This window comes from Cyclopterus lumpus, chromosome 23 (assembly GCF_009769545.1).
Source record: "Cyclopterus lumpus isolate fCycLum1 chromosome 23, fCycLum1.pri, whole genome shotgun sequence".
NCBI classification, from domain to species: Eukaryota; Metazoa; Chordata; class Actinopteri; order Perciformes; family Cyclopteridae; genus Cyclopterus; species Cyclopterus lumpus.
In genome coordinates, this window is record NC_046988.1 from 11,700,485 (window position 1) to 11,761,432 (window position 60,948).

Sequence of the window (60,948 nt, forward strand, 5' to 3'; positions counted from 1 at the left end):
ACAAAGGGCAATTGTATTGAACTCTGAAACCTACATATTATTAAAGAAACATTTTAAAAAAGCGAGTTTCAAGAGGAAAGCAAGATAAACGTGTCGTTCTCTGCTCTCCACAGGACACCGATCTGCCCGGACAGACTCGCATGACCTGAATCCCGACGAAATATCGTGTTATATGAGATCCCGCGATCTTGTTATATTGCGAAAATCCAGCCGTCGTGCAAGATCTCTTTAAAAAATCAACATAGTTGTCGCTAAAGCCACCATATTATCCATGCTTTCAATAGCATGAATTTATTTTAGTGGATAAATCAAAAGAGTTCTCTTGAGACTGGAATCGAGACCGCAATGAGACTAAACTACTACAGACCAGGTCTGTGTAGTATCACATGACCTTTCTCCACTGATCCCCAATGACTGAATACTAACAATGTGCTCGACACCTTTTTGAGAAGCAGTTAAACCTCTTTCACACTGAGAGTGACATCAGCAGGCTTATGTTCTTCCCACCGAGCACACTCAAAGGGTTAGTTGTAATTGCTCATCGGCCTGAGTTAAAATGCCTGGTCATAAAAGGCTGTCTGCCTGGAGAGCCACTCACTGTGCAAAGTCTGAGAGCTCACTTGCATAACACGCTCTCATTATTGAAAGGCAACGTCACGCCGCATTAATTGAAGGTGACCTTTCTATTTGTTTGCAGCTGCGTCCGATTTATTTTTTTTTTTACTCCTTGCCGTCTCAAACTCTTCAACAAATCAGAATTGAAAGTATGTATATTTCTGTAACACCTAATCCATCCCATTCCTCTAAATTGCCATACCGGGAGCGATGCAACACTATACTGTTGTTCGGTGGTGGCAGCGAAGAGCAGGGTTTAATTGAACAAGGCCTGGGAGAGCAGCAGCAGCAGGGTTCTGCTTCACCAGCGTGAGGCGATTACTGAGCCACGACATAAATGCAGCAGTTCGGTGGAGAGAGCTTCCATGTCTATGCTCTATGTGAAATCAGTAATAAGCCAGCAACTGCCAGGAGAGACTAGTGGGGCCAGCTCATTGCCATGCATAGTTTGAAGAAGCAGGGACAGCAGGGGAGTCCCGGAGGCATCATAGAAAAGGAAACGGGCTATATTTTAAGTCTAATGGTGGTGTACATAACTTGGGAAATGCTCTTGGCGTATCGCAACAACAGGATAAGACATCATATTTCCACATACAATGTGGTACATTATGGTGTTACTGGCCATCTGTATCGGAGCCTGAAAATGCAGGAGGTCTGTCAAAGATGAAACGTGAGAAAGTCATTCACGGTAAAGTGCAAGAACATCTATGTATAAGAGAAGAAATGGGAATACACTATGCGTATTTATATTATTACATCCATAGAATTACCCTTGCACAAATATGCAGGCTGTCTGCTGTTGGCAATGTCCTGCAGCAGTTCGCCAGAGAGCAGGTTTGCTGCCAGATGTTGCTTAATAAGTCTGTCAGTTCACTTGTTTCTTGTCTGCTACAAATGCCCTTGGTGCCCAGTGGAAAAATGTTTGTCATGTTTCAGCTAAGCGAGACACCTCGGATCGTTTCAATGAGGATAAAGTAAAACAGGAAATGTCTTACTTATGATATCAACGAGGGTTTTTAGGGCCTATTAGATCAAGGTTGCTGACAATAGCAGATAGTTGTGCTGATATTGGAAACACAGGTGACGTTGCTTGAACTATAATAAGACACAAACTCTCCTTTTGAGATTCAGACTCATGGAATAAGTACAAGGTGGGGTGGCAGCTCACACGTCTACTCTTGAGAAGCAATTATGATTTAGAAATATGGAAATGTGCTAATCAAAACCAATTCAACGGAGGATACAAGGTTCAGGGTCGTGGGTACGTTTTCTGTATGAAATACAACGTTTAATGTGAAGTGAAAAGGCGAGATAGTGAGCGCTTGAGGAGGTAGCGTGACAGAGTTTGTCAAGTCGTCGCTGCTGCAGGGTCTCTGGATGACAGGAGAAAATTGACTCGTCTCCCTTACTTTCTCAGTTTGCTTAAGGACTTTGTTCATTCATTACTGGCTGAGCTCCAGTGTTGTTGTTGTTTTTTTGCAGTCCAGAAGGCTGCTGATGTTTCCCAGACAGCGTGCCATCTGAACTGTCACCAATGGTTAGAACTAGGAACTTCCCATTGACCTGCATCTCTTCAAAATAAGTATAAAGACTTGGCTCTCGCCATTTTAATCCATGCTCGGCAGAAAAAACATCTTAAAATGTTGTGTATCTAACAGATTTGTGGGATGAATGTGGCAGCTTACAGTGAATCGGAGTCGTTGGATAGGCTGCCTGGCAGAGCTGCAGAGGTCGTATATGTGACACTGTCATTTTTCACAGATGGCGTGGAGGCTGCCATAGCAAAAAAAAAAAAGGCTAAAACTTGGAATATCAATAGGTTGATCTCTGAAGAGGTGAGGAGGGGGTGTAGCTGGATAGAGGGCACCTTAAAATGACATTTATGTAATGCCGAAGATAGTTTGTGGTAAATCAGTATGTATGTGATTTCTATGAAGTGGCACCTAAAAGACACATTGAAAGAATTATGAGCATCTTGGTGTCAAGACACAATTCATCAAGATAAATAAAAAGGGAGCCGAGCAGTCACTTGGTCTTGATTTGGTTCACCGCATTTAAATGGAAAATAGAGAAGATTCTGGCCAATACCAGTATTCACACACACCCTTGCTGTATTCATAATCAAAATATGTGCTTGCACAAAGCCATGCAAATTCTCCAGTGTACGTTTTGATCTCATTCCACTCGCTTGGCTCACAGTGACACATGGCCACCTCCAGGTTCTCTGGGGAATCTCTGGGTAGTCTGACTGTTTGCAGATTATCATAGTTTGTTTTTCTACCCGCTCGAATGCCATTTCCTGCTCATTTAACTCCCCATTAACTTCATATCCACTTAACTCAAGCACTGCCAGAGAGGCTTTGGTTTGAGAGGCGTTGTCACACCTGCAAAGAAGAGGCTGTACTTGTAATTTCAGAATTAATTGCATTAACATTTAATAAGGTCATTTTCAAGTTATTCCATAAGGGTTGGATACTCCATCCGTTATCATTTCGTTAAGGTTGTATGACCCTGTGGGGGGGGGGGGGGGGGGGGGGGGCTCCTGGTAGGTGCATGTGTGGGAGGGCGAGCAATACCAACTAGATGGAATTGGGTCGATCTCAATGCAACTCAGGTTTTGAGTTGCCAATGGTGAGAGATGACAGCCAATGGTCACAATGATGATGCTCACAAGGACCCAACTGAGTTGGATCGGAGAATATAGCCTGCGGGTCATCTCTATGAGCCTTCTGGTCCTTGAGTGGGACCTATGTCCATGTTCTTGGTGATAGACATGTGCATTCTATGTTGACTTTGGGCTGTCTCTTGTTGCCAATCTGTTCTGTTTTCATGAACAGAATCTCGAAGCACTGGCGTAGTACTTGTTGCTACCGATTCAGCGACAGGTGTGCAGCAAAGTGTAAAGCAGCTGGGGAGTGATACACACTTGGCTAGTGTGAGGCCTTGTTACTGTGCTGGATAATGCTGGATAGCACTTTTTTAAAGGTTGTAAATAAACTTGCTGGCATCCAAAAGGAGTTAAGTGTAACCCCCAGCTCATTTAAGTTGGAAGGAGCCAGTTGTTCTGACCTGAATGCCTCTTGGGGGGTATTCCCCGTGGTGGTACCCCCCTACAAGGTCGAGATCCAAGAGGATACTTTCACTGAGTTTGCTGGAGCAATTTCCTAATCTTTTCTGAGCAGGGACCAGTATGCTGGAGGTTAGAGCTTGTGGAGGAGAACGTCTGGCCCACTTTGTTTAGCCCACTGCCACCCTGACCCAGTACCCAAATAAATGGCTGAAAACAAATGGAGAAAGAGCTTTGATCATTCTCTGTATGAATATTTACACTGAATTTCTACAGACATGAGTCCAGATCTATCCCATACAGTCTGATCCCCCTGAGACAGTAGAGCATGCTTGAGGAAATGAATGCAAATTTGTAATTATGCTTCACCATCGACAAGATTTGGATCATTTTGTAGCCATGTTTCATCTGAACACTGAGATTGTTTGTGGGTTTGATGGTTATCGGAACCGTTTTCATTTCCTGCTCAACATTCTTTTAAATTTTGGTATGCATTTGTGTCTGTGTATCTCAACGCTTTGTGTGTCTACATAATGGCTTTGTTAGAGAGTAGTGGGATAGTTGGAGACAATATTTACCTAAGCAGGAACTTAACTTCATGACGGAGTGCAAAAAGATGTTGAAGAAGAAAAATACTTCCTTGTTATGTTGACCAGCCATCAGCAAACCTTCACTTCATTTTAAATTGTAACTGTTGTAGTTAAACCACTTCTCTTAACATTTGTCAAAAAATGCTCTCTCTCTCTACAATACGGAAGCCTTGAGCTTTGGATGAGCAAGTGGAGTGGTGATTTCTTTTTTTCTAACGACTTCCTTATATTCATGAACCGTAATATCAATGGACCGAAGCACTGAATGGATCTGCACCCCGTGTGGAGCAGCTGTTCTACAGCGATGATTGGTTTTGCATTTCAGTCATGCTTCTCTGCAAACGGCAAGTAAAACGAAGGCCTAACCCTGCACGCTCCCATGGAGAGGGCCAGCATTGAAAATGCATGTAATCATTGAAAGCAGGAGGCAGGTGCCCTGGGCTTTACCTTGGATCAGTGCTCAAAGATGGCAATGGGAATCTGGACACAAGGAAGGCAGCCAAATGCATCAGTATCCAATAAAAGCAATGTTTCTCATATTTCTGCTTGAAGCTACCTCAACAAAAAGCTGACACCTGTTGTCTCTCCGTGACAAAAACTGGTGACCTGTGTAAGTGGTTATTTAGCTTCAGATGAAAAGCAAAGCAGTTGTTGTCGGTGAAACCAAAATGCAACGACTGTTTCTTACTTCAGCACAGTTTTGCATCCGACCCTCCTGGAGCCCACGACAAAAGACAGTGAGGACAGAAGTCATGGCGAAAGGGTGAGGATGGACCTTTTTTTTTTTTTTTTTGCTTCCCAGAGGGCATAAGCAATTTTCAGCTCTAGTGAGCCAGCTCCAGGAACACCGAAGTCTGAACACAGAACAATACTCAAGCTCATTTATTCACGTCTTCCCATGGCAGCCGTCTGACTTTTTTCTTTTCTTTTTCTTTCTAATACACTAAACAAAAAGGGCAAATCTAGGATTGCCGAATCTACCGACGCACATTTAACTTTGTGCCGAAGTTTAATAAGAATGGTGAAGATAAACAATCTTACATTTTTACTTCAAGTGCTGTTTATTGCGTAAGTTAGCCCATTAAGAAATGTGACGAGGAAAAATCTGAATATTCATCTCTCTCGGGATAATCATAGAAGTGTCACTCATGTTGTGCTTGTGCTCTGTCAGACGCACTCGCGCTGACTGCAGTGATACTGAGACTTGCAGGTACGCTCTATGATTGATGGCTATGCTAAGAGTGCCACTGCTGCTCTCCCCAGGCGACGCCAACTGCACTTGTGCTCAGCAAGCTGGCATGCCAGCATATTTTCTACCAGTCAACACTGAAGCGAAGACATCTTCCTTCTGTTCAGTACAACTTCTCTACTATTGCTCCCTGTATCTTAGGGGTATTTTAAAATGGAATGACACACAAAACTGTAAAACTATAGGGCGTCCTTTGAAGCAGAAGGGTATGTCTCCTAAAAATGACGTTCCCAAAAAACAAAACTGTAATGTGAATGTTTCGAGGGAACATATTTTATTGTAAATCTGCCGTTATTTTAATTTACGTCTGTATTTTATTACGTAGAAAACGTAGTAATTTGTGTAGCCTTGTCCATAACGAGGTAGTTTTTTGGTGTGTTTTTGATTTGTTTCAATTTACAAAGTTGACTGCGCGTTTAAAATTGCAAAAATGTGATTGAGAATGCAGTTTAGTTGAACATAATTTTGGAGGATGGTTAGCAGAAGATTGATGCCAACGTGGCTCACAATATGTGGCTTTAAAGTCTAGTCTCCCCTGAGACTTTTTCATAAAACTATGTCTGTTCAAATTGAGCTGGAAAGGATTATTGCATCTTTAGTTGACTAGCCAGGGCGCAGCTTTCACTGTGTTGTGACAGAGATTTCAGGTGCGGGTCGAGGCTTCTGGCAGCCGGTGGTGGACAAAGGGCACTGGGGAAGTCAACTGCATGCACTGTGCTATGGCCATCTTCACTGATCCACTTTACTTTTATAATCCACTTGTCTCAAGTGGGCTACAAGTGTGTCCCATTTGTATTGTTGATGTTTTTGAGTATGAATCGGTGGACTTAAACATTTTATGGGGATTAGTCCAGTTTAGCTCCATGCCTAATGCAGTGATTAGGGATTTCTGGCATAGCAGATAAGTGAATGTTCACTAGTTACTCAGCAACAGTGCTCAACTGTTAAAGACCTTAAGCCGAAATGGCAACGTCTTGGAGAAGACAGCTCTCCAGCTGCAGCAGTGTGTCGGCCATAACACTTCATTAACTTGGGCTACGGGGTGATGAAAGCGGTTTCACATTGGTCGTTGAATATCTGAGGAAGTTAAACAATCTATTGTCACCATCAAGTTCACGTCAAATGGCTAGGTTCTATCATGCATGAATAAACTACAGATGTTGATAAATGTACGTGGTTTCTTTTTATTCACTTATTTGACAGCATATTGTTCTTTCTCGGGTGAATATTATTTCCAAAAAGCTTGTCATACAGGTTGAAAACCACAGGCAGAATAAAGTTTGATTACAAAAGACGGTGCTTGAGGAAAGAGTTAAAGCATTTCTCCAGCCTGATGACTTCATGTCAAACTGACAAGTCATAAGCCTCCAAATGTACCATAACGTCTGACCTACAGCACCAGAAACTGCTGTAAGGTTGTGGCCCAGCTAAAGACTCCAAAAGGCTTGTGAAGCGAAGAACTGAGCAGTGTACAAATCAAAGCCTTCAAGGTCTACAACACGGGCAAATGTTTAAGGTCAAAAGCGAGAACTAGTGGGTCACTTGGGGATCAAAAGAATATTTGATAGGCCTGTATGAAGGGAATCTTTAAGTGCACATTGGAAATGGACCTTTGAAGTTAAAATGTCTGCCCCAATTGTGTCAATAATTCCTTTTAAAGTTTTTTATTGAGCTCTTGGTTATATGGACTGTGTGTGGTGTATAATTACACTTTTCCTTCACTTTTTAAGAATGTACGTGCCAATATGGCATAGTTTAAAGAAATATATATTCCCATTCGAGGGAATATTGAATCAACTCTAAATATAAGGGCTTGGGAACACATTCAAAAGAAATGAAAAGACCACAGTCGAGTCATTAGGCGTTATGTGGCCAAAAATGTATCCATCAAAGTGGATCGGCATACAAAAGAACAGCTTTGTGCACTTTGCATGAAGAAATAAAAAGGGTGTTGCAAGTGAGCGAAGATTCTCTTTCTCCCGATGGTTGAACTAAATTGTGTTTGATACTAATCTTCTTTCTGATATTTGTCTTTGACCTGTTGCCTCATGTCCATGCATCTCATCTTTCATCAGCCATTCGTGTGCAGTTAGATCGCGCAGTCCCTTTTTAGTGTTGTTTTTTCTTCTCAATAATGAAGCAGGTGTCTAATGGGGAGATGTTATTTATGCACTGATTATGACAAATATCTGTGCCAGGTATCTTTGCTTCACATTACCAATGTAATTGGTGGACAGACCATATTGTCACTGTTATTTGATGAATCACTTTTATATTAGCTAAAAGCTGAGGCAAGGAAAGGTCACATTGCTCATACGGGTGGTTTGAAAAGACAACATAGATTAACATTTTGTATTGTACCTCTGGAGCATCATTAATCTCCTCTCACACCATTACACCTTTAAAAGATGGCATCATTTAAGCAGCGCAATGAATAGATTTGACCGAAACAAATAACTGCATGTTAAAGTGCTGTTGATGTCCTACAAGAAGGTTGTCATTATTTCTCAAATGTACTTGCCTTAATTCTTGGCTTTCTGAGGTGAAAAAGAAGGTGAATTTTTCACTTATTATTCCTCAGTAGCATAATATAACTGTGCTCTACCAATGACCCTGACTAAAAAGCTGAAGCAGACGCAGTCATCTTTTGTACCTGATCACAAATCTTCTCTTTTGTTCTCTTTTGTAGGTTCCATCTGAGTAGGAGGTGGCAAAAAAAAGACCAAATGCCATGGATGTACTTAATTTCACCTACTGGAATGCCTCCGAAGGCAACGGCACAGAAGTTGTGGGAGAAAGTGAAAGCCCCTACAAGACTGTGGAGGTGGTGTTCATCGTGTTGGTGGCTGGTTCCCTCAGTTTGGTTACAGTTATTGGAAATATCCTGGTCATGCTTTCCATCAAAGTTAATAGGAACTTACAGACTGTCAACAACTATTTTCTATTCAGCCTTGCATGTGCTGACCTAATTATTGGACTGTGCTCTATGAACTTGTACACAGTCTACATAGTCATGGGCTACTGGCCCTTGGGCCCGGTGGTCTGTGACTTGTGGTTGGCTTTGGACTATGTTGTCAGCAACGCGTCCGTCATGAATCTTCTCATCATAAGCTTTGACAGATATTTCTGTGTCACCAAGCCCCTTAGCTACCCTGTCAAAAGGACCACCAAGATGGCGGGAATGATGATTGCAGCAGCCTGGGTCCTGTCTTTTGTCCTCTGGGCGCCAGCCATTCTCTTCTGGCAGTTCATTGTTGGTGGGCGGACGGTGCCTGAGAGGGAGTGCTACATCCAGTTCTTCTCTAATGCCGCGGTCACTTTCGGCACTGCCATCGCCGCCTTTTACCTGCCCGTCATCATCATGATTCAGCTCTACTGGCAGATCTCCAGAGCAAGCAAGAGTCGTGTGAAGAAGGATAACCGCAAGCCGTCTGGAGGCAATGCAGAGCCCGTGTCACCTGGCCAGAAGAGGAACAACACACCGAAACCCAACAATAACAACGTCCCAGGGGAAGACGCGGGACGTTTGCAGAGCCAGAATGCTGACGATGGAGCTAACCAGCACGATGGAAAGCTGCAAAACGGCAAGGGGCCTTCCTCGACCACTGCGGAGGGAGAAACGGAAGGAGATGACGTGGCAAGGGAGAACTGCACCCCGGCGGAGGAGAAGGAGAGCTCTAACGATTCAACATCCGGCAGTGTGGCTGCGTCCAATCAGAAGGATGAGGAGGCCACACCCTCCACCGCCAACGCCAGCGCCGAGACCAGCCAGCCGCTCCCACGTCAGCGAGCCAAAGCTGGGGGCTCCAAGCTGACCTGCATCAAGATCAAGACTAAATCGCCCAAGGGTGACTGCTACACGCCGTCCAACGCCACCGTTGAGATCGTCCCGGCCTCCGAGCGGCAGAATCACGTGGCCCGGAAGATTGTGAAGATGACAAAGCAACCTCCCAACAAGAAGAAGAAAGTGCCGCCGTCACGAGAGAAAAAAGTGACCCGCACCATTATGGCCATCCTGGTAGCTTTTGTTGCCACCTGGACTCCTTATAATGTGATGGTGCTTATTAACACCTTCTGCTCCAGCTGCATCCCCAACACAGTGTGGACTATTGGATACTGGCTGTGCTACATTAACAGCACCATCAACCCGGCCTGCTACGCTCTGTGCAATGTCACTTTTAAAAAGACATTCAAACATCTTCTCCTCTGCCAATATAAAAATAGTAGGTCAGCCAGATAAGTATGGGCCACTTAAGGGGAAGAGTTGCCTGTGTGTGCGTGTGAGAGCAAGACTGCAAGTGTTCATGTGAAATTACTTTCCATCATTTTAATCCTTTTTGTTTTTCCGATTTCTGTCTCAATAACCGGTTGTAGGACTTTACACAAATTCAACTGTTGCCAGTTGCTTTGAGATGTGTCGTGCAGGAGCAGCATAGATTACGAAGGTTGGGAAAAGTTGAGCCGTAAGCTCAACAGAGGAGGGAGTATAAAGTACGGAGCACTTAGTACTGACTGATTTAAAAAATAATTACAAATTAAAAGATAAAGCGCGGAGGAAGATCTGCGCTCTACGAAAACACAAGAGTTCAAATGGGAAAATAGGGCTGACTGAATTTCCAAACTTAAAACTGTTTTGAACTTCAGTGGAGATACCTGTAGATACCTGTACATATCCGTGTATACTCAATATTTATGTGTGTGCACATGCGGGTGTGTGCTGGCTCGGAGTATGTGTGTACACTCATCTGTGCCCCTCTGCCTGCCTTCTTCCTGTCCGTCTGTGTGTGTGATCCTCATCATCGCACATCCAACCAGCAACATGTAGAATAAAGTGAGGTAGATAGTGTAGATTGCCTCTCACCTGGAAGCTATCCCATCTACCAACGAGCCCATGTGGGAATAAGTCTCCATTAATACATAATGGATGTATAAATATATTAAAGCTGCACTTCAGCCAAACTACAAAAACAAATGTTCTCACTTACTGGCGGTGTTTAGCCGTGCGGGTTAGGTTGCCTTTATTTGGCCAAGTATGTCTCCAAATGTCTGCAGCCACCTTAATACATGAATGCAGTTGTGCTCGCAGCAAATCTTTACATAAACAATGTTCTGACTACTTCCTGAAAAATATGAATCTGGTGAATGGAGACACACTCAACCACTATTCTGGTTCCTCCAAGATAATGAACCCACATTTGGATTTGAAGGAACACTTTGATATTTTGGGATATACATCCATTTAATGTCTTGCAGAGAGAGTAAGATGAGAGATACCACTCATGTCTGTAGATATGAAGCCTGGATACAGTTAGCTTAGCTTAGCATAAATGCTGACAGCAGGTGGAAACGGCTAGCCGGGCTCTCTCCAAACCTTAAAAACCAAATCAGTCTACCGGCACCTCCTAAAAGCTGTAAAATAACCGACGTGCAAACGGTTTATGTGCGGGACTATTTTTTTTTCTTTTGGCAGGGAGCAAACGTTGCCTGAAGTCTTGTCGTCACTGTGAGGAAATCACTGCACCCGGCCAAGAAATAGTCCCTCACGTAACCATCCAGAAACCAGGATTTTGTCTTTTTCACATTTGGGATTTTCAACCAGCCCATGTATCATCGTAGAGAATAACCAAAACGCTGTCGGAACAACAGCGAGAGTTTATGACTAAATACGAACGGGGCGTGAGATTGTTCAGTCGCACTCTTTGATTCCGCTGCCGATCACACTGATGTGTATTTCATGGTGGTTTATTAAGACGCCCATGTTTGCTGTCACCGCTAGGAAGCTTCCTACTCGGTGAGGGAAACAGGTGGCTGGAGCTCAGAGCTGTGGCTTATTGCTGTCTATGGGAAGGCTGTGTGTGGATGAGTGGAAGACATTGTGTGATTCTGCTGATTAGCAGAATGATGTCACAGTGTGTACAGTACTTACTGTGCTGATGATGATTGTGAAGATCTGTGTGTGTGTGTGTGTGTGTGTGTGTGTGTGTAGGTGTGGGAGCTCTTGTGTGGATATACATGCTGATGTGTGTTTTCTCCAAGAGTGGAGTTTACTTCGGATCACGAGTCACAACCTTGTGATTTTAAATAAGGGCTATTTCCGTGTCTTAAATGTTTACATGTTTTCGATACCCATCCCCTTTTTTTGTGTGTGGGGAAGGGGGGATATTAGCGGGCGCGTTAATTCTCGGTCCATCATTATATTTTTTTAATAATAAATAGTCGTGTCTCATCTTAATTTGGAAAGAAATGGGGAAAAATATCTATTTACTGTAAGACACGTTCCGCGTATTCATGCGTGTCATCCATAATTTCAAACCCATTAGTCAATTCTCAGTTGCATTAATTGTACGCTCACCAGTCGGAGTGATGAATATGCAGGAGCGTTTGCCATCACGAGGTTGCCACAGTGGCTGGTAGGGGGGCTTCGCAAAGAATTACGCCTGCACCGAGTAGCTCCCTAAGGCGGGCTCCTTTTTTAAAAAGAGATCTGGGACAGATCCTATAATGAAAACTCACCATGAGGCTGATCAGATTATGGGACGATGTGGAACACCTACATTTGAGATTAAAGATTGCCCATTACACGCACAGCTTGAGCTCGCATGCCCCACTTAGTGCTCCACTCAGTCCTGATCCTCTTATAGTCTCTACCTCATATATATGAGGTCATGAATGTAATGTAAATATCACATATATATATATATATATATATATATATATATATATATTTATTAGCTTGCTCTATTATTAATTATCTTACTCCTGCACTCATTCTCGCCTTGCTTCTTGCTACTGCATATTGCTCTGGAAAGCACCTCTTTGTGCAGAGCCAGTGCAGGATGGACATCCTTGCACATGCATTACATTACATATACATATACATATACAATTTAGCATTAAGGTAGCACACTGATATTTACATTTCTTAGCTGTGTTAAATTACCAGGCATCCATAAACTCTGGATGCATCTCCAGCATATAGCCAAAACCCGTTGTTTACTTACTCAGATGATACCTACAAAATAAACAGTAAAAAAAACAGCTTTCCAAATTTCACGTTACCAAATTTGACTGATTTTACATGTTAAAGTCAACGTACAAATCACTAGTGTTCTTTCTTATAAATAAAATACTTAAAGGGCCAGGGTGCAGCATTGAGGATGATTTAATGGCAGAAATGGAAATGAAAAGTGTGATTTCTTTATAACCACCTGAAAGCTAGATGCCTCCAAATCTCACACAGTGGCCATTTTTAACAATCAACATCTCGGCCGGCCTGTTTCATCACGTCTATGTGGATGTGGTTCAATCAGATCTGATTGTTGATAGTGGTCTAGCAAACAATCCAACCCCAGTCATCCGATTTGAATATATTTAAAATTCTGACAGGCCCACTGAAGAAAATGACAACACATTTTTTTCCCTGCACACTAACATTTGAGTAAATGTACTTTCCGGCACTCTTGCACGTACTGTTTGTGGATGGACCATGTTTATCTATCCGAGCGGTTTCAGCGGCAACCGAGGCATCCATCCAAGTCCGACATCCAACCATCCGTCAGGGTGATAAGTGGAGCCCTGTGTGTCTGACATCCGTCACACGTCTCAGTAGTGGGTAGAGAGCCTTCCAGAATATCTGATTAATCTTCGCTAAGCTGTCGTTTGAGTGATACCAGCAGGAGAGTAAGTGGCTTGCTGCTCCAGTGGTGGTCCAGGGGTCCCAGTTTGAGCAGCTGCTTAGGTGTTTGATGCAAGGTGATGGCAGTTTATCGCCTCCTGGAGCGGGGGGGGGGGGGAGATATCTAAAAGTGGTAATCTCCTCGGCAATGCACTCTAAACATCCAGAGCAAAGTTCTCGCCAACCTCCAACGCCCCACCCCCTCCCCTCCCATCTTGTGTTGCCAATTTGGTGGACAGATGAGAACAAAAAGATGTTCTTGTATCAGGCGTTGTTGGAACAGGAGGGGGGGGGGAGGGGGGGCGATGTGGGAGAATGTGGGCTTATGATAAAACAAGAAAGCGTTCTTTGTTGACAGCGAAAGAGAGCGGCTGTCATGCATGTGAGGGAGATAACCCCCCAAGGTGTACAGTGTGTACGTATGAAACAGATAAGCTTTCCTTTGTAGTCATGGCTGGGAGGGGAGGACGTGGGAGGGGGGGTGGTGGATTTGGTTAGTCAGTGACAAAATCCAAAGCAGAGCAGGATCACGCTGCATGTGGACCATGTTTGGAGAAGCCACAGCCGTTGCTGGCAGGTCAGCCAAGGGTTCTGCTGCAGGAATTTGAGTGTCCCAGACTAAATCTGGTGCCTGGTGTAAACACAGTGTGATACGGCGCTGTTTACCATCCCGCCTGTGCTTTTATAGCGTCTCACTCTCGTGTTGTGCAAACAGAATCCACCGTCTCTCGCTTTGCAGTCATCATCATCATCATCATCATCAGACCGGGTCCATTCTCATGCACACATGTTCACCCCCCCCCCCCCCCCCCCCCCCCCCCCCCGCGTACATGAACATACATTCCGGTGTAAACATCGTCTCTTTTGTGATCAACGGATCATAATGTGCCATCAGAGCTAGCTGGGCTCCTCTTCACACGGCTTATGTCAAAGGGCTAAACTCCTTTTACGGAGTACGTACGACATGTAACGTTTATCAGAGAGGACTTCAAATTTAAGGTTCCTCTGGCTTCGCTCTCGGGGGCTGCTGAGAATAATCTCTGTAATCTTGTGCAGCCGCGCAGAAGTGAGCGCGCAGCGGCGGCTGGCGGATGCGGTGAGAGTTTTATCGGAGAGGGAAGCTTATATATATATATATATATATATATATATATATATATATATATATCGGCCGATTGTAAGGAGCAATTTGAAGTGCCTTATCCAGAGTAACGTAAGCAAATTGCTCTTTTATCTTTAAAAAACCCTGTGTGTGTGACGTGTGTCTGTGCTGAAAGTTGTAGATGGTGCTGCAGTGGGATATTGAGGATGTTGCGTTTCTCCGCTCTGAGCTCCCATCACTATAAATTTCATCTTATCAGCTGTCTGATTGCAGGCAATGGAAGTCTGAACTGAACAATCTAAAACCGTCATCTCAATGCCTTTTTAAATAATTAATTTTAAAAAAAGAAACATACAGTATGCAGTCACAGCAGTGACTTATATATTTATATACATCCTGGAGGCCCTAGCAGGCCATTTCCATTGATTTTTTCCATCCAGTGTGTGTGTGTGTGTGTGTGTGTGTGTGTGTATTCACATCTGTCATATGTGCTTTCCGGTGTGTGTCTGCTATTATAGAGAGAGCAGTACCGACATTTGTGTGTGTGTGTGTGTGTGTGTGTGTGTGTGTGTGTGCATGCAGCTTGCTGTGCGGTGTTTTATTTTTTCTAAATGGCCTCCTCAGCATGAAGACATCAGATTGGACAACATATCATGACACACATCAGGGTAGATGCACAATGTGTGAATGACTATTCGTGTCATAACTCCTTACTCTTTGAACAAGTCTTTCAATAGCAACAGGCTTCCAAAGACTCACTTAGACACATCTTTGCGTGGTACCGGGACACACACACATATAAATACATTATAATGTACATTTTTAATCACATTTATCAAAGATGTTTCTTTTATCACTGTACAAAGTACAAATGTAATATGACAAATTAAAATGTGAGCAGTGTACAGCCAGAGAGTTTCTCTTTTTTTGTTTTCAAATGTTATTTGAAATCTATAAGACATGAATAGTATGTTTTTTGGAAGTGTTTCAAATAGAGTAGAAGAGTAGAAGGTATAAATATGAGTGCATTTCTGGGGGCATGATTTATTGAGAAATGGAATTCTTGCTTTGAAAAATGAGCGACTGGATCCAAACGTTTCAACTTGGGAGCAGCATTCAAGGGGATTTCAAGAGTGAAGGGGGGGGAAAAAAAGAGCCAAGCTGGAAACCAGGACCGGAGGACTGGAGCTCAAACTAGTTTCCAGTGACCCAAAGGCCCAGAGGCAAGGGCTTCATTTTGATTTCACCTGTATATGTATGAGGCCTCGCGCTCACCTTGGGAAGAAGCTGACTGTCTGTAACTGGACACACTTTATAACTTTTGCAATTGTATCATCCTGGGGAAAAGTTTGGGTTTTTTTTTCCTCCTTTTTTTTTTTTCTCGAGGAGTGTTGAGGGTTGAGTTGTTTGACCCGTTTTCAGCTTTAAGGGTCACGGTTAACATGTAGATTTGAAACAAAATCAGTAAACAACAAAAAAAAAAGAAGTAAAATCTGTAGCCTGCTGCAAGTGTTAAATGTGCATACATTTTTCATTTGCTTAAGTATGTAGATGTTCTTTGTGTATTCACTCACAGTGGCTCGTGGCTTCTCTTGCAATAGGTACAATACATTTTACAGTCTATTTGCATTGTATATATCTATATGATAATATATTATATGTAATTCGGATGCGGTACATTTGTAATGTACATACACGTCTTTAATAGCTACTATCTGAATGTTTCCTCCACCCTAAAACCCCTCATTTATTCTCCTCTCCCCCTCCCCCACTATGTTACTTCCTGTACAGTAACAATGGTATTGATTTCCTTTTTGATGCATTCTTGATTGATTATTTGTTCTGGACAATGAATCTGAGTGTTATTATCGCTGGCCACCTATGACACTGTAAGATGAACTGCATTAAGTGGTTACATTGTGCCATTTTCTCTCAGAATGGAACTCAAATAAAGATATATGAAATGTGTTTTAATTCTTTTGAAATTTATTGTCTTGTTTTGGCATGTGAGGACGCACAAGGCACAAGAGAAATATCTTTTCTGGCTTCTATTTTTTTATTCTTTTTTATTTTTGGAAAAAGGAAACAAAGGGAATGTTAACTCCAACTGAGGACTACAATTGGGGAGGAATTTTATTTTTTATAGCCAAGAGCCGGAGAGTAAAAATCAGAGGGTATAAATTGAGGTACAACAGAGCAGCAGGAGGAAAACACACTAAAAACAGTAGTAGTTTGCACACTTGTACATATGCTAATCATGCAGCCTCCAGTCACATTACATTTATTGTTACTGGAAATGGAAGAAGAATTTCATAAAGCATAGAGTAATGGGGGGGAAGCCTTACCATTAACTTGAGAAACTTGAAAGATTGCAAATTACTTTTTTTTTTTTCTTTTTTTTTTTGCACAAATTAATTAAGGGAAGACGTTCAGAGCTTCACTTATAGCAAGCTGCTTCATTAAGTCAAAGCATGGACCGAAGAGCTTTCCAAATTAGACAAACAAATCCTATCCAATTTGTTGGTAAGAAAATAATCCTAGAAATTACATCATTAGGTAAGACACTAGTAAACAAATATCTTCCATATTCATTACTCATCCCTACCACTGACGATTACATCTCCTATCGCAACATACAAGTTGTTTCTTATCGGGTGCTAGAAAGAAGAAAAAGTAAAACATGTTGTCACTAAAAGTCGTGTTTCCACTGGTTTTGTCAAAGCTCTATAGGCTCCTACTGTCAACCTACAGGACACACAAAGAGGAGCCGTGTGGAAATAGGGCAGTGGACGATCTTTCCACCCTCTTCTTCCTTCCTCCCGGTGGGGGGGGGGGGGGGGGGGGGGACGACACACGCAACCTCATCAGTCCATTTGGGTGCGGTCTCGCTTCTTGCCTTCCTTCTTTTGCTTCTTTGCATCTGCGGGAACAGAAACAAAACAGTTGCAGCACACAGTGTTTGCTTTTGACACTTTCTCTGACCAGAGGTGGTGGGATTTTATTTGTGTGTGTGTGCAAATAAACCAATCCCGTTGTCTCCGTGAGGAGCCCATATAGGCTCCGCTTCAGATTGTAATAATCAACCGTATAGACCGCGTGACTCTGCATGCAGTCCCTCCCTCCCACTGTCTCCTGGGAATTGATTTGTGGCCTGCTTTATCATCTCCCTGCAAGAGTGAATTGGTACCTGGCAGCCATGACAGGAGCCACGGTCCATGGCGTTGCCTTCCCTTTCTGCTCTGGTGAACAGGAATAGGGCACAAGCTACAGCGGTTTGGCTAGCTAGCTCCTTGCTAGCTGCTCTGGTGGCCTGTCAATCTGCTTGTCTGTGTGCACGCGTGTCTGTCACTCAGTTTTATTCTTCAAGCACATGACAGGTTACACAAGGCTACATACTTCAATCGACATTTTTAATTAAATCAAATCAAATCATTTTTTGTTGGGAATTGAGATTACACCCTTCGAAACCCAAAAAAGGGGTTTTCATGGAAGGCATTGTGACATGTCACAGTAGGCCTATAGGAAAAGAAGCGACGTTGTAAATAATACAGTTAAAATTGGTTGACATCCATGTCAGGGTCCCGATGATGAAGTTATTCCTTTCAGAAATGAGGAAGGTCTCAGACTCGGCTGTTCTTACAGTCTATCGCTAAACAATATGTTTCGATATGAATACTAAATACCCTTGAAAATGTTCCAACATAAAAATATCAAACTACTACTTAAGCACAAAGTTCAAGGTTTGTATGACACGCACAGGCTAAACCTATCCGCATAATTAGGTCGGTGCAGGTGACGTAGATGGTCCACATAGGGCAGATGGGAGGTAGGAGGGTGTCAAACAAACACAGGACTTCCACCTGTTCATGTCCTGTGTTGACTTATTTCACTGTAGTTTTGTCACGTGTCACTTCTGTACTTTTCTAACACCAGTGACGCAACAAGCATCTGACAAACATACGTAGTTTTGTTGCCAACAGACATAACCGAAAAGTTTTGTTGTACCTAAGTTAGAAGTTCATTTGAAAAAAGACAACATGTATGTATGGATGTATGCATGTATGTCTTTAAAGAGCAGAAACTGACAGACCTTCCTTGACACATCCAAACTTACGGTAGACAAGTAAACATATTTAAGATAAAAGTAAAAGCAATCTTTTTTTTAAATATATAGTAAATTTATATTTTTTTAAATGCCTGGCACAACTAATCTAAGTGTTTTCTACCAAGCCTGGGTAATCCATAACCTTTTTGTTTAAGACCTAATCCAAAGCAAGTGCACTGAACACTAATTTAGATGCTCCCACGTCGCCTTTGTTTAGGTTCTCGTGTGTTAAATGCAACTAAAGAAGCACATATTTTTATAATGACGGCGTTTCAGAAGTAAAACTAGTGAAGGTCAAGAAAACAAAAAAGCTAATTCAATCAAAATCCTCTGACAAATACAAGCAATGTGTGGAAAAGACATCTCGGCTCAATTAAAAAGAGATACCTGAATTTCTTTTAGTTTTAAATGGATTAGCTTGAAAGGACACCTCCACAAATTCTCTAATGACATGCTGGGAGGCGGTTCTGAACAGCGACACGGTACGCTTACTCAATGAGGATTCAACCTCTTAACATTCTGACTGTGCACTCGGGAGGACATCTTTTTGGGAAATCTGTTCCTGTCACCTCGGCTGCGAACTTCCACGAGCATTAAGATTTTGACGTGCGACGCGCTCTCACCCATGCAAATACGGAAATGGCTCTTCCATCCCATTTGTTGGCTCTTTTTTTTCATTTATTTGAATGTTCTCTCTCTTTCTTCTTCTTCTTCTTCCTTCCCACTGTTGTTTCTGTCAAGCATATTCTGCTCCCGTGAGAGTGATGGCAGAAAGGATTCACTCTCGTCTTTCTCCATAAGTGAGATGTGGGACTTTTGTGTCAGGCTGGGGTACTTTCTGCTGCATTTGCACATCACATGGCACCGCTCGCTTTCCTCTCGGCCTCTGACACACAATCATAATCAGGATGTTGCTGCCTTCGCTGGATTCAAATCTAACCCAAAACACGAGGACGACATGTTTAACCGAAATTGAGTCGAGAGCAGAGTCTGACTTTTTGTTATTGTGTGCATAGGCAAGTACATTTACTTCAACTGTGAGGTACTTGTATCTTTACAATTCTATGCCACTTTATACTTCTACTTCCCAACATTTCAGTATTCCAGTAAATGTGTTTGATGCATGTACTTTCCAGATGCAGTGTAAACCACTTATATTGATCACGGTTACAGCTTATGTGTAGGTTTGGGACAATCATTCCTACGCAAATGCTGTTTGAACAATTTGCTTATAGCAATCAAGTAATCCGCTTACAGTATTAATTTTCATACATGACAACATATACAAAATGTATTTACACCACAAATAATCCTTTTTTTCCTTGAGTCCCATAATACTTTGCCTCGTGATAACTCCCCTGCTGGCTACTTGGTGCTAGTGCTGTGAGCACATTTAAATCATGGCTTCAAAGCTTATGACAAATATTCTGCCTTTGGGTATTATTTCAAGCAGGTCGTCATCATGGTGACTGATGGTCTGTCAGGTATATTCCAAGCAAAAGAAACAGCCTAAAAGGACATTCAATTAGTTCATATATGTTACAAAGTTTGGCTGGCCAGCCTTCAAAGATCAAACCTTCTATTTACGTCTCTCTTCCGTTTTGTAGGGCAAAAAATCCGGAGCGAGTGTATAAATAATAAAACTCTGCGTTGCTCTCCGAACACCACTCTAGGAGGAATGACGCAAACTAAAATTGCTCCAAAGAAATCCAGAGACGCCAGATTTTAGCTATACAAAAGCTTTTCGTTTCGCTATGAAACCAACTCTGGCATCCGAACACGCCGCTCTCTCCGGTCCTGCTGAAAAAGAGAAAGCGAGGAGACCCTGAGGTTTCTACAGGCATTCATAATGTTTCATTTCTGTCACTCTTTGTTCTCTCTTTCGCTCCGTGGGGATATCTGTGTTTCACCTGCGCCGGACAGCAAAGACACGCAACTCTGAATCTCAGATCGCTTCCCGAGGCACCTCTTTAGCATCGTCTCCTCCGGAATCTGCAAGTGACAGATGCTCCGTCCATCACGGCAACCTGCTGCAGTCGGGGGGGGAACCCAAGGTGGCTGTTCAGAATTGCAGATTTTGGCCGGGCAGATCTCCACTCCCTCTCTCTATCGCTGTCACGCCAAAGCCAAACGTTTCTGTTTTTGTTTTTTTTTTGTGTTTTTTTTTCACAAGCTCCCTGATGCCGCTGCTGTGGACTGTATCTCTGCCATCCCCCGACACAGAAAACCATACACAATTCCCCTTCCTGTGCACACCTCATTGTGCACAGCGCCCTCTTTGTTTTCCCCAGCAACCCCTTTGCTTCCCAGGGCTTATCTTCCAACTGGCAGACGTAGAAAATCACGCCACGCATCATGCAATCACATTGCTCCGAAAGTGAATCTCTCTCTCCCTCTCTCCGACTGCTTCCCTTCATCTCGGCCACTGTCATCCTCGCTCTGTTTCTCAGCTCTCACACCTCTTAGACTGTCACTTTGCATCCACGCATCTGGCCTTCATTACAATCGTGCCGCGCAGGTACACAGCGCTGCAAACCAAACACCTTTTTAGACACACATCCAGTGTGTGAATATATACATTTGATTTACATTTTTAATGTGAAAGGTCCATGATCTACATCTATTTTCCTGTATAATGTAACAGCCGAGGAATCAAAGTCCTTTTAAAAGGGATGTTAGTTTGGACCTTCTTGTCTTCACACAGTAGAACCTTATTTGACATAAGGTTCTTTATATTCACTATATCACGCTTACAATACCAGGATAGGGACAGCAAAGACAATTTGAATATATGGAGACTGATATATTTGAGACCTGTCTACGGAGGATATTCCTCTCTCTCACCCATTGCATTATGGGATAGGTTCCATTCCACACAGCTCAGGACAGAATGAACTAATGTAGCAAATGGATGGACATTACACAACCTCCAAATTCAAAATAAAAATACGTAGTTTGTCCCTTTAGCTCCCAAAGAACAAGAGTGACGATTATGGGGTGCTGGAGGTCTTTAACCTAAACATGTCATTATTGGATATTTGCTGAAATTACTGATGCTGTTGCTTTTCTTAGGACTACAGAAGCAGCCCATTCTCACTCCCAACTTGTCAAATATGGCAGATTTGTCAGTGGCCTTAAGTGTCTAACTCTAGGTGTTCTACATGGCTGTAATTGTGGCAGGGGTTAAAGGTGAAAGTCAGGGTATATAGTAGAAAAATAAATGGATGATGGATGCTTGGGTTAAAAAAAAAAAACAGGCGGCCGCCATTTGTGTCCCGAGTGAAACCAAAAGTTTACTTATTTTATGCTGGGTGACGAAATGCATCGTTATTATATCACATATTTAATGTAGTTTGCATTTTAACCCAACCCACATTCTTTAAAAAGTTTATTTCCTGCTAAAAATGTAAGTTTAGTATTAAAATAACGAGCGAAAACGGACCCATAATGTACAACTGAGGCTAGAGGGGTACGTAGAGGGTCACAGTTTGAAGCGTAGGGCCACTGACCAAGCACCCATATTTGCTAAGTTGGGAGTGAACTAAGTTAAAATGCATTTACATCTATTTATATGTTACCGGCAGCATACTGTATTCTCTATTTGCTATAAAGTGTGGGAGAGCCACAGATGGTGTATACAGTACAGTTTCTCAAGAAACGTCTCCCTGTCACAATGCTTTAATGATGTGCTACCTAGTGAAACATTTAACAGATTCCTCCTTTTGAACGTCTTAAGACAAACAGTCGAGCAGACCGACATGTAACAGCTGCAGACATCCTGTAGTAAAACAATTTTTAAAAAATGGTCCATTTGTTTTAACGTAGTAATGTGGGGGGGGGTCACCTGACCGTGGCTGTTTGATGAAGTGACAGTAAGGTTAAGCAAACTCCGTGTGCAAACCTGTGTGTGCACACATGTCGGCTGCTGAGTGCGATAAGGGCGCAGTTTATGACCACTGGCAGCATTTCTGCACTCATTATAATCCTGTTTGGACAATGGGACAGTCACAGCGGGTCAGATACATCCTTGTTTACAGAATCAACAAAAGGGCATCGCCTCACTTGGAATGAACCAAAGGCTTTCTTATCACCAGTTTTACACCAGGCAGAGAGTTATATATTCCACATGGTGGTTATTATTGTCGTTGATATTCTCCCATTGGCCCAAATTGTGGGTCGACCCCACTTTACCAATAACTGTCCATTACCCGTAGAATGTAGGAAGTTGGCGCTCCCTGACTTTGGTTTCTTTGACATGACCAATGGACGCGATAAAAGCATGTAATTACAGCTGCATAGCGGGTTAACCTATTCACCTCTGCTTTTAAAGCGGACACTCACTGCTCCGGGTTCGGCACTCAAGTAGGTCGATTTCCATCATGCTGAATGTGAATGTGAATCACAGCTGGCATTGCCCGGGATTGAAATGATTCTCAAGGGTTTATGGGATTGAACAAAGATGCAGTTAATCTGAGATGTTGCCTAGGAAACCGGATAGATACATCCGTCACAAAGAGAAGACGGCCACTATCAAATACATACTGATGCTAATTTACCATGATTCAAATATAATTATAATATTTGGCCTGTATGTTACAGCTAAAACACATAAAAAGCACTTCTTGTGAATCCTGAGACATTGTCTCTGCTTTAGTCTTTCTTTGGATCCAAACCGACCTGCTGACACGCGATTTCTCAATATAACTAAAAAACTAAATAACATTTCCAGCATTCAAACTAGTCCAGAAAGACAACCGTCATGTTGCAACAAACCCCCCTAAGCTTACATTACAAAGCCTTGTAAAAGTCTGCTTTAATCAAAGGCTTGTTTGGGCTGTCGCGAATTTGTACTTTTTGTACTTTTTGTTTGTGAGCATTGGTTCAGATGGACTCAGGTGATCATCAGATTAAGAGTGGAAGAGGATTGTTTGGGCCTTCTGCTGGAAGGATGTTGTTTGTTTGACATCTGGGCAAAAGAGAACATACAGGATATACTGAGTAAAGTCAGCAAAAATAGCAACGTTAATGAAGTTATTTGAGAGACTGATGAGTGAATAAACTGTGACAATGTGACAAAAAAAGCTGAATTCGCTCCTTCTTTTTATACCTTTTTTATTTTTTATTTGACCGTTTAAATTTGTGCAGTGTCAAACAGACTAAATGGTTCACGAATGAAAAACGACCAAACGGACTATGGCTTGCTAGAGCGCTCTATTATACTTTGCTTTGTCTTGGGTGAATTTCAATAAAAAAAATTTTTAGTTTTTTTTTTTTAAATGCAGATATTTAAAAGGGGGACCTGGATTTCTTCAATAAATGTAAATGTGCCAAGGTGTGTTCTTTCTCAGTGAGCACAAAGGAAAGAGCCAGTTGGCTCATTATAAGTTATTAAAGGCATCCTGAACATGTGTTCATGCTTCTCCGCCTGAAAGGTGAACATTTCTCATCTTTTGTTCGAGTGCCGAGAACCTCGCGTCATATATTTTGAGGATGCGGTGATTCGTGAACTGTGCACCCCCGCTGTCCGGCGAGTGTTATTGTGATGATTCATTCCTCTCGGTTTACCTTGCAGCTTAGTCTTGGGGATTTTCCCACAGGGCTTGGTGGCGGTGACAGTGACGGCGCAGGTCGCATCCATGAGCGCTCGCTTCAGCACGCCCGTCCTGTTCTTCTTGCCTGTCGCCAGATCGCACTCCCCCCAAGCCTGGAAGTCGTACTTGCATTCCCCTGCAGCACACACAGAAGACAGAAATACTTCATTAGGTACTTTTTGTTCAGTGAAGTAGCTTCGAGGAGGCAAAGTACAGGAGAAATCAAGCAGAAAACCTGATAAAACCGGAGAGAATCTAGATCTGTTTGACCAAAATAAAAGCAGTCAATTGAAATCAGTCAATGAATCAACCCCCTTTGAGCCAGAGGCCTTGTGAGTAATACACTGTGAATGGTTGTTTAATGAATGCTTTGTATTAATGCTGTTATCCCCTTCCTATCAATAGAAACTGTCCAATAGCCACAAGAACATGTCACCAGACACTAAAATAAAAGGTGCTCATAGCTTTTTTCCTAACAGCAGCAGATGGTGCTTCGCTGTTCTGATTCTGTCTTTCCTATATAATGAAACCCGCTAACAGATGAATGTAATCGCAAGCCGCCTGGCTCCTGTACATCCTGGCAATAATAAACCCACGGCAGAGAAGTGAAAATACTTTTATCAGCACCTGTAATAAATGGGCTTTCATTTGATATGAAAGCACTTTTTAAACTCCACCCTGAGAGGGTGGCCAGTGTGTGTGTGTGTGTGTGTGTGTGTGTGTGTGTGTGCACTTTATGTCCACGTCTCTCACATCTCCCTCCATTATTTTGTTGCCACTCTAGTCGGGCTCCCTTGAGGCCGTGACACTCATTCGTCAGCTTCCTCTCACATGAAAGCGTCGGACCCCTTGTCACTGCCTCTGAGATCCCCGGGTGCTCATCAGAGGAGGGGGGGAGAGGGGAGATAAAGGGTGAGGGGGGGAGCGAGGGAGAGACAGGGCCATTGTTGCAAGAATCCTATAGGGACTTCCTGACCATCCAACTTTAAAAACCTCCGCCTCTATAATTTGTCTCCGAGAGACGGAGAGAGAGGGGGAGTAAGAGAGAGAGAGAGAGAGAGAGAGAGAGAGAGAGCTTCCTGGCAGGCTCATGGGAGTTTCACAGGAAGCCCATGTCCTCTTAAATGTGTCATCTTATACAAGTAGGCAACAACATGGTTGTGTGAACACACCCACTTATAAGCAACCTTGCATCCAAACAGAGTCCTATATAGATTTCTGGATGATTCATTATTTAGAATTGTACTCTGCTCTGTCCAAAAAATGTCAAAACCAGTTTCTAGTACTATCTAAGTAGAACATTTTAAGGTTATCGTTCGAAAGTAGTCAAAAATTTGAACATTTGCTTCCTTTTTCTTGTATCACTTTTCAACATCAAAGCCCTTTTTTAAGAGGCTTTTTGTCTATTAATTTGTGCAACACTGCACATATATCTGGAGTCCAGAAAAAAATCCTGATTCCAAATGTACATTTTGTTATAAGGTTCTTGATATGATATCTTCAGCCACATAATGTTAATGTTAATACAATATGCTGATTCCTTTCTGAATCCACAATTTTATTGCAGGGTCTTTTTCCCACCAATTCCGACACATTTCTTGTGGCGTGGGCAACAAATGTTGCAGTAGTCATTTATCTTTTGGATTTGCTAAAAAATCCTAACACCTAAAATGCAAAATCTTACCAAGTATCATTGTCTATTAAGTTAATGTTGTAAGACACAATCACCTAAAAAGTTAAGTATATAGATGTAGGGACGTGTTATTTTAGTGCATCTTGAATATCTTGTTTAGCGAATAAATTCTGCTTTTGAGCATTAAAGGCACACAACAAATAAATAAAATGAAATATAGCTCAAAATGAGTTTTCCCAGCTAACGTCAAGTTCGCTTTTCATCTTGCAAAGCCTAAATATTAAATCTTATTCCAAGAAATCCTATCATTGTATTTCAGAAAATCAAAATATTGTTTTACTTATTACAAGCAAAAACACCTTATTTTTTTAAGCAACCTTTCTCTGTGTCAAATGAAAAAAGGCTTCTACATGTGCAACACAAGAGGCCCCTTCTTCTCTTTCCTTTTTAGTTTTTTTTCTAAACGTAACTTCCTATAATTTAAAGGCCAGAGGCATATAAGTTATTGCAACTACCCCAAAAGTTGTGCTGCTATAATCTATATAGCCAGTTAGCGGGACCCTGATTTCCTGCAGTGTGTTCATCACTCGTGACAGGCTCATTGCAGAGCAGCAGGCTCTTCCCTGACAGGCCTTACTGGGGGAACAAAAGTCCCTCAAGCTTGTCACTGCAAGACATTTCCGCTGTGAAGGCTGCACAGTCTCTAACCCAAAAAGCAAATGACAAAGCAGGATGATTATGTCGATGTATCACTTCCTCAGCAGACATTTAATTTTTCTTACCTCTAATTAGCCAGCTTACTAATTCCTATTGTACAAACGGCACCATTGTTTGTGTGAGTGACAGGCCAGCATACATTATGTGGAGATGTGGGCTGAGAGAAGGCCGGGAGCCGTGCAGTTATAAGATGTGTACATTACATGTGGGTGAGGCGACACATATCCCTGCCAAATGTTCTATTCACGAATATTATTTAAAAGTTGACTTTTCAGATCGGTTAAGAAATGTCTGTGTCCTTCCCGACCTCCAAACTTCTTCTTCCAGTTGCAGGGGATCTTGCATCGTTGGGTCTTGATGGTCTGCTTGCAGTCGGTTCCGGTGCGTGTTCCCTCCCTGGTGCCGAGTCCACAGTCCCCTTCGTTGGCTACACACACACTCCACTGCCAGTCCCCACAGTCTGACTTGCGCTCCTTCTTTCCTGCAGGATCAAACATACACCCGTTTTTATTTTTTTTACATTGACGAGGACAACTCCTTTTTCGCTGTATATGACTACATTTTGTATTTAAGCATGTAGTTTTAGGTCCAGTCTCACAGCAGTCATGTCCATGTCAAGTCTGAAATATGAATTGTTATGTCAAACATGGCAGAACAGTATCACATCTACGGTTCTGATAAAACGCATGTTTTATTAAAATAAGAAATGGTGACTGCGTCTTGCAGTGTCTGTATATTTACCCCCTCTTGAACTTTTGATTACGATGGCAGATGTAATGAGTTTAGTGGTTATGCTAATTTTCAATGCAGATTCATTTTGTTTACTTGAATTTAAATTAGCTAAATGTTGTTGTTTTTTTTTGCCCAAGTGGGAATTATCTGACTTATTTTGCTTTTCTTGTAAGTTATTGCTTTCTGTTTCTGCTAAATTCTCAAGGGAGACCAATTACTTCTACCCCAAAGGCTTTTTCCATTTTCTAATATTTTTAAGAGTTGTGTCCAACTAAATAAGCTGTTAAGAGGAACATTTCTAACAGTGCAGCATTATATGGGATGGGGGGGGGCGTGATAGCACTGCATGTCCCTTCATTGGGGAAAAGGCATTGTTATATTGATGAGGTTAATTGACAGACATTGCTTCTCAATCATCAAACAAGTCATGGCATGTATTTAATGGTGTTTAATGGTGCTTCTGTTTAAAATTAATATACCGTTTCAAGGAAATCTAAACCTGCAGAGATGGATATGTATATGGATGTTTCAATAGTTGAAGAGACTGTCAGGCTTTGTAAACTTCACCTTGTTTCTCTGCTTTGCCGCCTTCAGCTGCCATCACCGTTAGCACCAGGAGTGCCATCACGGCCACCCGTGTCCACTGCTTCTGTCTATTCATACTGAAAGAGAGACGAGGCGATCGTTAGAGCAGAACCCTGCTTTCTTTAAACAGTTACAGCGTTGTCAGCCTGTGCTGTTCAGTGCAATCAAGGAGTCTTTTTAGAATGTCAAGTGTCACTTGTCCACTTAGATGTTTATTAATGATTTCCTATTTTGAAAACACAACATTTTGAGAATATTTAAAATGTGCCTGACTAGACACTTTCAATTGTTTGGTAAGACAGGATGAAGAAGAGGAAAAGCAATAGTCCCAAGTCTCATGGGACAGATGAATTGCCTGGGGAATTTCCTTCTCTCATCTGGTGTCATTTCCACAGTGCTGGATTCCAATATCAACATTTTGATTGTCTGCGATGCCACGACACTGTCAGTCACGGATGTGTTTGCTGTCAATCTCTGTGAAACCTTGTCAAGGGTAGATAAAGTCCAACACACAAGTTTGATTTGTTAAAATCTAAAACAGATTGTGTGAGTTAAGTCAACCACTTTCTGACAACCTTAGATTGAGGTGTTTTGTCAGCTTGTTCACATTTTGAATACTTTATGAGCAGGTCCCAAATTGGGGTGTTTTATGAATGGGTCCCCATTTTGTATGTTTCACGAGCGGGTCCCCGTTTTGTATGTTTTTTGAGCGGGTCCCCATTGTGTATGTTTTTTTGAGCGGGTCCCCGTTTTGTATGTTTTACGAGCGGGTCCCCATTGTATATGTTTTTTTGAGCGGGTCTCCGTTTTGTACGAATAATGAGCGGATTTAGATTTTGTTTGTTTTATGAGTGGATACCCGGTTTCTTTTATTAGTGGGTCCCCATTTGGTTTTTATGAAAGGATCCCTTTTTTGCACACAGCGGGTGATCCGATAAATATTCTTGCCTGCGGTTTCACATTTGTCAACCAATTGTCATGTGACAGTAATGACCCTAAAATGCAGGCAAATATTACATTTTCAGTATTCCCTTTTTAGCCGCCAGAAGATGCAGAGGCTTGTAGTTTAAGATACTTGTGTTTGAGGTCCAAATAGTTGCCCAAGAAAAGATTAAAGATTAAACCTGCTGCCAGAAAGCGAGAAAAGGGCTGGGAATAAATTGCCTCTGTACTTTGATTTGTCACACAGAAATGTGATTAGTCGTCTGTCTCTTTGTTTGCATAAAGCTGCTGACATTTTATAGCTGGTTTAAGGTTTTAACAAATCTAATATCCTCCATATAATCAGAGTCAGAAGTTCCTTTTATTATTTGATCCTCCAGCTGGTTCTGGATCAGCAGAAAGCTGTTACTGTCACTATCACCAGCCTAATGCACTGTGATTCAATTCGACTTTCCTCCCCTCTCCTTTTTTAGAGGGAGAAATCTTCCTGGAGCCAGCGCTCTCTGAGAGGAGAGACAGCATGAGACTGAAGCAATTAACGTGTGTCGACGCCAAAAATAAAGACTCAAATTCCTGTCGAAAGGTTGATCCTAGTAGGGACATTTTGTCATTTTTAATTATTCTTGAGTTGGTTCCTCGCCCTTCCTCGCCCATTGTTTAAAGAACTTGCATTCCCAACTTTTCCTTTCACTCACTGAAGACTTCACATAAGTTTAGTCTGTTTAAAGGACGGTGAAAGCCTATGAAACTTAAATCAGGTATTCAAACCTCATATTTAATTATTGTTGTTCATTCTACCTACGATTTAAAGTCTCCCAGCGCATTCTTAGAAACTCATAATGAGCTGTACTCTGCCTGCTAGGAACAGTCGTCTGAAACCTTCACGATTGAATTCATATTTTACCGACTGCGGCGGCGTGCAGACAAACCCTGTTTTTGATTAAATACTTGACAGTCTGTCTCAAGAGTTTTTTTTAATGTGGACTTTTTATGAGATTCCAAACTATTCATCTCCATAACCCAAAAAAGGAAGGGAAAAAAATCTGTGAATCCCAACTGTAAGAAGTGCATATAATGAGTTCAGGGAGAAAACCCAATGAAAGCGCGCAGATAAAGATCATTTCCAAGAAAAAAGGCATTGTGGCCTTTCAAAAGATAAGAAAACCGTTTCCTTCAGTTAAAAAAAGTGTTGGCTTCTTGCTTGCAGTGCCGGCATGAAAGGGGACAGGGTTGATGACTTTGAGTGAGCACTCCGTACAGTGGTTTTAAGAAAGGAAAGTCTTGGAATGGAAGTGAATTAACCATTTCCTCTCAAGCCATAGCTTCCTAAGTGACAACAGTTTGCTCCTCCTCTTGAGGTCAATACAGGAAATGAAAGTCTCTCGACTGCCGTGTTGCTCGTATTTCCAGAGCATGACAGCATAATGGATGTCTGTGTGGATTTGACTATCAATCGGCAGGCGTGTGTAACGCTTTGATAAGAAGATCTGGGAAATGCCAACTTATTGGACATCTACTTCTGCTTTTCCATAAGTGCTCTTTCCCTCTTTTTCTTCAATAGTCAGACACACCTACAGCTTGACACTTTGTGACAGTGAGTAGAGGACTTTTTATTTAGCCTCTTATTCTCATGACTCATACCCACATAATTTGACTAAAGCAATGGGGGTTTCATATCGGCTCAATTCACCGCAGGACACATCATCCTTCATTGTCGTTTCTGGGAAATACTGCTGATTTTTTCATCTAGTTTTTTTTTCATCTAGTTCTGCTAAAAGTGATACCCAAGTAGCCGGGCACCAAAGACAAAATGCATCATCAATCATCGCTCAACCTGTCCCCAGATTCTAAGCTAGATATTGTAATGCAGGATATTGCTATTAGCTGAAGGTTTAGTGAGTTGAAACTTTTCAAATAAAAAGTAATGTCTTGTAGTGTACATTTTAAAATCTGCAAAATTAATATGAGTTTCTGGTACTTATGGGGTGTCGAGCACAACTCAATTGCAGTTCATGTGACATCCTGGAACAAAGACTTTTTAAAAAAAAATACTAAATAAATAACTTCAAGGTGTGTCACACATTCAAAGACTACTTTTGAGGTTGTGAGCATTAAGCCATTCATTCCAATTTTTATAAGCCACCAAGAAATGTCATTATTAATTATTTCTGATCTCCCAATTATTTCCTTGTTTTAATCATTTAGTCAATGAATTGTAGAAAAGATATCTTTATTTTATTTTTTTTAAAGCAGCGAATTATCACATTTGAGAAGCTGGAACCAGAGAAAGTTTTTTTTCTTGATAATAGACTGAGACAATTAGTCAATTATAAAAATAGTAGCAAATACATTTTCTGTGGATCGACTAATTGATTAATCACTTATCTTTTCAGCCCTATTTTAGATATTTGCTGCTGAAATATACCACACTCTTAAATCATCTGTCACGCAATTCTGCTTGAATAAAATATATATATTTTTTAAAACACAGTATTTGAGAAGAGAAACTGTCCTTTTTACAAGAGTGATGAAAATAAATGTATAGCATGTTTTACTCTGGGGAGCCAAAGACGATCACATTCAGCAACAGCTTGCAATCAACGTCAGAAGCTTAATAAAGTGTGGAAGCGAAGGTGGCAACAGGAGAACTGAACTTTGGGGGGTTTCTTTAGTTGAAACATTATACACATCCAGTAATCAGTGTGGCTCATGAGCCAGTGAGAATTAGTCCTATCAAACCCTCCATTTGCCTCATTGATCCAGACACAGCTGTGGGCTCCTGGTGAAGGTAACGAAGGAGGAAAGCCAATACTGCCCACAAATCAATGGACCTTCAGTGACTCCTTGTTTGCTCTAGCAAATACACACCAGACGCTCCACCACTCTGGAGCCCAGACAAACGGCAGATACAAAATGCTCCCCATCTCTCTCATTACTGAGGTAATGCCTGCCGAGTACATGAAAGGAGAATCTATCTATCGGCCCACTATCGGATCCTTTGCTTGCAAAGGCAGGAGGCGATGGAGGCGGCAGGATTAAAGGAGTATGCAGTTTAATGACTCCATTATAAGACCCTTGAAGGGGTGAGTCACTTGTGTTTTTAACTGTTCTGGCTGAACAAAAAAGATTTTGAGCATTACCACGCTGTGAGGAATGGATTTTAGTTTCTTTAATTTAAACCATTAGCCTTTCAAATTCCAGTTCATAGTCCGAGAACTTGTCTAGATACATATGGGTAGCATGTAATTAAAGCAACCGCCCCACTGCGGTGTGTGGTGTTAATGATGGACACAATATTATCAGAGCACACATGTATGCTTCTAATATCACTTAGCTGCACATGAATTATGGATGTTTTTTTAATAACTCTTTGCCCCTGGAGGTAAAAAATCAAAGACTCTAGACTCTAATATGGTCTATCAAAACACTTTAAGCAATTAAGAAAAACATCTAATATCACGCAAGCATACTATAATCTATATTTTACAACAAATGGTACATTTTCCCATTTATTAGGGAACCAACCCTGATAAATGGGACAGATGGTACATCTCATCTGCTGAGTAATAAGAGGGATGGCAGCCAAACAGGCTCCATGGCGTAAAGGTTCCTGGTCAACTACTGAACAACAGGCCAGCCAGGAAAAAAAAACAACATAATTTCCCATATGCACTTTGTGCAATGGAGAAAGTTGTGGACGGCAAAGACAAAACATGCTGTAATAAGCACGTCTTGTCTTGTGCTATATGCTTTTTCCCCTAATCTCCCGCTAGCCTTTCCGTCTTTTCATAGCCACTTGGGGGTACGTTTCAAAATGAACGTGTAATTGGAAGGAGAGGGCAGTTTGAAGTTGCGCGATCAAAGTTTCCTTCCAAGTGATGAACACTGGTCTCCGTGGGAGAAGACCTCACAGGTCACATGGGCCTCGTCCACGTGCCAAAATGGAGCTTGAGAGGAAAGAACTGACCATTTTCACCTCTCTCTCTCTGCTATGTGGAAGGTAAGCATCTGACTCACAGGTCCCAGCACAAGCTTGGAGGAAGAACACAAACACACACAGCTGAGACACAGCCAACACAAAGTCTTGACATCTCTTAATGTAGTCGTCATAGTAACCTGAACCAAACAATCCATAAAACAAGGAAGTAGCTGCTGGTTGCATCTCACTGTACCTGTACACAACACATGCCAAGACTTCAAATTAATGCTAATGTTGCTCCAATGTCTCCTGGAAAATATGTAAATAGGTCACAGTATGGTAACATGTAGACCTTGTTTGTTGTACCTTGGAGGTGTACTCCTGCTGGGTGTGGTCAACTTTCAGTTTGAAAGGGTCATAATGCTTTACAGCTTGGTTATAAGAATACAAAAAAAAGAAGTTTGTTATTGTTTACAATAATATTTGAATATTTGTTTGGGTTTTTGCCGCTACTACCTACGTTGAAGAATCTCGGTTTGACTGATATCCTCTCCTGGCCTATATCCTCTCTCTTGCTAAATGTATGCCCTTTACCTGAAAATACAGGTAAACGTGAAGAAAGTGATCTCACGCAGAAATACATCTACTTGGTTGAGTGCGACTGCGGCACTATGTCCTTGTGAAAAGGACGGAGTCACTTCTGAGTGGCTTTACCATGTCGCTAGTTGTGATTCAGAAGAGGAGCGACTGCTTCGCCGAGACACGGGGCACATTGAAAGGAGTTTCTCTGTGTTCCTTGAGCTGAGCTTTTGAGAGATGAAATGAGAAGAGTATTGACTTCAGGAGGAGCCCTCTGAAAAAAGAAATATAATAAAAAAAAGCAAAGCTCCAATATCTAGCCGTGAGAATACAGCATATACCTCGGGGGAGGTTAGGGGGGAAGCATAACCAGTTGTTACAGCATGAATATAGATACGCATATGGTTAATCATATAAGAGCGGGTTAAGATAATGCTGCTCGGTGCAATAACACCTCCAGGATAATGACTGCCGTTGAAGAAAAGTGAATAATCGTTTCTCACTGGGGCTACTGGACCCCTTAATTGAGGCGCGCCGCCATTTCTCATGTGTTAAGGTGCACATGATTAGAGGAAAATGCCACACATTTTCTGACTTGTGTTTTGTAAAGGTCAGACAGTGGGGGAGAGAGTATGTGGAGAGGGTCCCCGCTATCTCTCAGAACAGCCCTGGAGGAGCCCACAGGGAGCCGCGCTCCGGCACAAAAACAGTGTGTGTGGCACTTTGAGTCTGTGTGTATGTGTGTGTGTGTGTGTGTGTGTGTGTTGTGTTTGAGGCCAAGTCTTGAGAAAGCGAGCTCAGTTTGCGGTTTTCAGAATGATGGGCTTGTATAATGATAAAAACAGAATAATAAGGATGACAAACAATGGGTCTGTGAGAGCACCAGAGCTGAACCAGCTGAAATTGAAGACTTCTATTTATGCGTGAATGCCTCCATTACGTGGATCGTATTATATCTACGCCTCCAAAACACCCACTCGGTCGCTTATCTTCCCACTCATCTCCGTGGCCCCTTTTTCTTTATTATTAGTACTCATACGAGGACATTATGAGCCCTGTGGTGTCACTGGTATACGACAACCTCCAGTGGTTATCAATTACCCTTGTTTTTTTAGGATTATACAACTAGACTATATTCAACTTCCTTTGCAAATGCAACTCCACTCCCTCCCTCCCTTTTATATCTATTCAGCTTTGTAATATTTCATGTGAAAAGAGGCACAAAGGGAGCCAAGGGAAACCACACAAGTGGATTACACTTTCAATAAGGGCTTCTTCACAGTGGAGACAGGTTGGCAGAATACCGCAAAAAAAAAACAACCAACCTATTTTAGCATTGACTCAAGAGGTAAACAAATATTAGAGAATGTTCAAAGTTAGGACGCTGTGAATGATGGCAAAAAAAAGTCTGAAAGGCTGCCACTGGTTAAAGTAATTCGGAGTTTTCTCAAAACTTTTTAACAAGTGGAACTGTATCCAGTTTTACTGTCTGCAGTGTGCTGAATTCATACATCACATCACCATTAAAACGTTGGTGATCTTTAGGTTTGACCTTTAACCGATTCATATGAACAACTCCAAAATGCATGTACATCCAAAATGAAATAATTTTTAAAAAAGGGACCGAAAAGTTGACACTAGTGAGTCCCAAAGGCCCCAAGTTGTTGATGTGGCAATTAAATCCTGGTAATTTATTAATTAGGAACACATTTGTACCAATTTGTAGGATATTTCGGTTTATAGTTATGCTTATATGGAGCATGTCCTTGAACTTGCAATAGCTGTTTCTGGGACACATCTGAGCAGCAAAAACAAGTTATGGACACAGATTCATAGTTTGAGTGCACCTGGAGGCCTCGTATTCGGTTGATTGCAATTCACTTACAGGGGCTAAACGGGGGATCTGAAATTGATTATGTGTATATGCAATGAAATGCAGCTAAAATATTGGTAAAATGCTGCTAGTTTTTTTTTCTGCAAAGATTGTAAACGTGGTTAATTTGAGCAACGGCGAGAGCACGTATTCTTGGAAGGGATCTCGCGCAAACCAATCTCCGGTCTGAGTCGAGCTGCAACAGTATTCGCGGAGTGATGAAATGTCAGAACAAAAAGGGTTCGCTTGGCTAAACGCTGACGGATGTGGCAGCGCATTTAGAGAATCCGCTGGAAAAAAAAGGCAGCAGGTTGGATCATCACAGATCACGTCATCAATCTTCCTTCCTGGATCACCTGTGCACCGCCCCGGCTGCAGGGGGTGGTGGGGACGGACGGACGGACGTCTTATCGCCGCTCCTCGTCCTCACGCTTGTCTCCCTGTCTGGGTGCCTTTTGTGATTGCTATAGCCGAGGTTTGTTCTCTTTTAGATCCTGGGCCCCCCCCCCCCCACACACACACACACACACACACACACACACACACACACACACACACACACACACCCAACAGCTGCTGACAGAGCTAAAGCCCAACGCTGTTAGCATCAACAGTCAGCGCCTCCCTCTCTCGGACGCCGCCTCCCGCCTTCTGTCTCCGAAGGCGCCAATTTAGAGGCGTCCGTCTAATTGAATAGGCAACATTTAACTTAATGCGAGCGTGCTTCTGTGTGTGAGTGTTTCCCTCAAGAACCTGCCGAAAGCACCTCGAGTCACTTGTTCATTAAAGTGTGCTGGATGGAAAAGCCTTTGCACACACAGCGTGGGCAGCTTTGTCCGCCTCTCGATTAAGCCGTCCTCCTTCCTCGTCTCTTTTCCATCCTTTCTGCCGCTCTCTCTCTCTCTCTCTCTGTTCTCTTCTCCGCTGTATTTCTGTCCACTTGAGCAATGCCGTTCATATCTCTGAGTTTTTAATGTTGCTTGTGAAGAGATTGCAGTTGAACGGCAGTCTTTGGACCGTGGAAGGAGGTAAACAACGTCGGAGCAGATGTGGCCCGTCGTCGTCGTCGTCGTCGTCGTCGTCGTCGTCGTCATGCTTGTTTCTGCGGATTTTAGATTTCGCATCGGCCTTTTTTTTCCGCTACGTCCCCGAACGCACCGCTCAGGCATACTTAGTTCGGCTCGAGGATTCGGTGCTTAAGATTCGTTCAGCCGTGTAAAGCGAACGCCTCATCTGCCCGAGAATTGGAGGCCGAGGTCTATTTGGAACTGCATTAACAATACATTCCAATAGTGACGTTTTCAGATAAGTTTATATGGCTTAGACAAGAATAAGAAGAGCAACTTTTTCAAACCACTCTTGCAGAATAATCCACTTCTGTGCCGTCTGCTCCGGGTTGCCGTTCTATCTCGGTCCTAAGCTTACAAAAAGGGTCCAGGTGAGCGGAGTTAAAAGGAGTTAACTTCAACACAGCCGCACCAACCTAAGTTCTCCTGTTCCTCTGTAGAGCTTTATTAAACGGCATAAACAGGTTGATTAATAAGACTCTCCGTAACTAACGGCTCGAGGACACGACTCGTGTTTTGGATCTCGTTTCACAGAAAAGTTGACTTTATTTGAGAAAGTTTTCTTCTTCTCAGAGTTGGCATTGAACTCACTTAAAATAAATTTTAAATAAAGTGCATGAAATAAAAGGTCCCCCCCCCCCCCCCCCCGCCCACACACACACACACACACACACACACACACACACACACACTCACATACAGTCTGACACACAGAGAGATCACAGAGTAGGACGGAGAACAAGAGTGTGACTGATGATGCAGTCATATCAAAAACGCAAGGACTTGCAGCAAATCAATAAAACTTTAACCATCTGCGGGCTCCAGAGCTTTCTTTGAGTACGAAGCTGAGAGACTTTCTGCTACTTCAAAGTGTGTGCGCCCATCCTTCTCCCCGATCTCGTGTTCATGTCATTGTTTCTGTGGCAACTGAGCCACAGAAACAATGACATGAACACACCTTATGATCCAGATAAGTTAAAAAAGTTGCCATAGCAACCCTACAACTTGCTTTCATTCCCCTTCACACACCAAATGTGTTCATGTGCAACAAAATTTATCTCAACATCTCAACATTGTACTAAGATGCCTAAGCCTTCAGTTTATAATGCCAGTTATACATTTCTGATAAGCATATTATTTGCTGCTATGCCCCTAATGCCCAAAAGTTGTCATATGGTGGCCCCAGCATTTGGTAAAATATCCCAATCCCAATCCAATTTTTTAATCCCCAATGTTGTTTATGAGCAGCCACAATTTGTGTTGTACCCTTCATCATTTCTTATGGTCGAACAAAACAAAAGTTGGATACAACATGCATTAAATGTTATTTGTTACTTCTAACATTTGCTATTGTGCACCCCAAGTCTAAACATGCGGTAGCACTCCCATCAATTGTATGATTTCTTAAAAAATGTATACGCTGTCCCACCAACACAGGAAAAAAAGAGCATACTTAAGCCTCGGTTATACTCCCAAAAAGACGCGCACAAGGACATCTGTGGACTAGTTCTCTTTTATATGACCACTTCAGTTCAGCATCGAGGGCGTGAACTGAGCGGCGGAATAATCCCATGTTGGCTGCGTGATACTAAAATACATATTTTTCCTTTTGTGCAGGCTGACTCTGATGCTAATTTGAATGATAATGACAGCAGGCTGAGCTTGGTATACTGTACAGCCTCCGATTCAGAGCAGGACTCTGGTGTGTTGTATGCAATGCCGAGAGGAGATGTTGCTCATCCTCTGGATTTAACCAGGATTCCATTCTCTGATAACCTCCATCTACCACCTACACACACACACACACACACACACACACACACACACACACACACACGCGCGGCAACATTCCCCCACAGAGGTTCACCACCCACTTCCCCCCCAAAACCTGGAGTCGCACTGCGAGGCCGAGAGGGAGCGCGACTAAAGCTGCTGGTGGAGAGATAAGGCCTCCAGTTACCTGTAATCCCACACCAGTTTCTCACAGACGGTTTAATGGTCACAGCAGCCGAGTGCGGGGCCGGGATTAACCGTACGGTAAGAGACACGAACAGAAAATACTGCCCGTGTCTCTGCTTCATTTTCTAAGGTTTACTACAAACATCCTTTCTGTGTTATTCCTACAATCTATTCTCAAGACAATTTTAGCCTGAAGTTTGAGATCCTTCAGGTGGCTTTCTTTTCCTTTTTGGATCATCTTTTGTTTATTTCAAAACAGCCCACAGACCTAAAACAGTGCAGTGCAACAGGACAGCAGGCACTTCTATGCCTCCAGGCCGGTGAGGGGCAGGAACCTGCCCATAAAAACAATCTTTAAACTGTAAAAAAAAGTATATCGCCCCTATTGTAGAAATTAGACGGGTAAGAAATCAAGAATATGCCCAGCCTTAAGATAATAAAAAAAGATATGCCCACGTGGTCTAAAGATCTATGTCATTCAAAGCCAGCCATCACTCTTTGACATTTTACAAGTGCCACGGCGCTGTGGGTGCAGAGTATGTGCTGCTCCCTGCAGTAGGAACATGACATAACCGACGGACCTGATTAAACAAGTTCATGCATCAGGTTTATGCCTCGGAATAATGGTGACTTATGTGAGGAGAAAAGTTTCTGTCAGCACCACATACAGCATATTGTGGCCAATCCGAAGACAGAATAACTCCTTTTTCATACATTTGGTGTGTACTATATATATATATATATATGTGTGTGAGTTGAGAGAGAAGGTATCTGTCAAAGGATGCCCCTCCTCCTCATCCTCCTCCTCATCCTCCTCCTCATCCTCTCAGAAGCTGCCTGCAGGATCTCATCTGGCGTCTCGAGTGAAGCCGGGGTGACAACATTAGCTCGCTAAGGTCTTCGCTAAGCTGCGCTGTCACCGAGACGCAAGATGAGACGTTTTGGTTTTGACTGTCTGACATCGACGCGAGACAATAACCAAGAGCGCGTGGGCGGGCTGTGGCCGCTCACTTTGGCAAAACAAATCGCGGCGGACGGTTTTCGACAGCTCTCCCCGCTATTTTGAGGACATGTGATGTTGTGTTTACAGTATTAGTGTCACACTGTTGGCGTAGATGCTGGAGAATATATATAGTATACATGCTATATATATATATATATATATTTACCTACCACGTTGCAAGCGGTGCTCTCCGGAGCCCACGTACTGTGAATCAGAGGTGCTTTTTATGAGTTTTTCTTTATCCCTTCTTGGAATAAGTATTAAAAAAAAAAAGGTGCAGGTCTATATGGTCTCTGATGTGGAATAACAAAGATACCGTGTGGTGTATTTGTTTTGCTGAAGCACTTCGGTCCTGCTGGCTCCCTCGTAGCCTGCGTGGCAGCGGAACAAAGCTCGACTGACGATTACGAAAGCCTCGCAAAAAAGGCAAACAGTTGTACATTTCCCTCCAGGCAGGGGGTGGGATGGGGTATGGGGGGGGGGGGGCCTCACCTCACCTCCGATCACACGGCAGCAACGGAGAGAAATGGTAACCGTTCGACGTCCGCGTGACGCACGTCGAGACGCCCGCGCGCGATGTGCCAAACCCTCCAAAAAATAAATAAAAAGCCTATTGATTTTAAAATAACAATATTAATCTGTCTCTACAGGACCTTTTCAGTCGCAAGCATTACCGAGATATCCGTCCAATTTCAGGGATGACTGCAACCCGAAGCGAGTTGAGGTCTTTTAATCACTAACCTGGGCGATTTGGTAAGAGGCAATCACGAGTGGTCATTCTCAACTATTTTCTCCCCGAGGACGTCAATTAGTGACCTTTCAATTGGCACCACATGTGTCCAACACCTGTGGATTCCTTCCCCACGCCGGTCAGTCCTACGCACATCCAGAGCCGCTGTTCGATTCCCGTCTCCCGTTTTGCTGCGTTCGGTTGGTTAATATTCATTCGCACGCCGCTACCATGTGGACGAGCCGCTCAGACGGGGGTTTTGGGCGCGTTGCTCGTTAACGATGTTCGGGATTTGCTTGCTACCTCAAATTCTCCTAACGGCCTGTCTGAAACTAAAAGATAGCCGGACAGTTGAGGTTGTTTTTTTTTTCCTTTTCCCAGCATTCGCAAAAACCTGTGGGTGAATAAACCAACGTGTCAAATGTTTTTTGATTTTCTCATGAGATGAACTACTGAATATTTCGAGCTCTTTTGCTTTTTTTTCCACGATGAATAAAATGGCTTGAGGTGTGAAGTGCCGACAATGAATAATGAACGTCAATCTATAAATTGAAATGTCTTGTTTCAGGTTTTTCCACCTTTTTTGTCTCGTTTACGACACATAAATAAGGGATTTTACTTTATTCAAGTTGCTAAATCTGTCACAATTTGAATAAAAAGAAGGCATGCGTGAGTCATTTTGCAGAGGAAAGAGCATCATTCTTTCTCACTACCGGGATCACACCTGTAAAAAAGAGGCTGTAAAGTTGCACGGCTTCAATCATAAAAGGTTTCAAAACTGAAGATAAATCGCTGGTCACTCCTCAAGGCTGTTAACAGTTTCAGCATATTCACACTGTTATTTTCCACACCTCCCCTTTGATCACTAAATCAGGACTTCATTTCTTTTACAGCAGTAGGTGGGTGTTTGAACGAAGACTTTAGTGCTAAATGATGATTAGAATCACCCAGTCCCACTTCAATTTTCCTCATGAAGTGGAGCATCTTATTTCGAGATGACTCAACCACAGAAATAATCGCACCTATTCAGTCTATTTTTCTTCTTAATGTGCGGCAGAAATTGGAAGCGGGGGACTTTTTTTTTTGGTGTGGTATTGGTTTCTTTTGATTTAACTGTCAGTAGAGGGCTCTCATGATCCATCCACAATGGCCCTGACCTCTCATCTGCACTCATGCAGGAACTGTATTCAATGACACACACCATCATCGTTCCTTTTCACGGAAATATTGAACGGGGCTATTCTCTGCAGCTCGCTGCGTTTTTCTACATCAAACGACGGGCGGAGATGGCTTTGAAGTTCACCTTACTTCACTGTCAAACACAAGTTGTCTCTTTGTTACCTGCTGCTCAATGTTCCATTGATTCCCTCACAGTGATTCTACTTAGACTGGACTATGATATCCATGCTCCCCCCCCCCCCCCCACCCTCTTCACTGCAAAAGATTTCTTTTTTGTGTTGCAGTGTAGCTGTCACATTGAGTGGATGACCTCATCAGCTACACACTGGCCTCTACTGGGTGGATGGGTTATTGCCTGAGGAGAGGGAAGCTGAGGAAAGGTAGAGATGCTTTTGGGGAGAGAGAAGAACATTTCAAATGATGTGTTCTTTCTGGGAGATGGAGGATGGCAGTCGCATTAGGGGTTCGTGTTCATGTTGATGGGTAGTTTTAGAGAATGCGGCGGCGCAGAAACGATGAAGCCGAATTTCTCCGCCGCTCCTTGCGAGCCCGCGCATCTTCTCATCTCCCCAAAACACTCTTTTGGCAGCCTTTGAATTACCTGCTCTCCTTCCTGCCTAAATTGTTCAAATATGTTAGAAGTTGATCAAACGGAAAAGGCTTTCGGAGCGCATGGCCGACAGAGCTTTCTCCTGTGGGCTGTTGGGGATCAGACATGAAAACAGGGGAAGAACAAAGGCTTGTCGGGACTGTTAAAGACGCCCGGACCAGAGCAGCCCATCAAAATTCATTCAGCGAAACAGGCATGAAATACCCGACGGAACCCCTCAAACATGTCAAAAGTCTTCTGTCTCTCAGAAAATATATTGAGCCAGGGAGAAACTTACATAATATGAGACTTGAAGCCTTTTGCTTTACTTTCTTCTGAATCAATACATATAATGATACGGTATCTCTCAAGTCGTGCGTCATCGATGAGCACTCCAGAAACATTTTGTAATAATAGTCATTTAGACTGTCTATTTGTGGTGTTGAATACAACATGTTTTGAAAAGAGTTGATTCAGTTCTCACAAACGTGATTTTAACTTTAGAACAAATTAAAGCTCCACCGACCAATATTGTTTTATTTTGAATATTCTGTCAAGTGACTGACAGTACCAGCACCTTTCACTTTACATGTAGAGTTATCATCTGTAAGCTAACTGTTTTGTTATTACAGCCCACAGTCTTTCGCTTTAATCGACATTGTTTCCAACCTGCACACCACCTGCCCAACACCAAACCGCAGGCAGACAAGGGGAGCGACGAGCTGGTGAACACAGTGGAGCATTTAGCAGCGTAAGAGTCAGATATTTGCTTCAGCAGTCGGTGGAGACCAAAACAGAGCAACAAGTTGTGTGAATATTGGACTTAACATTGGCACGGTGGCCAGAAACCAACTCCAAATTAACGTTGCTTTGTATCTGCTGGACGTTACTGTAAGCTGAATATAAATGTGGAATTAGCCCTTATTAAAAAGGTGGAAGGGGCTACGTTTCATTTTCCGGACAATATATGTGATAGTTTGAACATAAAAACTTGCATTTCTTGTTTTTTCAATGCAAAATGTGAGAAAATGTTTCTGTTGAAATCCTTCTACGACAAAGAGACTCCTATTTTGAACTTGTTTACTCCGGTTGGGCGATGATAGTGTCAGTCAGTTCCTACTCTGCGCGACCCTCAATGAATCAAGCATAGCGAGCGACGATGTTCCAAGACCCAGTGACAGTCTTATTTCCAGACATCGAGGAAGCAGGGGCAACGTTATTTACTGAGAACGGTGGACGGAGGAAGATTGGACATCCCTGATCTGTCAAGGACATGATTTTCGGCCGAAACAAATCCTTCACTTTTATTGCATTGTCTTTGGGGCCATTTGGCACGAGGAGATGGAATTGGGAGGCTAACCTCGCCGCCTTCATCTAGCACTGTCTTCCACTGCTAAGTTTCCCAGACGAGGATAAAGTCCAATGTATAACCTGTAGAATCTGGAAAAACTCGTACAATTCTTCACAGAGTCTAGCCTTGCTCTCCGGAGCGAACTGCTGATCTGAAACACACAATTATGAGACCGAACAGTAAAAGACGATGCACTGTCTGCGTATCTATCACATCTTATTATTTTTATATATATATATATATATATATATATATATATATATATTTTTTTTTTTTTTTTTTTTTTTAAAGCAGAAAAGAACTTTAGCGATCATCTTTCAAAACATCTCTAACACCAGATGGCTGAAATTTAATTGAACACCTGTTTTCCCAAAGAGAAATCTTGCCTTAACACTTATCTTAATAAACATGTAAATAACTTTTTATGCGTATGTGACGTCCTTGACTTGGGGGGGGAAAAAAAGGGAGGGGAAAAAAACCGATTGTCATGTAATTGGTACCATGGTCTCAGGGGAGATGCATGTGTCTGTTTGTGTGTCTGTTTGTGTGTGTGTGTGTTTGTGTTTGAGAGAGTTTTAAGTGGAGAGCAGTCACCGAGGACGGCACGTGCAGCACCGCAGAGATGCACCGCCTGAGGTCCTCTGACGTCAGCTGGAGAGGCTGATGGGAATTCAATACCCGGCGTCTAATTTATTCCACAATAAAAATCGACTGCAGCTTGTTTGTCTGCAGTGCCATTGACGGCTTTGGGCCGATGAACGTCACCGGAGTTCACCGCCCGATTCTTCAGCTAAAGAGGTTTCTGTGAATTTCTTTTCACATATTTGTTAAGCCGCTAAAACGAGTGCAGAATAACTGTAAGAAGAAAAAAAATACAAACTAAAGGTGATTTTAAAATACAAATGGGCCACAGTTAATTTACTGTGTGATGTGCTGCAGCGGTGTTATAAAATAGGACATTGAACAATCCAATATTCCAATAAGCCACATTAATGAGAGTTGAAACCACCATTCTCACACTGGAAAGCCACAGTAGGATAATAAAGAAAGAAAATGCTCCTTTCAAAATAGGTCCTATTGTGCAACCGAACTCATTTAGTTTTGTTTTTTCAAATGCACAAAATGCCATGTTTGCTGATGTCCACCGCTCAAATCCATCCCATTCACCATCTCCCTGCCTCTGCAGAAAGCTATTTCCATTCATCAGGAACGCAACCCACCAGATTTCCCCGCTGTGTGCCTGCTGTTGTCGTCGTCGACATTCATCTGCACAAAAACACTATTTGCTCCAGCTTTATTTACAAAACCATGAATGGGGCGATACGATTTGCGACACAATACACAAGTAAATGAGGGAGCCCATTTTTGCTGCGCTCGACAGATCCGATTATTCCCGTTCAAAATAATAAATAAAAATCGGAGTTGCGGTGCGAATACCAGAAAGCCACTGTGCTCAGCTGTGGGGTGGGTGTGGGGTTAAGAGCTGGAGGGAGGTGGTGGGGAAAAAGTGGCTCTTGCCCACAGTCACAGCCCAGGGTATTAAACACGACCTTTCAACTTGCCACTGAGCATTAGACCAGTCGGAGGAGACGTCGAGTCCTCGTGTACAAACACTGCAGAGTGGCGCGCCGACCGACCCTTTAACTTTAATGTGAGTCACACAATCCTCCGCAGTCGAGGTACTTTCCCAACCAGCGTGACACGCACTTGATTCTCTAACTTCTCGAGTGGCGCGCTGGCTGCAGAGCGAACCAAGTCGAGTATAATTTTCTCCAATAAAGAGTCGAAATGTAGCGTTGCTGGCACGTAGTTAAGACTTCTGACCAACATACGGTTCACAACAGACGGCTCACAATAAAGGGAACAGATCAGTGGAGAAATGAAACATGCTCGTCACAAATTAATGCACACTACAAATTGTTGAGGATAACACAATAAGGTGGACAAAATGTCAACTCATTTGCATTTGCATCCTCTAATCTTTCACCAGGCAGCAGTCAGACAAAAATAATGGATCTTAGATATTAGATTTGATCCTCAAGAGTGTGTGTTATTTCGTCGACCATAAAAAGGTAATTTCGGATGCCGGGTCAGCCTCCATTCAAAATTACTATTAAATGTCATGTTCCTAAAGTTCTTAAAGGCAGTGCACTGATTGGGGAACCTGGTTGGTACAAGAGGAAAACACCGCAGAGATCGGGGACCGACTTCCAGCAGCGGTGCTTGACCCCAATTGGCAGTGTGGGCGGGTGGGAAGCTGGTGAGGGATCGATCTCCTCTGGTTGTTTAAGCCAAGAGATAGACGCATCAATGAGTGCAGTGAAAGGTGAACTGGCTGTTCAAATGAACGCAGAACAGATTTTCTCCATATCCCCCCCACACCCCTGTTTAAAGGTCACTCGGGTACATAGTTGACCTTTTCAAGGTACAAATGGCAGAGGTTCAAAATCTGAGCTGCAAGAAAGGGTACTTTAATGCACTTGTTCAGGGCACGGCCTTTGTGCTCAAAAATCAGTGTGACATGTGTTTTCTAAGAGGGGGTCAGCTGGTGTCGGATGACATCTCTTGGTACTTTTCCATCCACTTGTTTATGTAGCCATTTTCAATTTGTGCATGAAGACACAAGTGGAAATTAAAGCTGCAAGCAGGGATGTGCACATCGGGGGTACTGGCTGGACGGCCGGCTCATGCGGTCGAGAATGTCTGCGACCGTCGGAGTAACCTTCTATGAGTTAACTGTTTTTTCCTTCATGGGAGCGATGCTGGAAATTATACATTGCAGACAGTCCACCACTTGCTGTATCCACTGTATGGCCCGAGACAACATGCAGAGACGAGGGCTTCCTGAAAGAAAAGAGCTGCACAAAGGATTGGCTCTCAGAACGCACAGTTCTGGAGGAAAAGAACCACAGTCTCATTGAGAAACTGGACCCCCAAAGCCAGCTGCTCAGCCAGAGCAACAAGTACTGGCACGACAAGGATGACGCTCTTGACCAGAAGAGCGTCCAGAAAAAAAAGATCTGGGAGTCCATCTTAGATTTGCTCTTAGAATTCACAGCTCTGGAGGAAGATATGCACCGTCTCAGTGAGACACTTGACCCCCAGGGGTTCAGCCAGAGCAACAAGGACTGGCAGGACAAGTGTGACGCTCTTGGAGACGAGAGCATCCTCAAAGAAAAGAGCTGCACAGAGGCTTTGCTCTCAGATGGCACAGCTCTGGAGGAAGATATCCACAGTCTCAGTGAGACACTTGACCCCCAGGTGTTCAGCCAAAGCAACAAGGACTGGCAGGACAAGTGTGACGCTCTTGGAGACGAGAGCTTCCTGAAAGAAAAGAGCTGCATAAAGGATTGGCTTTCAGAATGCACAGCTCTGGAGGAAAAGATCCACAGTCTGTCTGAGAAACTTGATTCACAAAGCCAGGTGTTCAGCCAGAGCAACAAGGACTGGCAGGACAAGTATGACGCTCTTAAGACGAGAGCTTCCTTAGAGAAAAGAGCTGGGAGTCCAGCATGAAGGATTTGCTCTCAGAGCTCACAGCTGTGGAGGAAAGGTTGAAGGAGCAGCTCGCCAAGACAGAAAAGTTGTGGGAGTCCAGCATAAAGATGTTTGCTCTCAGAACGCAGAGCTGTGGAGGAAAGGTTGAATGAGCAGTTCGCCAAGACAGAACAGTTGGAGCTGGATAACCAGGTCCTGGCTCAGTCACAACAGAGCCAGGCGGCAGAGGGCCAACAGGTTAAAGATCAAAGCAAGATCCTGGAGGACATCTGTCTCCGATTAAAGAAAAAGACTCTCGGCATCTTTGGGAGAAGGATGCAGGACAGAGACACAGAGTTGGAGAAAATGACACGAAAGATGCAGGCGAGGGGAGGGTAAAAAGAGACGGAGATGGCAAAATACAGTTGGAGGACACTGATTCTCCAGCTGAGGTTGCACGACAGTAGCGCCTCTTCCTCCCTCAAGTCCACCACCCCATCCCTTCTCCCATGGGCGACTCCCCGGCTCTGGTAGCCAATGTCGATGTGTCCTTGGGCAAGACACTTGACTCCAAATTGCTCCCATAGTTCAATTTATTGTGTATAGCCCAAAATCAGAAAGAGAAGAAATCGCCTAGAAATCGATCTAGGCGTTCGAGAGAGAAAGAGACCGGAGAGGAAAACATCCTAAAGTTCAGCCAGAAGCCTGGACTGGAGAACTTCTCTGTGCTTCTAACTTTCATCCTCAGCTGCATTTGTCTCTCTATCGTCGACTTTCATCGTGCATGTCAAATTTAACAACTTTTGGGATATGATAAAGGCCCCAAAAACACTTTCATTGCTAGAGAAGAAGAATAATTCCTAGAAAAACAATAGGTTCCTCTACGACGAAGTCGTCACGAGGACCCTAATGACAGAAGCTCAAAGGTAAAGCTGAGGTGGAAAGCTTTTGTGGCATTAATGTGGTGTTGCCATTCAATGACTACATTAACATGCACACTAATATTCCACTATTATTCTGAATATGATAATATTCTGAATTTGATACGGTAAACAGCCTATTCCATTTGACTTTACTCCTAATATAGCCATGTCTGTTATGATGTGGGATGTGACGATATTATTCGGGTTTTAAGAGCATTGTTTGGAATACACGTCTCAATTGAGATTTTTGACTGCAATGTGCAACACACAGCCTCTCGCCTGTTTACAGTCAGCTCTGGTAGAGATAGATGCCCAAAATATGCCTGTACAAAAGGAGAAACCCACATACTTTGAAACATTATGAAAGACTTGGATATCAACAGTTTTTTGGACGTGCAAGTATGGCAACGTCGAAAGGAAGATAAAAGACGCTGTGTTTGTCCACCACCGGTTACATTGATATATTATATAGTATTTATTGATGGCTGCATGTAAACAGAAATATGAATGAAACTTTCATTTTCATTAGCCATGTTAACAGCTGAGAAGGAATATTGTCCTTTTTTAAGTAAGGGCAAAAAACTAAATATTTTGGCCCAATAGATAAGGAACAATGCATGGGGGGGGGGGGGGGCTGTTGCTTGTCACCTCGCTGTCTGTAAACCATGAAGGCTGATAAAAATACCACATGTGGATCAGAAGAGACAAATGTATTCATTGAGAGACACAAATGCCATCTCAGCTGGATTGCAGCAGCGCAAACGTCTGAATGCATCAGTTACTCAAGCTTCATTAATTATATAATCGTGTCATCTCCTCATGAATATATACATATAAAAAGGTAGTTAAAGCAAATATGCACCGATTTACATTTGCAGATGTCTTAATGGAGGCTGTCAGAGATTCTGCCGAAGCCTCTTAATGTTCAGCATGAGTTTGTGAGCCGCAGCTGAAGGCGTCAGCTTCCCTCCTGGGAGCACCGGGATCTTTCAGTGATGTACGGCCGGTGAGGGAAGGTGGCAGGTGTGTGTGAAGAGCGGACGACTCAAGGGTGGAGAGACCCCCCCCCCTTTTTCCACCAGACGATGTGTCGGGGCTGTAGAGGGCTAAACATTGTGAATTCACATTATGTTGTTATCTTCCCTCTCCCGGGCCGAAGCCTTGTACTGTACTGTCCTCGTCGTGTACCGAACAGCATGTGGGTTGTTGCTTCACCATCCCCGCTAACATCTCTAAAGTCCAGCGGAGACAGAGGGCAAGGCCACCGCCCCGGCCCGGTGTTCGCGGTCAGATGGAATGTGAACTCCGTGTGAGAAAAAAGAGAGGAAGTAATAATGAGGCATCCCCCCTCTGCTGGTTGTTTGTTTGGACGGACCGGCTGTCTCACAGCACGAGCTGTGGATGGAATACTAATGCAGATGACTAATGATTCTCCCTCGCCTCTCTCCCTTTCTCCTTGATTCCTTCGCACTCTACTCTCTCCTCCCTCATCCCTTCCTTTTTCCCCCGTTCCATCCGTGTGGATGAAACGTTCAACTCCCGAGTCAGAGCTTCGAAATGCATAATTCAGTTACGACGAAGGTGGACGGCTGTGACATGCACGCACGTCTTAGGGCGAGTAACAAGTGCCTGAATGTTTTCTTGCTCGGGGCTTTGTTGAACACACCCCCGCCATTACTGATCCTGGTTTCTAATCACGTAATGGTGGGTGGTCATAAAACCATCCCTGGTGTTTGCAACCATAGAGTGGGCCTATCTAATCCTCTGCCCATCCATTTTAGTTTTTTAACTTTCCAAATCGTTCTCCGGAATGTGGCGCCTTGAGGGAGAAACAGGAAGACATCCCAGAGCTGCAGAATATCTCCACTGGGCCAGATTAAAACCTGCTGAGATTTAACCAAGGATTAGACACCCCCTTTGGCAATTGGGGGGCTGTTTAAACTGTTTAAAATTATTTTGGTATTAAGTATTAAAGACGTGGAGCTTTAAGCAGCCTGGTAACCACATTTCGGCCTATTAAAAAAGATCTGTAAGAGGGAAAGGGAAGCAATTTTCTATTCAGAATATATTATTTCATTGAATCCATTGATGAGAGGAATGTAGAAGAATATAAACATTACGTGACCTCCACGTTATGCACATAACTGCCAACGGTCGACAAGTTATCCTTCTGAAAATGATGATACAATGATGATTTTCTTTTTCTTTTTAAATAAAGGATTTCCACCGATTGTGTGTGATGTTTTTGGCGTATCCAGGCCCTTCTAATCAGAAGTTTGTCATCCCTCTGCATCTTTACCATTAGCAATCCAATTAGCAGCGGGATCGGAGTGGAGATACTAAGTGTCAGGCGGTGTTCCGCAGCGATGCTCGCGATCAATTTAACTTTCCATTTGACATCAGTGGCCACATCACAACAAAGCCCCGCATCCCTGTGAGTGTGAGCGACCGGCCGCCACACGTTCTCTGAATGCTTTCCCCTCGCTCTCTTTTATCGCCGGTCACGCCTTTTTACAAGAATAAAATTCTCCCCTGTAGAAATGATTATAATATCGCTAATAACTCCACTGGCCGGGTCGAATCCACTCCCGGGCTACGTCGCAGCCAAAGAAGTGTCTCTAAGTAGAAACGAGATTGCATTGATTGGGCGTATGGATTACAGCATTTAGGTGGAGCTCTGGCAGCATATTTGCTGTCTGTTATTTAATGGTCCCCCTCAGGTTTTACCTCCGAGACATTCAGAGAGGTTCTGGACTGGGGAGAAAGTTCTCTTTGTCCATACACTTTTATTTCCGCTGCACGGAAGAATGACCAGATGGTCAATATTTTCTTCTTTTTTTTTTTAATGATAATATCCAATATGAGCTTGTTTTTCTTTTTACTCCTTTCAGCGTCGAGCTTTCTCTCTGATGACATGGTCTGTGAGAGAGACACGATCATCCCTCGGTTCATTAGAGGAATACAAACACTACCCACTCCCCTGTGCTTCACACTCTGAAGCCTGCACACACACAAACTAAGGGTGGGGGGGGTGCGGGGTTGGGGGGCACCCTCAGGACCTGTATTCCCTTTGCCAAAGATATACAAATGCAACATCTCCGTCCAAAGCCTCTACTGCCTTTTTTGTACTCTGCAGGAAGTGTTTAAGCTGCTTGTGAGATAATCGAATGGAAAACAAGCTAATACGCAAGCTCCCTTTCGGCTCCTTATTTACATACCATAAAGCCGCTCAATATTCTTTTGGGTCAAATTGACTTTTGTGTTAATGTTAAATCAAGTCACTCGTGGTGATGAAGCCACAGAGAATTGCCGTTTCCCTCAGCTCCACGTTACCTTTTTGCCTCTTTGAGCTAATTGTTGTGGTTTTGCAGCTAGCGTCAAACTTGTTCTCAACAGCAATAACAACAACCTTTCGACAAAAAAAAAAAATCAAGCCGTTTTCTCTCCCAGCTCGTTGAATACCGCCAGTCGACGTCTGATCTAACTCCAATCATTGCGAGTTAGTTAGTGACTTAGATGTTTGTGTCCTGTGTGAAGCAAAGTCAACAGTGACTTATTTTACCTTTATTTTTGTTACGTAACAAACAGAATCCTTTGTACCACGATCTTTTGCGAAACCTAACCATGTACTTGTAGGTTATTTAGATTTTCACATGCACATAAAGGTAGTTTTATGTTTTATATTAATACATAAAGGAAGTTATGATAATTGATAGGGAATATTAATAGAGAATATTCTGCAGAAATATATTGTAAAGCATAAAATGATCATTGTTCTATTATTGTAACTGTTGATAACTGTATGTATTATAACTGTATGATGCATGAGAATGAATAATAGTTTATCGTTTGTGGTTAAAATTGAAAGCGGGGTTGGGAACCCGTGACGTTATTTTATTCTGAAGGCAAGATAAGAGGTTTTATTCTGAAGAGGAACTTCTCGTCTTGACCGGAAGTGTGACGTTTGACCCCGTGATCTTTGAAGTGGCCTTAAGCCAACCAAAGGTGATGTTTGTTTGACCCAGCGAATTACTAACATTTAAAAGGTGTTAAAGGCGTGACTGGATACTTATAAAAGGGATTTGTACTGAGGGAAACGTTCTCTTTTTACTTTTCTTTCGGCTTGAACTGACCAGACAGCTCTCTATTTCACGGAAGAAAGTGACTTAGTCTGTGGAAGTCTGTTCATCCGGCACTCGCGATCGTGAACGTATTATTTTGGTATTCTGGTATCTTTTTGCCATTAAATATTGTTAATTTTAAACTCATTGAATCCTGACTTTTTCCTTAAGCCCGAGGCGTCCAGTAAACTCATCCCTTCACTATAAACGCATAGGGAGCCGGTCCTCTTCAGTGTCCACCGTGTTGCACCGCCACGTTTCTATAGAACGCACCAATCACTGGCTCCAAAGAGAGTCTACGTCGTTACCTGAAGGTTCTCTACGCGACGCTTTCTGAAACTGCGGTAACGTGCAAAACCGAAGGTACCGCCAGGCGCCGTCCGACTTACGTGTAATAAAGTTGCGATTTAGTGGTGAAGATATTCTCTGAGCACGGAGGGCTGCGTTACTACAGTTTTGCCAAACATACTGTACCTTAAAACACGCTGCACATGATCAAGATGAGTGGGGGTGAAGATATTACACCAAATAAATTTAGCAAGATGCCTTTACAATATGTTCACGTCTCACACTGATTACCTGGAATAATTATTTATGAACGATTTGTACTCAAACTTGCAAAAGCATGTTGATTTAAATGTGCTACAGATCAATCCCATCCAATTAAATGTCCCAGTCTTACATTACTGTATGTTTACTGGCTCAGCAGGTAGAGAACTTATGTTCCAACCCTGTGACCTTAGCCCTCTCTTCTCTCAGTCACCTACCAGCAGGCCTGGGGACAGTGTGTATGTGTTTGTGTGTGTGTGTGTGCGTGCGTGCGTGCGTGCGTGTGTGTGTGTGCGTGTGTGTGACTGAATGGGACACTAATGAGCTGACTGATTACAGTGGAAAGCCTCGGGTTATCATTAGCTCCCCGAGGATCAAACACCAGATCATGCCAACAGCAGGGCGGAGAGATGCAGGCCTCAATTAAATATATATATATTAATTTTTTTCCACAGCAAAAGTAGAGAAAATCCATACGCATCTAAGCAAGGAAAGAAATGAGCACCTATTTTTATATTTTTTTTTTAGGGCACAAAGCGAGATGGTGGAAAGAGCGACGCAGAGATTGGAACACTTGACACAAACCCTCACTCGTGGATTTAAATGTATCCACTACAGCATTGGTAGCCCGAGCAGACAATCGGGAGAACAGTCTAGAGGAACAGTCTCTCATCGCCGGCTTAGAGGTTTTCGCAGACGGCTTTGATTGTCTCGCTCTCGGCTGTAATGAGATCTCTGCTTGCTCGACGTCTCCATGAGAACTGCTGCGTTTTCCGCACGTTACTATTAATTGTTCAGGAGCCGACACGGCATAAAAGATCGGGGGCGGTTCCCCCTGAAGGTCGGTCCACTTCAACGCAACAGTTAATTGTAGTTTTGGTCATTATTTTAAATCGGTCATTGAAGGAGTATGTTGTACACACCGAACACCGACGATTAAACGAAACATTGGACTTTCAACTAGGAGAACAGAGTTCGAGGCCAGGGTTATTTTTAAGTGACAAGTTTTCCATACTTATGTTACATTGTTTTTGTTTTACTTAGTATACATCCTCATTTTAAGCCCAAACAGAACCTAACTAAGCGGTTTTGTTGCCTAAACCTAAGCAGGTTTTTTCTTCATAAAGATGTTCACTGGGACCGTAGTGCAGCATCATAGTTTGACCCAGTGCGTTGGGAAGTGACGCCAAGGGTCTATGTGACGAGTTGTGATGAGAACGGGGTTCCAGCCCACCAATTGTCTGCATCCTGTTAAGAGTTGTATAATATATTCTTCGGTAATGGAGGGAATGCTTCAGAGGAAGGAAATAGCATTGCGACATTAAAAACTGGTTCTATGGAGTTTGAAAGACACTGTTTACCAGGCAGGCGAGGGTTACACAAAAGATACTTCTGAGTTGCATAATGGGAAGTGTTTTTTGGAGCTTGGCCTAGAACTGAATGTCAGGATGGATCAGCTTATATTTTTGTTAAAATGTCACTTTTTGCTATTTCTCTTTATCTTTTAGCCCTTTCACCATTTAACTTACTACCAAAAGGAATGGTGGCCAAAACCAATAAAATAAGGCCCAATTTGCAAAGGGTTATACAGCGTTACCTTTTCAAGCTCTACTTTATTACAGCTTTTGACACTTTTGCGACATGACGCCTACAACTGGATGCAATAAAGGACGGTTCCCCGACAGGCCTCTCTACTGGCATCTCACCGCTCCGCTTTTCTTCTACTCCTCTTTTTATCCCGTCCTCCCTTTCTTTGGAGGCCCTCTGGACCCCATCAAGGCTCATTCTGTTCATCCCACATGTGAGGGGTCAGCGCATACCCCACAAGAATAAACCAGCCACTCAATGTGAGGATCTTTGTGTATGTCCTCACCCCCCTACCCTCTTTCTCTCTCTCTCTCTCCCTCACTTACTTGTGCCCTATAGATGAGAATTGGCTCCATTCACAGCTCTTCCCTCCCCCCTGGAGTGGACTTCTCAGGGCCCTAACAGCGCAATTCTATGCCTTATTGCTCCAGCACCTCCATGGAGAGCAGTCTCGTCAAAAGCATTTGTGAAGACACAGAAGGAAATGAACTGGCTTTGTGCTTAGTCTTGACATATAGGCGCGATCACGTGGTGAAGTTTGTGGGGCAAGCGTTTAACAAGAGAAAAGGGCAGTATGTGTAAAATGTTTCTTTAAAGCCTCCAAGTGGCAAATTTGGTCGGAAAATGCCAGGACCTATTTAAAAAAATGAAGCAGTTTTATGAGTTTGGCCCTGCTGGCTGTCCTCCAGCTTAATCCACATTGTGTTCTGACTTCCTACGGACCCAAAGCTGGTTTCTCAAGCTCATCTCCACCTCGTGTTTAATCTCCCCCAGCTCTTTCATTAGGACCACACCATGTGTTGATTCTAAAGAAATGAAGCGGACACCTCATTTTGAGCAAGAATGAGCCGGAAAAAGCTTTTGTCCGCAGCAGGAATGCCCATAAGACAGAGAGGAACACTGTTTGGTCTGACTCGGGTTGCTATACCAGTGCTGAAGAAAGCCATGGCAACGCAAGCAGAAGGTCTGCTGGACCACATAGCCCTGATACGAAACGGCTGCTCCGGGTTTGTCATTCCAGTCAGGCCTGACCCAAATTACAACATCCCAGGCAAAAGTGGCCAACTTCAACCAGCACACATGCACAGACATACTTAATTGGGCTTGCATATATTTGTCTGATAGCGATAATAAACAAAACATATGGATGTTTGAAGTCTAATCACTGAGGTGATGGCCCTGTTAATGATTTAATAGCACAGTTCATAGCCCATGGCTGCTGGATTATTGTGACTTTCCGATTGTTTACCCAGTATGTCTGCGAGCCACTTTTCCATCTGCAGTTATAATTCATAGCATTTTAAGCGTAATAGTCTTTTATGTTTTCATATGTTTATTATCTCTTATCAACACCCTCAGGGCAAAATCTGCTTAAAATGGGAAGAGCAACGAAAAAGCGATTAGGACCATGTCTACAGAATGGTTCTGGTAAAGCACGAATTGGTAAAACAAACAGGCGAAATATTAGAGGAAATTACAGAAATGCAAAACATTGTTTTGCTCACCAAAGAAACTTTTAACTGAGTTTATTTTTGCAACTTCACGCATAATTTTCTTCTTGTGAGAATTAAAAACATGAACACAACAGAGGGGTGATATTGGCAGTCCTGGAAATCACATAAATCCCACCCACAACATACGCACAAATACACACACACACACACACACAGAGAAACACACACCAAAGAATGGCCTTCATACCACCTGTACTGCCGAGTCTCTCTGCCCAGAATACAGTTGAACTCCAAACTTTTCTGCTCAAGTAACCACCTCCCCATCCAATCACACCTACCCAAACGAAAGCCATGCATCCGTGAGTGTGTTACCAAAAAAAGAAGAAAAGAAATCCACTTACTTTATGTTGGAGGTCTGGTAGTTGTATATTCAGAGCTTGAAAAAGTATTTTCTCTAGGCTCTTTTCATCTGCACCTCTGCCCCGCTGCCTTGCCTCTCCAATACTATTTCTCTTTGTGGGCTGAGCATGCGATAGCTGTGTAGTCTTTTTTTTTTTGTTGCATGGAGTGAGGGGAGGGTGGTGGGTTGGGTGTTGAATGCCTGGGTTTCCTGACTCGTGATCAGGAGCTCATTACCCACAAGGTCACTCCAGGGACGCCCTCTGCCTGGCACTCACTGAGACACCAGAGAGGAGACGTGAGATTGCCGACGACGAGCGTGAGAGAAAGAGAAAAAGAAGAGAGCGGTTAAGAGCCAAAGTGCCTGGGAGCTCCACGGGGACGAGGAGACGGAGCCGAGAGAGAAAAAGTGATGCACAGATACATATAAACAGAAAGAGAAGGGAGATGGTGGAGAGCCCCTGATCCAAACGCTAACAGAGGGGGAGATATTCAGGAAGAGCGAGCAAACACAACAGCTAAATGTGTCTGTAGGAGCCTCGGATGAGCTCATGGAGTGAGCAGGCTGGGAACAGCAGCCCAGCCAAACTACATCAAATAAAAATATAAAATATCTTGTTGATCCATGGAAAAGTGAGTCCAACCACAGCAATCAATAGAGTATTGACGAGCGCCAGCTGGGCTCCTGCGCTTGTTTTTCCAGCTTTTTAAATGGGCAAGCACTGCAGAAACATATTTTCTGTGTCATGTGTCAATGACATCTTGAGTATGAATCTCGAATCGTTTTTCTTTTTCGCACGGTTGAATGGTTGTCTAACATTATGATGTGTTGTTTCTTTTACATGCTGGGTTCATGGTTGCCTTAAACTATGTGATGACGGTGAATAACGTTAGCGAAATCACTGTTTTTGTGACGACACTGAGATGAACATTGTGGCTGAAACCTATTGTGGACTAATCTGTCAATTACTTTCATTGAGAATGAAACAGGTTAAAACTTGTGTGGAGGATTAGGAGTTAACTAAGGGCACCTTTGTCAGATGGGCTGAGTAACTATTGAGTAGTTTGTTCAACTCATTGATTATTTGGCTAATTATTTCAGCCCTAAACAAAGTAGCTCAATCCCACTTGATTATATGTCTGAACTGCTAATTTATCACCACATTTTGCAGTAACAACTGTTTAAAACAAGGCTTCTTTTCACTGTCAAATTTGAATTTAGATAATTAACTTAAACATCTGTGTGCTTGTTAAATCTATTTCCTCTGTCTTTCTTCTCTTGTCTCTTTCCTTTGTGTGGTAATAATGTGTGTGTTGTACTCCCAGGGTGTTGGGAACGGCAGATGGCTGGAGATGACCCTATGGACCAGCACTGGCAGTCTGCCACAGCTGGACAAGCCTGTATTGACAGATTACAGCACACACAATCAATAACGTCTGCCATTAGTTCCGTCCACAAAGCCCTATGTACAATACTGATGTCTGACCGCCTCTGTAAACTCTATGTAGTCCACACACAGTTATGGCCCTATATTTCACTTTATAATGCTGTCTTTTCTGGCTCGAATTATTGATTGAGTGGCTGCCACAGACTCATTCAGCAATAGAAAAAAAAATAACTCATAGTGCCAAGAGAGCAGCTCTTTAACTCGTAATTTTAAGATAACCCATTTTAGTGCGAGGCTGCTGTTAAGGTGAAACCCAGAGCTATTCACAATGTGATAATAATGCACCATTTCACTGCTTTGATGGTCATCTACAGTTGGAAGCATAATCAAGAAAACATTAAAAAGTGTGATGGAGACTCAGGTGTTATTAATTCTAAAAGAGGTGCATAAATTAGCATTAAGGTCACCGATGATCAGCTTCGTTCATAAAAACTAATACCAAAATCTTCCCCCCAGGGTTGTTTTTAAGTGAGAAGTAGCGTCATTTTCTCATAGATATATGAGCCCTTACGGTCATCAGAAAGAATCCACATTGGCTTCCATTTGACCTCATTAGTGCTTGGTGAGGTAACAGTTTAAGTTATCTCTAAACTATTAACAAAAGCCTCTCCTCCATGTGTCGAAACAAGCTTCAATCTGTGCAGTTCAAGGGACGCCTCGAACACCCTTTGCCTTGCAACTGAAAGCTTGTTTTGAAAGTCATCAAAGAGGTTATGTGTTGAAAGATTGTTGAAAGTGGCAAGCAATAGGCCAGCAGCAAAGTAATGGATGATTTAGTGAGGAGCCTTTAGGCTGTTTGGTACGTCTGCCCCAGAAAGATATACCTCATCTAAAGTCTATAGATTAAGCCAGAAATAAAAGCATGGATTTTTGGACAAGAACAAGCAGTTGAACAAAGTTGAGAATTAAGCTTCACCCCATTGCACACATGGCCAAATAGCATTAGAAAATGTTTTCAGAAATTCCACAAATGGGGAATGAAAGTCTTTCCGATCTCCATATTCTGCATGAATGCATTAAAGGCGTTGTCTTTTTGTAATAATTACTCTGCACTTCAGTCCATTGTTCATTGATGCCGCCTCGAGTGTTGTGATGCAGCTGCAAACACTGCAGCTCCACATGTTCAGCATCATGTTGCACTGTTGGGGGATTTCAGTGATGGCCAGTAATTAGTATGACTCATGGCCCCCCGCTGATAACGATATACCATTCCACTGCTGCCGTCTCATATTCAACTCATTAATAATAGATTTCATCCATTTGCAACCCCCCTCAGCCCTCCCCTAAGTGTGTGATATGCTTTAATGCCATCCACGAGGAACTTCTCCAATGATATCACTCCCCACATTTGATTAAATGAGATATAAGAAAATTATGAAAAAAGATCATCGAGGGCCGAGAGATTTTCTGTGCAGCTGAAAGCAGAAAAGAGGCTCCAGAAAAAAAACAGTTTAAAGTGATGTAACAGGGAAATATGATATGTTGAATCCAACAGCTCCCTCGTTATTTGTGCTCACTTTAAACTGTCTGTTGTCGTCGCGAGGCTGAACAGAGCCGGGAATGAAGTCACCGTTGAGCTCCACTAACCCTGTTCGTTTGACTACATGTCCGCCTGCAGCCCAATGAGAAGGCGCCGCTGACTGGGCCTGTTTGTGGGGAGAGTCTGATGAAACCAAATGAAATCAGCCTGTCGAAGTCAGCCGCAGTGTTTGTCTTCTTTTTTTTTTAAAGCCACAGATCCACGGGCTCTGCCCCTCCATCCTATCGTTCCTCGACACCAAGCGCCGGAAAATGGTCGAAAAGTCATTTTTTCCCTCACCCTTCTTTAATAAGCAAGTATTCTGCGACATGTCTGGAAGGAAATGGAGATTGAATTTATGGTTGTAAGCAAAGCAGAGAGAAAAGCCATGTCTCAGAGCATCCTCTCGAATCACTCAAAAGCTGTTTAGATGTAAGATAATCAGAGAAAGCATATTGGAACCCCCAATAATATAACATAATCCAGATACCAGGGCACATATAATCTTTCTTCCCTGTTATTGTGCATTGAATAAACTCATCATATGAAGATGGTGCATGAGGACAAAATGCAGGGACAAAATGTTCCGATTCACAGAAGGTACCCCGCTGGCCGCAAGTCATATCAAACACAGGACAAAACACACACACTCCAAACATCTGTGGGGCCATGACCGCCATTTAAATCTGTATCCGGCTGAATACTGTATGCAGCTGTCTACCCGACACCTATTTTAAACAAGTCAAGTCAAGTTTATTTCGACCTCAATCACCAGTTTCTCTCAGAGGGCTTTGCAATACATATGCCCTCTATTCTTGTACCCTTGATTCGGATAGCGAAGTGCTCCACAAAAAGAAATCTTACCAGGAAAAGGGAAGAGACATATCTCAGGATATAGGGGAAGATAGAAACAGCACTATTGGTATTAGTAATTACAGTAGAGTGCTGCAAAAGATGACGGATTTTTGGAGGCCGACCTTGAAGTCGGCATTGTACTGAATCCCTCGACGAAGAATAAGACGCCACATCTGTGGCAAACAGACATTTATGATACTTTGTAATTTGCAAAAGTGTGAATGCATTCGGAAGAACGTCAAACTACAAACAACCTACGCTACGGTCACATGACTTCGTATCAGCGCCACGTAGCTAAATGCAGACTTGAGTTCGGTATGAGGATGTTTTGTAGCCTCGCGTAGCAACTTGCCGAAGTATTTCACATGGTATAACATGACAATCTCTTAGGTTTGTGTTAACCTCAGACCTTATATCATCCAGCCAAAAACCCATTCAATACACACCCATTGACCTCAAGATGAGGAAACAGGAAGTGCAACTCATTTACCAGTTTTCAGTCCAATAATCACTCCCGTTTTGGTCTCCACCAACTGTTGATAAGGGCTGGGTATTGTTTAAGAAATTATGATAGTACTTCATTCGATACCCATCAAGTGAATGGAAGCTGTGTGTGTGTCTCACTGGCTAGTGGCTAATGTTGCCTGTCTGACATTGGTGGGTTTATTCAACCTTTTTCCCTGAAAACCAGGTTGATGAAAATAAAAGTTATGGGCTTGGAAAACTACAAACAATGAGCTAAAAGAAGCTAAAACACTCCTAACCCGTACACCTGAGGGGAACTGCAGAGACGGGGGATAATTCTCTGTGGGTTTGTCCCAACACGCTTGTACATTACGTCCCCTAAGTCCATGTGTTCATTGTTCCTGTAAAAACACTGATTACAGCAGCTTTAAGAGTCGATTCCCATCTCAAATCTTTATGAAAGCTCAACCGTTATCTCCTGATAAGGTATTATGGTTCTCATCTATTCAGCATGAGTAATGAACGGTATCCCATAATGCCCATTTAATTTCATAAGAAGCCCGGTTTCATTAATAAAGCATAAGCTCTTTGTTGAATATTGATATGCCTGTGCCCTAGCTAATAATGGTAAAGAGATTTTCACTTTCCAAAGACCATCCTGCGCATTCCCGGTTGAATATGATGGGCATGTTTTCTTTCTCTGTTGGCAGCCGGCAAACTTCACGCCAGACTTTTCCAAATATAAATAAAGGGTTTTTACCTCTGATGACCGCAGCTTGCGATTTGTTATTCAGTCCTTAATGCAGTATTTAATCTCCATTAAAAATCTATTCAATGCTAATGAATCATCATACACATCAGCACAGCATCAGCAGTGTAATGGTGAACATGTATTGATTTGCAAGATAATGAATTCTGATTTAGTAGCCTGAATAATTTGTATGATAATGCGGTTCCCTCCTTTGGGATCCCCCAGGGATCTTCAAGGATGTCAAGCTTTCAGTACTCTGGGGTGACAGACTGGGGAGGCTGCTACCACTCATACAAATGGAAATGTGAGACAGCACAGGGTTCATTTTACTGTGCACGCTAACTTTCTCAGCTGAATTTGAATGCGAATCCAACTCCATAATCAAACATGTCGTCTCCTATACTCATGTATAAGCATGTCAGGGAGGGCCCCTGTCCTGGCTGTCCTGTATGAACACTGCAGAACTTAATTTATGACCGACAATTATAATCTTAAGGAGCCAAAATACCCAGCGTGGCCGGCGGAGCGTGACAGCGTTGGCAAAAACA

The 60,948-nt window shown here is 42.9% G+C and overlaps 2 protein-coding genes across 3 annotated transcripts; one reads left to right on the forward strand and one right to left on the reverse strand.

The window, feature by feature from the left end:
* Positions 1 to 5,875: 5,875 nt before the first annotated feature.
* chrm2a (cholinergic receptor, muscarinic 2a) lies at positions 5,876 to 9,761 on the forward strand. Of its 2 annotated transcripts, XM_034526432.1 has the most exons (2): positions 5,876 to 5,883; positions 8,327 to 9,761. In XM_034526432.1, exon 2 carries the CDS (start codon positions 8,412 to 8,414, stop codon positions 9,759 to 9,761), a length of 1,350 nt encoding a protein of 449 aa, XP_034382323.1. In that variant the 5' UTR covers positions 5,876 to 5,883; positions 8,327 to 8,411. The 2 variants fall into 2 exon arrangements, with proteins under 2 accessions (XP_034382323.1, XP_034382322.1); XM_034526431.1 differs by lacking the exon at positions 5,876 to 5,883 and having other exon boundaries at positions 8,253 to 9,761.
* A 7,401-nt stretch (positions 9,762 to 17,162) lies between these two features.
* ptn (pleiotrophin) lies at positions 17,163 to 55,456 on the reverse strand. Its single transcript, XM_034526399.1, has 5 exons — positions 55,365 to 55,456; positions 27,644 to 27,738; positions 26,652 to 26,825; positions 23,969 to 24,130; positions 17,163 to 17,218 (listed from the first exon to the last, which is right to left on the reverse strand). The coding sequence occupies exons 2-5, from the start codon at positions 27,735 to 27,737 to the stop codon at positions 17,163 to 17,165; spliced, it is 486 nt and encodes a 161-aa protein (XP_034382290.1). The 5' UTR covers position 27,738; positions 55,365 to 55,456.
* Positions 55,457 to 60,948: the final 5,492 nt, after the last annotated feature.

What these genes read in the sequence shown, in the direction of transcription:
- chrm2a (XM_034526431.1), top strand. Translation starts at nt 8,253, where the DNA reads ATGGATGTACTTAATTTCACCTACTGGAATGCCTCCGAAGGCAACGGC.
- ptn (XM_034526399.1), bottom strand. Translation starts at nt 27,737, where the DNA reads ATGAATAGACAGAAGCAGTGGACACGGGTGGCCGTGATGGCACTCCTG. An exon ending in CGGCAAAGCAGAGAAACAAG is followed by an intron (nt 26,826 to 27,643) that starts GTGAAGTTTACA and finishes TTGATCCTGCAG; the next exon opens with GAAAGAAGGAGCGCAAGTCA. An exon ending in CTGGAAGAAGAAGTTTGGAG is followed by an intron (nt 24,131 to 26,651) that starts GTCGGGAAGGAC and finishes TGTGTGCTGCAG; the next exon opens with GGGAATGCAAGTACGACTTC.